Source organism: Clarias gariepinus, chromosome 5 (genome assembly GCF_024256425.1).
Source record: "Clarias gariepinus isolate MV-2021 ecotype Netherlands chromosome 5, CGAR_prim_01v2, whole genome shotgun sequence".
NCBI lineage: Eukaryota > Metazoa > Chordata > Actinopteri > Siluriformes > Clariidae > Clarias > Clarias gariepinus.
The window spans coordinates 39854028-39918252 of NC_071104.1; the positions used below are offsets into that span (position 1 = coordinate 39854028).

General features: G+C 39.3%; 3 protein-coding genes across 7 annotated transcripts; all 3 read right to left on the bottom strand.

The window, feature by feature from the left end:
- Positions 1-3247: 3247 nt before the first annotated feature.
- On the bottom strand, positions 3248-13203 carry LOC128524280 (histamine N-methyltransferase-like). 4 transcript variants are annotated; one of them, XM_053496774.1, is made up of 7 exons: positions 13124-13203; positions 11926-12074; positions 10345-10397; positions 6509-6616; positions 5914-6044; positions 4203-4296; positions 3248-3710 (listed from the first exon to the last, which is right to left on the bottom strand). In XM_053496774.1, exons 2-7 carry the CDS (start codon positions 12066-12068, stop codon positions 3355-3357), a joined length of 885 nt encoding a protein of 294 aa, XP_053352749.1. In that variant the 5' UTR covers positions 12069-12074; positions 13124-13203; the 3' UTR covers positions 3248-3354. The 4 variants fall into 4 exon arrangements, with proteins under 4 accessions (XP_053352749.1, XP_053352748.1, XP_053352747.1 ...); XM_053496773.1 differs by having other exon boundaries at positions 11920-12074; XM_053496772.1 differs by having other exon boundaries at positions 11917-12074.
- Positions 13204-19844: 6641 nt separating this feature from the next.
- LOC128524429 (histamine N-methyltransferase-like) lies at positions 19845-34284 on the bottom strand. Its single transcript, XM_053496999.1, has 7 exons — positions 34208-34284; positions 27624-27766; positions 26578-26630; positions 26393-26500; positions 25103-25233; positions 20830-20923; positions 19845-20405 (listed from the first exon to the last, which is right to left on the bottom strand). Exons 2-7 carry the CDS (start codon positions 27758-27760, stop codon positions 20050-20052), a joined length of 879 nt encoding a protein of 292 aa, XP_053352974.1. The 5' UTR covers positions 27761-27766; positions 34208-34284; the 3' UTR covers positions 19845-20049.
- A 2864-nt stretch (positions 34285-37148) lies between these two features.
- On the bottom strand, positions 37149-57274 carry hnmt (histamine N-methyltransferase). Of its 2 annotated transcripts, none has more exons than XM_053497386.1 (7): positions 57200-57274; positions 52838-52980; positions 52660-52712; positions 52465-52572; positions 51960-52090; positions 51532-51625; positions 37149-37823 (listed from the first exon to the last, which is right to left on the bottom strand). In XM_053497386.1, exons 2-7 carry the CDS (start codon positions 52972-52974, stop codon positions 37468-37470), a joined length of 879 nt encoding a protein of 292 aa, XP_053353361.1. In that variant the 5' UTR covers positions 52975-52980; positions 57200-57274; the 3' UTR covers positions 37149-37467. The 2 variants fall into 2 exon arrangements, with proteins under 2 accessions (XP_053353361.1, XP_053353362.1); XM_053497387.1 differs by lacking the exons at positions 37149-37823; positions 57200-57274 and adding exons at positions 50567-51400; positions 53153-53197.
- Between the last annotated feature and the right edge of the window lie 6951 nt (positions 57275-64225).

Genomic DNA, 64225 nt, shown 5'->3' on the forward strand with positions numbered 1-64225 from the left:
AAAGTTTATATTTCATACACATTTCCATCGTTTTCTTTTGATTTTATGAAGCTGCTTTAAGACATTGCCCATTGTTTAAAAATTAAATTTAATTGAAAGTTTAAATAAACTGAATAAGTGTCCAGTAAAAACACTAAAACCTACAGTATAGAAACGCTAAAAACACTAAACCAACGCAGTCACAACTGAGGCCCAATCCATAGGTCACGGCCTCACCTTCGCATGATGCCACTGCGCGCTGACCCCAGGTTCACCAGACACTCCGTGTGATTGACACGGGTGCGCTGAAGTTGCAGATATTTTTAAGGGGAAACTATTTGCTGCATTAAGGGGTGACTTGTCCACAATTAAATTGGAATTACAGGCTGTAAAGACACAACTGGCTATTGATAAGGCCGCCATCGATGCCGGACTGTCTGTGCTAAAGGGTACCGTAGGTGAGATGGAGCTCGGTTTCTGATTGTACCGATGACATTACAGCAATGCAGAGTAAGATACAACGTCTTACTGCAGATTTAGTTAAACTGGATAACAAATGTGACGAGTTGGACGCCGGATCACAGCGTAATAATATTTACATTATCGTTGTTCCTGAGGGTCCTAACAGCTGCACTACCTCTAGCATCGCTGCGTTGCTTAAAGAGGCGCTCAGCCTGGAGAAGGAGCCGACTTTAGACAGATCTCACCGCACTCTACAGCCTGTACCAAGACCTGGTGAACGACCTCGAGCCGTTGTGGCCAGATTTCACTAATACAGTGAATGCCTTGATGTTTTACAGCGTGCCAGAGAGTCAAGGCAGATTAAAATAAAGGAATTTAGTATTTCTGTTTTTCCCAACCTCTTGATCACTTTGGGGGAGATTTAAACTGTGCATTTGATCCAGTTTTGGATTGCTCTAGCTCTCGCAGTCTGCCAGGCCTAATTTTTTTTTTTTATTCATGTCACAGCATGGCCTGTAGACCATGGTGGTTCCGTAATCCTGTAAATAAAAAATTTCATATTTTTCTCAGGTGCACCATCATATTTTAGAACTGATCCTTTTTTAATTGACAGTCATCTTAATCTATCTGTTGTTTCTTCAGATTATTTAAGTAATGACCATGCTCCCTCATCACTGGATATCCAATTATCAACGCATAAATAGACCCCATCTTCTTGGTGGTTTAATTCACTTCTTTTAGCAGACAAAGAGTTTTGTACATTCATTTCTAACACTATTGATGAATTCTTGTTGTTTAACCATCTTAAGTCCACTTCTTATTCGTTATTATGGGAAGCTCTCAAGGCTTATCTTTGAGGCCAAATCATCTCATACTCTGCTTTTCTAAATCGAAGTCGCAGGACCAGGCTCAATGACCTTACATCAGCTTTTAGCAAAATCGACCATATTTACTGTATGCATCTAATCCTTCTCTGGAGTTGTACAAGCAATGCATTGATTTACAAACAAAATTTGATCTTCTTTCAACAAAAGAAAATATGAATACTGAATACTATGAATATGTTGATAAATCAAGTAGATTGTTAGCACATCAGCTAAAACGACAGACTTAAATATTGTAACTACTGATCCCATAGAGATCAAAACAGTTTTTTAAATCATATTACTCCTCCCTTTATAAATCTGAATGTCTTAAAGACGATTGTTATTGATACAATATCTGTAAGGGACTTGGACTCTCCTTTATCTCTTGAAAAAAATCATAGTTTCAATTAAGGCAATGCAGTCTAATAAAGCTCCAGGCCCAGACGGTTTTTCAATTGAGTTTTATAAAGAAAAAGTTTATAGATAATTTGGAACCATTGCTTCTTGGTGTGTTCAATAAATCCTTAGACCCGGGCTCATTACCATCTACTTTTAACCAAACCTCAATTGTTCTTCTTCTTAAGGAAAGGATTCCCTTCAGTGTGGATCATAAAGGCCATTATCATTGCTAAATGCTAATGTGAAAGAGCTGGCTAAAGTAATTGCATCCCATTTAGAGGATGTATTACCACATGGTATATCTGAGACCGGTAATACTCGTACACTTTTTAATGTAATTTACTCCAAACAAACATCTGTATCTCCTGAGGTTGTAATTTCACTGGATGCTGAAAAAAATGTGATGATGTAAAATCTGATATTCAGAGATGAAGCAATTTGTCTCCTTCTTTAACCGAAAAAATCAATGTAGTTAAAATTCTTTCTAAATTTCCTTATTTTTTTTCAAACACTTCCTTTATTTCTTCCTAAGTACTTTTTTGGTTCCTTGAATAAAATTATAATCTCTTTTTCTTTGGGCTAGGAAACCTCCTAGAATCCGTAAGACCTTACTACAGAGATGTAGATTTAGTGGTGGACTAGCTCTGCCGAACTGTTAAATTTACTACTAGGCTGCACATATTAAAAAAAATTGTTTTTGCATGAACTCATCTGAATCCCCATGGTGCAACTTATAGCTACTGTCTTGTAAACCCTCGTGTATATTAGCTCTACTTTGCACTTCAAACACAATCAAACCCGCTAACTAAAAACCCAGTGGTCCTTCATATGCCTAAGATTTGGTATCAGTTTAGACGGCACTTCAAATTTGGATCTGCATCAGCAATGGGTCCATTGTATAAAAACCATTTGTTTCCACGTCACTTCTAGATTCAGCATTTACATTATGGCATGAGAAAGGCATCACTGATTTTTATCATTTGTATGGAGATAGAGTGTTCAACTTTATATCCAAGTGTTTTCCCAATTTCCTTCCTTACCTCCCAAGCAGCCATGGGAAAGTCTAATTACATTTACTCTTCAGCGAGATGTGATATCAAGAATATATAATTTATGAGTGATTGTAAAATCACTAGAACCAGATCTGCTTGGAAAAATTAATTGGGATTGCAGTTGAGTGAAGAATGTTGGGAGAACATTGTTGTCATAGACAGAATACACTCCAGCTCATCCTGCACCCGTCTTATTCAGTTTCAGATTTTGCAAAATCCATTATTTTAAATCAATGCTAATGGAGCTGAAATATTTCCTGATGTTGAGAATAAATGTGACAGGTGCCACGCCTCTCCCTGTAATTTAAGCTTTCTTCCAAAGTTCTTTTTGTGCCCAAACTTGCACTACTTTTGGACAGGTTTTTTCAATCTTATGTCCACTATACTTGGGGTACAATTGAAGCCATGTCCATTAACTGCTATATTTGGTAATAAAGATGATTCAGTTCCATTAGGTTCTGCACATAAAGATGTTATTGCCTTCTCATCTTTGTAGGCCAATCATTCCATATTTATTGTTGGATAAACAAGTTAAAAGCAATTACAACTAACATCAGTCAGCAAGGGACAGATTCATTTAACAAAAATCTTTAGCACTATGGGTTGAGCACTAAGGCCTCAAGGTTGTTGTTGAATATGACCCTGCCGTCCACCTCTTGGCTGCACTCGGGGTGTCTGAGGAGCTCCAGCACTCCAGCCTTCAGCTCTGGAGAAGCATTTTTTCTGAACTCCATCACCTCAGTCAGGAAGTCCAGCAAAAGCTCTCCTTTCTCATCTCCAGTTGTGAAACAATCAGTGATGTCCATCTGAGACGGGAGGGTGTAGCTCAGGTAGGGGATTCCATTAGTATTGAGGAAGTCCTTGACATCGCTAGCAGTGAGGGACTGACTGATGCCGGGCTTGCAAAGCTGAGCTTGGTAGGTCTTCCATAACTTGCTCCACCCTCCCTGTCCTGGGAAACAATAACAGAAAGCAGACATTTTCTCAGCTTCTCTCCCTTTTATTTCTCTGCTTTAACACACTTGATTGATCTAATTAGATAAAGGGGCATTTGAACAGAGTATGTATGATTAAAGCTCCAGAACTGTGGGCATGAACTACAAATATTTAACTGTTGTCAGATTGGACATTTTTCCAACAACACAATAAGAGTGCTGTAGTAGACATGACTTACAAGTAATGTCGGCTTATTCAGTCAATCACCCATAACTGCTAGTGTGTAATGACCTGGAACAATTTCTAGGACATTATGCTTAGATTAAAGCTGTGACTGAGTCAGAATCTACACTGCTATATACATAAGCAGACTGAGCTTCTCCATAACCAGCATCAATAAGCAAAATTCTCACCTTAGCAGGCCAACTCTAAAATCCCTGCCATTTTAGTTGAATCTGTTAAAAAAAAAATAATAATAATAATTGTGTGTATGTGCTCATGTGTTTACCTGAGACCAGGATTATGAGAAGTTTGCCATCTTTGTGTAGTAAACTTCGAAAGAAGGAAATCGTTGCCTCTGGATCATTTACATAGTACAGCATCTGTGGAGTGACATGAACATTAGAATGGTTGTCTAACTATTACAAAAAAATTATGTTTTAGGAAATACACATGGACTGGAAATTAACATATCATTATTAGACCATTTTTAGACGTTTACTCATTTTGCCAAATGTTTATTATATTTTAAGATTATTTTAGGAGTTTTAAACTTCCATGTTTTAGATAAAACATGAAACATACAGTATGTATTTGTGCATTTTTAGTTAAAAGCCAATGCATTTTAAATAATGCATCGCTTATTTCCGTCACATGATCAATACAGTGGAATGGCGAGTTATGTGATACAGAGCCTGGTGTGAGTGAACTAGATCGATTTTTTAGAATGTTAAAGCCAAGTAAAGGACATTTTCACTCTGTTACTGCTATTGCAGTCACTGCAGCAGGTATGTGTCACATAGCATCCATAAAATAAGACATTATTTGGATAAGCTGAAACAAACAGCATGTTAAATGCTTATTAAAGCTATAATCCATGTAATGAGGGTAGTTTCTAGTGCCCTTTTTTGTTTTACCATCAAAATGGACACATCCCTTTTGTCCCCTCTTGCTCCAAACTGTGACAAAACTGTGTTAGGTGGAATTATAGCTTTTATGCAAAATCACACAAAATTCAGACTGATTTTTGAGTTCTCATTTTGCTGCCAAACTTTTCAAATATTATCAGTACTTTTCAGTGTTTTCTTCCTTTTAGACCACAGCAATTTGCCAACATTTGTATGCCTCCAATTGCAAGCCAATGCATCATGTTTTGTATATTGTAATAGTAACATTTTATATTGTAGAATGTCTATGAAACAGTTTATCCTTTTGGATAAATTGTTATTACAGATAAACTAATATTAACTTTAATTAATTAATTAATATATATACTATATAATATACAAAAGCAAATCATTAGAAATGTTAAAAATCCATTTTCTCTCTTTGCTCAAGGCTTAGCCTGCTCTTTGCCTGCTGTGTGTGTGTCTGTGTGCACAGTGTCATTGGACACACACACACACACACACACACACACATACACACATACACACACACACTCTTTCTCTCTGCTCTACACAGAAACACTGCTCTGTCGCGATTCTTTTTAAAGATAAAGTGCAGGTTAATTTGTTTCATTTTTACTTAATATTTTGTATTAATAATTTTTATGAATTTACCTTTTTGGGCTGTGGAATGAATATTTTGAGTTTCGATTATTTCCTATGGGAAAATTTAATTTGGTTTACAAGTGTTTTGAAATACGAGCCGGCTTCTGGGACGAATTATGCTCGTAATCCAAGCTTCCACTGTATATATTTGGCAGATTTAAAGCATACATGTGTATGTTTTTTTTGTTTTAGTCTATTTTTATTTTATATTATTATTATTATTATTATTATTATTATAACAGCTCAAGGAGCAACATGTTCGTGCACTTTCTAAAGATTTTAGTTCTGTTTTTAAATAAAGGGTCGGAAATGAATCCTTCTCTTGTTTTTTGTGTTTCAAAAGAAAATCAGATTCATCAATTAATCGGAAAAATAATCGACAGATTAATCGATTATTAAAATAATCGTTAGTTGCAGCCCTAATGGTCAGTGTGTTAAAGTACGAACCTGAATCATGTGGATGAAGTCCAGCGTCTTGTCAGTGTTTCTCTGCTTCCAGTCGCTCTCAAACTCGGACGCTGTCATCTGATTCCACCTGAAGGTGATGTGATCGAGGCCCGGCATCTTTGATACTAAATCTGAACAGATATGTGTGTGTGTGTGTGTGTGTGTGTGTGTCAGGAGAAAGAAAGAAAGGAAACATGATGCTTATGTTCACATGAAAATACAGATACAGAACATCTAATAAACACCTGTTCACAAACTTTTATTCTGAAGGAAAAATCACTTGTGTATAAATTATGTAGAATTTACACTCTATACCTCTATACCCTTAATAAAGCATCCTTTTAACATAAATCCTGAGCTCTACAGCATATACCCTACAGCATATCCTGTTTCTGTATGTAGATTGTATACCATACAATCTAAACCTAAATAATATAAACCCTATAAAATACACCCCAAACCCTACAGGAATTTTTTTGAATTATTTTATTTTAGGTATTTACCCTTACCCCTACACAAGCTCCATAGACCTATACACACTTGTAAATGTTTGACACATAATAACTTGGGTAAATCAGAGGTGCGAGTGTGTAACCTTTATATTTATGCAACATGTCTCCGCTGGGTTCCACCACCTCGTTCTCCATGCTGGCCTCAGGATACTTAGTGTGCAGCTGAGAGAGGATTTCCAGATCGATCTTACCTGCCCGGGGGTGTGTGTGTCACATGGTTATAAATACATATTTATACATACACTGATCAGCCAACATTAATATTCACACCCCCTGGTGACAAGATGAAAAAACAATGACAATAATTGCTGACAAATTGCTAACAAAAGGTCGTTGCTGGCCATGACAAAATAGCACCAGAACAGCCAGTGCACCACAGCGCACCATGCAGGGGGCCCAGCAGGCAAAGAGCCCAAGGAAACTGACGAGGCCTCAAAACTGCCCAGGTCCCAATCCAATCGAGCATTCATGGGATGTGTCGGACAAACAAGTCTGATCCATGAAGGCCCTGTCCCCACAACCCACAGCACCCAAAGGATCCTCTGCCAACATCCTGGTACAAGACATCACATCACACCCCCAAATCAGGGTGGTTTTAATGAGATGGCTCATTGGTATATAATGATGTAAAAGGCAATATATCAGATTTGATTTCTGTGTGGAGAATACTGTAACCATGAGGACCGTATGGTGTTTTCCCAACAAAAAGCCAAGGATTAACCCAGATATAAAGACTCTCCTTAAAGAGAGAAAGACAGTTTTTAAATCAGGAAACACTGAGTAGCTGAAAACTGTAGTTCCAGTTCTCAGGCCGAGGGTGACCAGAAGAGGGTGAGTGATCTGAATCTCTTATAAATACCTGGGTGTTCATCTGAACAGCAAACTGGACTAGACAGACAACACAAATGCAATTTATAGAAAAGGACTGAGCAGAGACTAAGGTCATTTGAAGTGTATGGAGCACTACTGAACACCTTTTTTTAAGTCTGTATTGAGTGTGGTGGCCTCAGCCATCTACATTTACGTTTACATTTAGGTCTGGTACCGATTTTGAAGTAGGAATTAGTGAAATTAGTTCACTCTCTTCAAGGGGAGTAAAGTATTCTAGGTTCTGATGTGATGTGGTTAGTTTATCATCTGTGTCACTTAAATTGTCTGGTTTCAAAGCCTGAATTTTTTGCCCAATATAAGTCCTCACTTCTGTATCTTGTTGTTGTGGAGATTTCTGCAGTGGTCTGGTTTATAGTTAATTTAGCTACGAGATTAAATAAAAAAATTGTTTTTGTTATTTTCAATAAAAGTAGCAGCACTAGCAGCACTGAGAGGATTCTCTCTTTCCATGCTATTTGGAAAACTAACAATTTAGTTTAAGACCATTTTACGTTCTAATTTTCAAGTGTTTTTTTTTTTTTAAGTGTGTGTGGTTATTATGCCAGTGAGCGCGATCCATATGGCGATCAGATGGCGATCCAAAGTTGATGATGCTGGGAGATTATTGATAAAGCCCTGTGTGGTATTTGATGTGAATGTACTGTATGTTTAAAGCGGTGCGTACATTATTTCTATAACACACTAATTAAGACAAGACAGTGATCTGAGATAACTTCAGACTGTGAAATTGTGGTTATATTTCTTACAGTATACTTATTCTGAAGGATAATATTAAGTCTAAAGTGTGACCTGCTTTATTAGTGGGTCCTACTGTACTACACACTGATTTACTCCTACTGAGTCCCTAATGGACATAAACGCTGTTCTCAGAGGGTCTTCTGGATTCTCAAAATGAATATTAAAGTCTCCAGTAACACTTTGTCTACAGAAATGATCAGGTTTAAAAGAAAATCTGCAAATTTACAGAGGAATCAGAGCTGCTCCAAGTGCAGTCACCATAATGCACACCGTTATTGATATAACATATTGTGGCGTGGGCGGGGCGGCAGCTGACGACCAGCATGCCTTGCGGGGATGTCGGTGTGTGTTCACCATGTTGGGGAAAGGTGTTTGGGTTGGTGGCTTCGGCCCTGTTTGTGTGAGGGGTGTGTGACGTGTGAAATGTGCTCCAGTTCATGCTAGTGCTGTATTGGATGTAGGCTCCTGAGTGAAGGTGCTGCTCATGCCATACCTGCTGTGTGCTGAATAAAGTACTCCCAACCATTGCATTGGGTAGCAAATAAGCTCACTCGTCTCTCCAGCATTCTTCCCGGCGTAAAAACGCTACATTGGTGTCAGAAGTGGGATGGAGAGTCACGGGTTCGAGCGCACAAAGGAGGACCTACAAAAAATCCAAGCGGGCCGCCGAGTAGCGGAGCGACTACTCGCCCAGAAGAAGCGTTTTCCTGGCGGAGCTAGCGCGAGCACACCACGTCAACCAACGCGGAGCGGGAAGCAGAAAATCCCGGCGCTGGATCTCGGGGCGGAGGCTGGCACTGCGCAAGCGCCGGAGCATGATACAGCTCCGTGCGCCGTTAGCCGGCAAAGCGACCTGCCGCTGCGCGAGGCCGAGCGCGCTGAGCCCATATCGGCGGCACATCGCGGCGGAAGAGCCGAGCGACCGCCCGCAGCTCAGTGGCTCTTGGTTCGTGAACCTAGCCGGGGACAGGGCTACCCGTCGCGGCTAGGCAACGTGCAGCTCTCCGACGTTTCGCGGCGAGGCGACGGCGCGGGTCACCGTAAGGAGGCGCTGTGCGAGGTCGAGCGCGCTGAGCCCATAATGGCGGCACATCACGGCAAAAGAGCCGAGCGACCGCCCGCAGCTCAGTGGCGCTTGGTAGGTGAACCTAGCCGGGGACAGGGCTACCCGTCGCGGCTAGGCCTCGACACCGCTTCCAAGATTCCGCGACGACGCCGAGGCCAGGGACCGCCGGACTACCCCTGCAACGTTCTCAGGCCTGATGGACAGCCGGACTACCGCTTCAACGTTCTCAGGCCTGAGGAACAGCGTACACCAGCAGCCGCTCAACTAGCGCCGGGTGGACGGTTAGGGAGCCCCGCGGGGCTTTACATCGACTGGGTGCCGGACGGCGTCTTACTGCGGGCGCTCGTGGACACCGGCTCCACTGTTTCCCACGGGTTGTGGAACTGTGAACCGCTCATCGCCAGGCAGAAGGGGCGAATGGGCGTGGACACTCACAGCCAGCTCGGCTCTCCGATGTCATCTACCGGGTGCGGTTGGCAGGGCGGGCACGAGTTTTGCCCCACCGGGACTGTCTTGCGCCTCCACAGCCGCACGCCCGGTAACCATCGAACTCTGGAGGCCGGCCCGCCTCAGGACTACATTCGCGTTCACCCCTCACCTGCCAAAGGACGCCGGCGTTCCCACCGCCAGCGCCGACCGCCTCCACGCCTCCGAAACGGAGTTCTTCATGGTGACCAGGGACGGTCACAGCTCGGGTGGGGGCAGTGTGGCGTGGGCGGGGCGGCGGCTGACGACCAGCATGCCTTGCGGGGATGTCGGTGTGTGTTCACCATGTTGGGGAAAGGTGTTTGGGTTGGTGGCTTCGGCCCTGTTTGTGTGAGGGGTGTGTGACGTGTGAAATGTGCTCCAGTTCATGCTAGTGCTGTATTGGATGTAGGCTCCTGAGTGAAGGTGCTGCTCATGCCATACCTGCTGTGTGCTGAATAAAGTACTCCCAGCCATTGCATTGGGTAGCAAATAAGCTCACTCGTCTCTCCAGCATTCTTCCCGGCGTAAAAACGCTACAATATTATAACTGCAACTGGTCAATAACACAATTTGAAACTGTGCAATATTATTTATGTGCAATTTGTTTGAAAGTGTAACTATTGTATTGTTTCTTTCTTTTCTTTTGTATTTATACACTATACAGTCTTTACCTTATATTTGTAAAAAAGAATTTTTGCTGCTGTAACATAAAAGTTCCCCACTGATGAATAAAGGCATATCTTATTTTATATATACCTGATCCACTTCCCAATCCCATCACGTTCAGAGTGGACTTTCCTGCCCCAACACTGAGAGAGAAAGAGAAAGATGATCAGAATGCTATGCTAGGATATCATACTATTAGGGCTTTAGCTATCGAATATTTTAGTAATTGAGTATTCTACCAAAAATTTAATAGATTAATTAATTAATCAGATAAAATGTAATTTTGCTTAATTAAACAGCAATGTAAAATATATAAGAGAAAGAAAGATTAATTGGTTTTCTTTTAGAAAAATCTACTTTTATTTTTTAAATGCATAAAGCATTTTATCAAAAATAAACACTGTCATTATTCACAATACAAAAGTGCATTACAGTGTCATACATTCTTATTTTAAAGCCTTTTCTCAGATGCAAAAACTAAAAAAAGGATGACTTTAAGTAAAAAAAACTCTAAGGCACACTGTTATGCACTAAAATGCCTCCCTGCCACGGATTGTCCCCCCCCCCCCCTTCATAATCTATATCAAATATTATATTAGAACAGAAATTCATAGGTTTAGGATTTGCAAATTACACCAAATGAATTAGTATAAAATAAGCAATATAAAAAAAACGTGTCATATGGGGAAAAATAGATAAATTATATATTTCTTTCATATACAACATGTATATTTTTATATTGCTTATTTCATAATGAAAATCATTTTATGTAATTTTTCATAATAAACAATATTTATTGGGTGTAAACATTTTTGTATTACATGGCAAACCATTGCAAAATAAATGTGCCACTAAATAAACATTATATGAGAATTTGTATTATTATTTTTATAATTGTGTCTTAATTTTTGTGTATTAATTTGTCACGTGCCTAGGGTTAATTATAATAGTAATAATATATTTGATATATTTTGACAATTTTTATTGTTCTCTCTTGCTGCTTTCTTCTTCTCTTGGCTCGCTGATATTTTTATCGCTCCTTTTCATTTTGCAGCCCGTAACAGAACGCTCCATCAAATCAATACACAACTAACTGTTTGCGTCTCCTTCCGCTTTGTGGGTGACGTAAGCGCTTCTTCTTCGTCGGTGTTTAGTGGCGGCTTGCTGTGTCACGCCAAACAAATAATTGTGCAAAAGCATAACACAAGCTTTTAAAATTAATTAAAAGAAGTTTCAAGGCAAAAGATTTTGCCTCGATCATTTTTTTGTAATTGAATTACTTGAGTTATTCAAAGAATCGTTTCAGCCCTAAATACTATAAATATTTATACTTTTACCCAAACTACACTTATCGACAACCCAAACTGTATACACAGGCAACTAAAGTCATAAACTGGTAACTGAAGAAATGACACACTTTGAGGCTTTTGGATTGTCACTTATTATTTTAAAGGCACACACTAAAACAGAAAACAAGTGAATAATTGTCCATTTGTTGCTAAGATAAAAAATAAAAGATTGGGAATGAGAACTGCACACATAATACACACACACAGGTACTATACTGTACATATCTTTTAAAACAAGTTGGCAGATTGGAGAGCAGCATGTGATTGATTTATTACAATGTGTGTGTGTGTGTGTATGTGTGTGTGTGATTACTACATATACGTAGTCAGGATGTCCGGAAGTGTATTATGGATGAAGTCCGTCATACTTTGTTGTTCAGACGAACGCTCCAGGAACACCTCGAATGATTTCAGGTATCTGGAGTAATCATCTCCCAGACTCAGGCTCTTGGTCTGACCTGCCATCTTTTTCTGAAACACAATCAAGTAAACTGTTTTAATTAGTTGTTCACTCAAAAGGAGTTATTAACACAAACGTAAAACTAATTTTAAATTGATAGCATTACGAGCATAAGTACTGTATCTGCGTTGTCGAGAAAAGAGTTTGTAGAAAGAGTTAATAGGTTAAAGCTAAAAATAATCTGCTGATCTTTATTATATATTATAATAATAATAATATTTATTATTATTTGAGGTTGAAGCCCACGTCCATGTCTGTGCGTCTCTCTGTACAGCAGAACTCTCTGTCTAACTTATTAATACAAAGAAATCCCATTCTGTAAGGTTGAGTATCTTACGCCTTGTTTACACTAAGTTGTCCTTCTTTGGTGCTCAGACAAATACACTCCCTGTTCGGTAATCGGAGAGTGAATCACAGATGAGAAATGGAAAAAGTAGATCAAAGGATAAAGATGAAGTTTTGTCTTAAAACCACTCCAGCGTGTTAAAAAAATTCACTTATACCACTTCAGCGCTGTTATTTCAGCCAAAGTGAAAATATGAACTAATCCCAGTCAAAATATTCACTTTATCTTTTCTAATTAATATCTATTGGTGCAGGTGTTTGTTTACATTGAGACAGTAGCGCATTAGGAGATTATTTTACAGTAGATTATTAAATCTGGGTGGGTAACTGTTTACGACATTTGTCATACTGTATGTAGCCTTTAGCACAAACATGAAAAGATTCACACACTCGATAGATGAATGAATATCTATGGTGCTCACATATACACATATTTGGTACTTTATTGGCTCTGGCCGACATGAACAACTTTGGCTTGCTAAAAAAAAACAAAAAACAGTTAGGCAAAGAGTTCTGCTGTATATCCATAATGTGACCCACTGGCAGCCATCCAACATTCTTTAAACAGGAGTGCAGGTCTGTAGCGGTGCCAAGTTTATTATTAACACTTTATTCAATATTCCAGTCATTATTGTGCTATAAATATAATATCAAATGACATTATACCTTGTTAATAAGCACAAAACAAGCAATACATTAATAAGTTAGCACTCACGTCCTTTTCCTGTAACTGATCCCTCCTCCACTCACTGACCTTTGGCTCTTCTCCCTGCTTTTACAGCTGCAGCATTACTGTACTGCTTCTGCTTACACATACACACTAAACTACTCCTCAATCAAGCTGCTTGCAAACAAAAGTTTATATACATACACAGTGTATATATATATATATATATATATATATATATATATATATATATATATATATATATAAGGCAAAGGCTTGTTAAATGTTCGCATCTGAATAACGGGAGGTGGGGTGTGTGTGTGTGGAAGTGAGTGAGAGAGAGAGAGAGAGAGAGAGAGAGAGAGTGAGAGAGAGAGAGAGAGAGAGAGAGAGAGATTGTTTGTTCACGATCAGTTAGGTCCAGTTGCATATCAGTTCCTTTTGGCCGTTTGACAAACTGTTGTAATACACTAGGATGTTTGATTTTTTCTATTTGTTCACATACCAACAGTATGGGGACATTAAATTGGTTTTTGTGCAGAAGCTCTCTGAATCCCTTGCTCAAAAAGGACTATCTGAGCATTATGATCCGTACAAAATCTTCTCACATTTCATACACATTTCCATCGTTTTCTTTTGATTTTATGAAGCTGCTTTGAGACAATGCCCATTGTTTCAAACACTATATAAATAAAATTGAATTTAATTGAAAATTTAAATGAACTGAATAAGTGTCCAGTAAAAACACTAAAACCTACAGTATAGAAACGCTAAAAACACTAAACCAATGCAGTCACAACTAAGACCTAATCCATAGGTCACGGCCTCACCTTCGCATGATGCCACTGCACGCTGACCCCAGGTTCACCAGACACTCTGTGTGATTGACACGGGTGCGCTGAAGCTCGAGATATTGTCCTAATTGAGGAACGAAATTGCGGACACAACTGGCTATTGATAAGGCCGCCATCGATGCCGGACTGTCTGTGCTAAAGGGTACCGTAGGTGAGATGGAGCTCCGTTTCTAATTGTACAGATGATATTACAGCAATGCAGAGTAACGTCTTACTGCAAATTTAGTTAAACTGGATAACAAATGCGACGATTTGGACGCCAGACCACAGCGTAATAATATTCACATTATTGTTGTTCCTGAGGGTCCTAACAGCTGCACTACCTCTAGCATCGCTGCGTTGCTTAAAGAGGCGCTCAGCCTGGAGAAGGAGCCGACTTTAGACAGATCTCACCGCACTCTACAGCCTGTACCAAGACCTGGTGAACGACCTCGAGCCGTTGTGGCCAGATTTCACTAATATAGTGAATAACTTGATGTTTTACAGCGTGCCAGAGAGTCAAGGCAGATTAAAATGAAGGAATTTAGTATTTCTGTTTTATTCTGACCACACAGCAAAAATTGCAAAAGCTTAAATAATTCTTTTGACTGTGTAAAGCTGCTTTGCGGCAATGAAAATTGCTAAAAGCGCTATACAAATAAAATTGAATTGAATTGAATTGAATTGTGCTTCTTTTAATGAGGGCGTGTGCTAATGGTCTGTTTTATCCAGCACGGCTGAGGATAACCTACCTGGTGTAGGGAAAGATTTTCTTTCGGCTGATGAGACAAAAGACTACAATTTGTATGAACTGCACTCGTAGTGATTTAAATAGTTCTTCATATATTTAACTTTAATTCTGTTTTATTGATGAATAGTGGTTTTCTTTTCTCCTTTTCAAAAAGCAACATTTTCTGATGTTACCTCTGGCTATACAAGCTTCTTATTTAGCAAAGTTAGTGTTTTTGTCTTGATATAGTCATGGGGTGTGGCCATAATAGTAAACAAAAAGATACAGTTTTCACCTTACCATATAATTGCTGACCGAAATGTCAGGTATCTTATTGTTGCAGGCACACTTTAAACTTAATAAATTACTTAGTAGCCTTCCCTGCTTAAACACCCACCTGACCATTTTTGGGAGATTTAAACTGTGTTTCTGATCCAGTTTTGGACTGCTCTAGTTCTCGCTATGTGTCCCAGTCTGCCATGTCTAGAATATTTTTTGAATGGCCTTGGAGACACATGGAACTTCTGTAATCCTGTAGATAATTTTTTTCCTCAGGTGCACATAATCCTTCTGTTGTTTCTTCAGATTATTTAAGTAATGTGATTTCTGACCATGCTCCCTCATTACTGGATCCAATTATCAACGCATAAATAGACCCCATCTTCTTGGTGGTTTAATTCACTTCTTTTAGCAGACAAAGAGTTTTGTACATTTATTTCTAACACTATTGATGAATTCTTGTTGTTTAACCATCTTGAGTCCACTTCTTATTCGTTATTATGGGAAGCTCTCAAGGCTTATCTTTAAGGCCAAATCATCTCATACTCTGCTTTTCTAAATCGAAGTCGCAGGACCAGGCTCAATGACTTTACATCAGCTTTTAGCAAAATCAACCATATTTACTGTATGCATCTAATCCTTCTCTGGAGTTGTACAAGCAATGCATTGATTTACAAACAAAATTTGATCTTCTTTCAACAAAAGAAAATATGAATACTGAATACTATGAATATGTTGATAAATCAAGTAGATTGTTAGCACATCAGCTAAAACGACAGACTGTCTTAGGCCTAAAACCACAACCTAAATATTGAGACCAAAACAGTTTTTAAATCATATTACTCCTCCCTTTATAAATCTGAATGCCTTAAAGACGATTGTTATTGATACGATATCTGTAAGGGACTTGGACTCTCCTTTATCTCTTGAAGAAATCATAGTTTCAATTAAGGCAATGCAGTCTAATAAAGCTCCAGGCCCAGACGGTTTTCCAATTGAGTTTTATAAAAAAAATTGTGTTTAATGAATCCTTAGACCTGGGCTCATTACCATCTACTATTAACCAAACCTCAAAGGCTCTTCTTTTTAAAAAGGGAAAGGATTCCCTTCAGTGTGGATCATAAAGGCCATTGTCATTGCTAAATGCTAATGTGAAAGAGCTGGCTAAAGTAATTGCAACCCATTTTAGAGGATGTATTACCACATGGTATATCTGAGGAGCAGACTGGTAATACTCGTACACTTTTTAATGTAATTTACTCCAAACAAACATCTGTATCTCCTGAGGTTGTAATTTCACTGGATGCTGAGAAAGCTTTTGATAGGGTTGAGTGGGAATACTTGTTTGCAGTTTTAAAACATTCCTCAATTGTTCAGGCTTTAAATATCTTGCTATTACAGTGACTCGTTCTCTATCTGACATTTCTCATGCAACTTCTCCTCTCTTATTTCTGATGTAAAATTTGATATTTAGAGATGGAGCAATTTGTCTCCTTCTTTAACCGAAAAAAATCAATGTAGTTAAAATTCTTCCTAAATTTCCTTATTTTTTTTCAATCACTTCCTTTATTTCTTCCTAAGTACTTTTTTGGTTCCTTGGATAAAATTATTATCTCGTTTCTTTGGGCTAGGAAACCTCCTAGAATCCGTAAGACCTTACTACAGAGATGTAGATTTAGTGGTGGACTAGCTCTGCCGAACTGTTAAATTTACTACTGGGCTGCACATATTAAAAATTCTTTTTTTGCATGAACTCATCTGAATCCCCATGGTGCAACTTACAGTTACTGTCTTGTAAACCCTCCTGTATATTAGCTCTATTTTGTACTTCAAACACAATCAAACCCGCTCACTGATAACCCAGTGGTACTTAATATGCTTAAGATTTGTTATCAGTTTAGACGGGACTTCAAATTTGGATCTGCGTCAGCAATAGGTCCATTGTATAAAATCCATTTGTTTCCCCATCACTTCTAGATTCAGCATTTACATTATGGCATGACAAAGGCATCACTGATTTTTATCATTTGTATGAAGATAGAGTGTTTAAAAGTTTGAAGCCTGCAGCGCATTTCTTTCGTAGTTCTCAACTTTATATCCAAGTGTTTTTCCAATTTTCCCTCGTTACCTCCCAAGCAGCCATGGGAAAGTCTGATTAAGTTTAATCTGTATCAGCGAGGTGTGTTATCAAGAATATATAATTTTATTTTTTCTTTCAGTGATTGAAAAATCACTAAAGCCAGATCTGCTTGGAAAACTTAATTGGGATTGGAGGAAGGATGTAACGGTATTGTAAATACTGTCATACCGCAATAACAAATTTTTCTGATACTACCATGGTCGCATGACCTGATAAAACAATAATTGAGAAAAATTTGCTCAGGCTAATGGAGCAAACCGGAGGTAGCGGGAACTACAATTCCCATCAGCCCAGGCATGGCCATTATCCTTTGCGGTCTGTTGTCGCTACAGATCCAGTAATGCACACATCCTATTTTAAACCCGCGTACTCCGTAATGATTAATTACTCTTTCCATCTCTTTTCCTTCGCCTTAGCAGCACCCGCTATTTTCGCATTACTGGATCTTTTTTTTACATAATAACTTTTCGTTATTAAAATTGAAGTTCCTGTTTCAAAGTTTACAGATGGATGGCTAATTTGTATGCCATTGATATGTATACTGTATAATTAACACTTCTTGCACTTTCTTCTAGTCACTTCATTAGTTTTGTTTTTCCTGTAAATGAGTTAATAAATACTGTACCGTGCTATTCATACTGAGGTATTACCATACCATGAAGTTTTAATACCGTTACATCTCTAGATTGCAGTTAAATGTTGCAGAATGTTGGGAGAAAGGCATAGACAGAATACACTTCACCTCTTTCTGCACCCGTCTCAGTCTTATTCAGGATGTGAAGCAGGTACTGTAAGCAGGAAGTAGCAAATATTAGTAAAAGTGAGGTGAGAAGGGCGTTGAAGAAGATGAAGAGTGGAAAGGCTGTTGGTCCTGATGACATACCTGTGGAGGTATGGAAGTGTGTGGGAGAGGTGGCAGTAGAGTTTCTGACTAGTTCGTTTAACAAGATCTTGGAGAGTGAGAGGATTCCAGAAGAATGGAGGAGAGGTGTATTGCTGCCAATTTTTAAGAACAAGGGAGATGTGCAGAGCTGTGGAAATTACAGAGGTATAAAGCTAATGAGTCATGCAATGAAGCTGTGGGAAAGAGTAGTGGAAGCTAGGTTAAGGGCAGAGGTGAGCATTTGTGAGCAGCAGTATGGTTTCATGCCTAGAAAGAGAATACATCAGATGCAGTATTTGCTTTGAGGATGCTGATGGAAAAGTACAGAGAAGGTAATAAAGAGTTGCATTGTGTCTTTGTAGATTTAGAGAAAGCGTACAACAGGGTGCCGAGAGAGGAGCTGTGGTGTTGTATGAGGAAGTCTGGAGTGGCAGAGAATTATGTTAGAGTGGTGCAGGACATGTATAAGAGCTGTAAGACCATGGTGAGATCTGCTGTAGGTGTGACAGAATAGTTCAAGGTGGAGGTGGGTCTCCATCAAGGATCAGCTCCGAGCCCCTTTTTGTTTGCTTTGGTGATGGACAGGTTGACAGATGAGGTTAGACAGGAGTCTCCATGGACTATGATGTTTGCAGATGACATCCCAACATGTGGCTATTGAGGAGGAGACAGGAGTAAAACTTCAACTTTATTTAGTGGACACAGCTTTATTTAAATTTCCCACAAATTCTTCCCATTGCCACAGACTGACTCTGCACTATCACTGTCTGGTGAGAGCACAAGAGGGTAAATAAAGATCAACATGACTGCGAAGGTCCTGTAGGCACTCTGCCTAAACCCCTTTAAGCCACAAACAGGCAAAAGGGTGGAACGAACAGAGCCTGGCTGTTGGTTGGAATGTGCTACATACTTTAGTTACCACAAGCTGGCTTGCTTAAATAATGATTCACCTTATGTAAAATGGTCATAAATGGGAAATCAACATCACGGGACGAAAAAAATTTTTTTGTCCCAGGCTGTAAACATATTTATTATTATTGTAAATTTGGGCTTTTTAACATGGAGCTCTTTTGGTTTCTAGTAGCCATTTGAGGAACTGGCACTGTGTTGGACTAATTTTTCAGAAACCAGAGGTTGGCAAATGTTGCCTTTATGTTCATTTACTATTTTCAAAAGTAAAATTTAATAAATGAAGATATTTATATTTTGATTGATCTAAAGTGTGTAGAGTCAAAACAGTATAATTAATTTTAAAAAAGACGAACTACTGTGTTTATGGTTATGAGCAGCTATGTTGATTTGATGCTGCATACTGAATTCAGAGCAGAGGAGAATGTCCCCAGTTCCTGAGTAGGAATTCTAAACAAATTGTCCTATTTGAGCAAACTGTCCTATTTGGAGGTTATAAATTAGATAGAAGTTTAGGGAAATGGTGTGTTATTACATAGTCTGAGTTAATAATCCAGCAAAAATAATAACATATAACATCATGTAGGTGGCACGATGGTGTAGTGGTTAGCACTGTCACCTAGCACCTCCAGGGTTCAGGCTCAGTTCCTGCCGGTCTGTGTGTGTGCATGGAACTTGTATGCTTTTCCCGTGTTTGGGCGGCTCCCCTAGTGTTCTCTGGTTTCCTTCTACAGTCCACAGATATACAGGTTAGCCTAACTGTTCCCAAATTGCTTGTACATATATCATTTATACTAATACATTATTTACTAATACATTATTTACTCACACATTAGTTTTAACCTTCTTAAACCCAAACTATAAAGCTGTATTTTCTTTTTACTGTGAATTAGCACATGATATGATTATTATATAACTATCACATGTATATAACCTATTATACTCTTAAAATTGATTCAAACATCTTCAAGCAGGAAGAAAAGTAATACACAACAGCCTTTATGAGGACTTTATATAAGGGATATACAGTACACTCAATGTAGTTTAGAGAAACTGTGATATCCTCACATGAGGGCAAAGAGAGCCTTTTCATGCTATGTGTTGTCGATCTTAAACTAATTGATGGATAAACAATTTAAAAGCAATTACAACTAACAGCAGTCAGCAAGGGACAGATTCATTTAACAAAAATCTTCAGCACTATGGGTTGAGCACTAAGGCCTCGAGGTTGTTGTTGAATATGACCCTGCCGTCCACCTCCTGGCTGCACTCGGGGTGTCTGAGGAGCTCCAGCACTCCGGCCTTCAGCTCTGGAGAAGCACACTTACTGAAATCCCTGACCAGGGTCAGGAAATCCAGCATCAGCTCTCCTTTCTCATCTCCAGCTGTGAAACACTCGGTGATGTCCATCTGAGAGGGATGGGAGTAGCTCTGGTAGGGGATTCCTTTAGCATCCAGAATGTTCTTGATGTCTCCGGATGTGATGCACTGAATGATCTCCGTCTTGCACAGCTGGGCTCGGTAGGTTCTCCATAATCTGCCCCACCCGCTCTGTGCTACAGTAAGTTGTTAATTAATATCTGTACATCATTAAGATACATTACAACATTTAGAAAATGCTTACATTCCTACACACTCCTATTCTTTTCCTAACAACACTGTGCTACAATGAAACCTAAAGCTAGAGGACAGAACTTAGAAATAATTTATACTTATTCATTTGATCATTTATGATTACTAGTGTTTTTGATGGTCAGGGACATTTCCCAAGACATTAATGCTGTGGGTTGAACCATACATTAGTAACAATAAGTAAGGTTCTGTTAGAGCAGCTAGAACTGCTCCATAACCAGCTTCACACACCTTCTACTTCAGGTGTTGTAGTGAGTTTGGACATAGTCTCAGCAGTTTTTTATTTTTATTTACCTTTCGTCCAATTAATGAATTAATTTAGAAATGTGTATGTATTGCTGTGCTTACTTGAGACCAAGATGATGAGGAGTTTTCCTTCTTTGTGAAGTAAGCTTCGGAAGAAGGAAATTGTCGCGCCTGGGTCTGTCACACAGTACAGCATCTGTGGAGCGAAAAGAATTCTGAAACCATAACCATAAGGGCGGGGAAAAAATCAGTATGTTCCTGGATTCTGTAAATCCTTTTCTGTGTGCTGGTATCATGTTCGTACTATTAATGTACTGTACATTACCGTATTCTAAATGACATATTTATATACAAACTTAATTCTTTTGTTTGTGTAAAGCTGCTTTGTGATGATGTAAATCGTTAAAAGCGCTATACAAATAAAATTGAATTGAATTGAATTTAATATTCTTACTCCCTGTGGTTGATTCATTTCCTTTAACAGAATCCCCTAATTTCTCTATAAGATCTTGTATTGATGATGGGAGAGTTTGATCGCTGCATGAATTGTGCCCGATAAATCCTGTCATCTTGGAATATTTCTAATTAGCAAAGAAAAAAATCCATCAATGGAAAAATCTGATCATTCAGATACAGTAATAACACTGCCCCCAGAGGACTGTACGATAGGCACCAGACATGAAGGGTGCATCACTTTCTCTGCTTCTCTCTTACCCTGATGAACTTATCACTCTGGAATAAGGTAAATCTGGACTCATCAGAGCATATGACCTTTTTCTATTGCTCCACAGTCCATTCTTTATGTTCCCTTGCAAACTGATGGCTTTTTCCAATTAGCCTCAGTGGGGGGTTTTCTCAAGGATACACAGCTGTTTGGTTCCAATCCCTTATATTAATTTCAAATTGTTTGTGGTGTAAATGTTTTTACTTTAACTATTTTTATGATTTATGATAAGTGATCCCATCATGCTCATTCTAAATTGTTTTTGACCACCTATCCCCCTAGAACATGATGGTTCAACACTATCTTTCCAGGTTTTGATAATGTGTAGAACAGTTCCTAACCACAATTTTATTACTGTAAGCAATCTCTTTAGTTCTTATCTTTGCTTGATGCAGGACAATAATTAGACACTTCTGAAACAGAGTAACATCTTTGCCACAACCAAAGGATATCTCTTCTGACATGGTTGTTAAAGAAATACGAAGCTACTTACTCCTTCAGTTAGGGCTTAAAAACTTGTCACAGCTGAACCAAATTAATCACTGCAAAAGTGTCTTTTAATTATTTTCTTAGTTAAATCCAGGTGGTGCCTTGGATACAAGAGCACACTTCTTCAATGAAGATCAGTATGTTGCTAAAAATGGAAAAAAAAAATAAAAAGGAAAAGAAAGTGCTCTTTTAATTTAAAGCAATGACTGGCTAAGGCTGAAGGCACGGGAGCCTAGGACGTGGTCAAGTTTTAGTGGTGGCCCCTTCTTGGTGGTTTGCTTTATGAAGGAAAACCTTCAGGATGATACAAGTTTACCACAACACAAAAAAGAGAGAGAAAGTATAAGTTAGATAACCAGGACATGCTACTCACCGGACTGGCACTCTGTTTTCCTTTTATATCCTTCTGATGATGAGTAGTAATTTGTTGCCAATGAGTAGTAATTTGTTGCCACAGTGAGTTAGGGCACCACGGTCCTCCAGCATGCATAGTGGAGCTGGCCTTATGAGCATTATGAGTGCTTGCTTTGTTCTCATTTTCTCAATTGAGCAAGGAGCAGGCAGATAATAAGGAATAGCATCTGTAGACTTGCTGTCAACAGCACCCCATCCTCAGCTTTGTGCATTTTTTGGACATAGAGAAGAAAGCATGCCGCACCCCCTCTCAGAGCAAACATGAGAACAAGTAGTCCTGTAGTGAGAAGAACCAGCAGGTGATGCAAGGGTTAGCATCCCTTGCTCTGCTCGTGTGGGCTTCCTACTCACAAGTAGTATTTTGCTCAATGTGCAGACTCATATAGCTGAACAGAAGTACCAGCTCTCTTTCATGGTTTTGCGAGGCACCATTTTATGTTTAGAACTGGAATTTCCTAATGCCTAACTACCCCTCCAATAATGAACTTGACTCCATATTAACTTAAACACATCTCTGTTATACTGAACTTCCAGCCTCCTAACACATAGTGTGGCTGCAGATCAATCCCTGCTATCTGTTATCACCCAAGTGAGGATGGGCTTCTTGTTGAGTCTGTTTCCTCTCAAAGTTTCTTTCTATCGCCATCTCAGGGAGTTTTTTTTTTTTTTTTTTTTTTTTTTTTGCACTGTCGCCATCACCCTTGGCTTGCTCATCAGCGACAATCTGATAATTTTTTATTCATACACATTCAGATTTTTATACAAACTTTCATAATTCCTTTGATTGTGTAAAGCTGCTTTGCGACAATGATAATTGTTAAAAGCTCTATACAAATAAAACTGAATTTAATTTTTATGAATTCTGGTTGGTTTCAGAGTAGGGAGTGGCATAGTCCCACACAACCAAGATATACTCATGGACACTCGCTGACTTTGGAAGTAGACCAACCTGGTCCATTCAAATAAGCTCAAACAGAACACTGATAATGGAACGTGGGGGAGCATGGCAGGGGACAGCTTCCTGGGTGATGTCTTTTGGCATTCAGGGCAGCATTGACAGAAGTTCTTGATGCCCGGCCAATGAAAACAGTCCTTGATTTTCTCTATAGTATTTCGCACCCTGAGGTGACAGCCGAGACAATTGTCAATTTTACTCTGAAGTACCACTAAGAAGTCCTGATGTTTTCTTCTTCTCTCCAAGCAGTAATAGATCAGCCCTCCGCAAGTGAAAAAGTAAAAGGCAGGTCTGTGGTGACCACATTTCTCAGCCTCTCTCTCGCTCTATCTCCAATACTTAAGTAGTGTTGTAGACACAGATCTTCTTTTAGATGTTAAGTGAAATCACCATCCTGTGCCAACTGCTTAGATGGAAAGACAATTAGATTAGAGAGATTTCAGCCTCTGTTTCTGTGCTGTCCTCCTGGGCCAGGGCCAGCCATGCTGGTTTTCTCTGGTGATGTCAGTTACATGAAGGAGCTGCTCTTGGCCCCTCTCTCTTTCAGCAGTCCAGGCAAGTCTTGACCTAGCAGGAGAAGAAATGGGTTATTTTGTCACCAACCCTGCTGGTGTTCCCTGCCATTTCTTTACTGGGATGTGGGCAGTGGAACCTCTCAGTGTTTCCAATAAACACACACACAAAGGCTGGCTGAGGCTGAAGGCATGGGAGCCAAGCAGGTAGTCATGGTTCTGCAGGGACTTGTTGGAAGATGGCCACAACTGATTCTACCACAACACAAAAGAGTGTACTGTAGCACAGCCACATAAAGGTTTTTTTTTCATAGAAGAGGAAGAGGAAAATTCCAGCTGGTGGTCCCACATTAACCCAGAAGGTCTTGCAGTACTATCATAATCACCCATCAGGCGGACACAGAGGGAGACTAAAAACCCTGTTACATGTACTCAATGATGTCTGGTGGTCCTTCGCTCATCAGGACATCTGGCAGTATGTCCTAGCATGTGAGGTCTGCCAGAGGCACAATATCCTCCGTAAGTTAACCAGTGGCTACCGGAGTTCTGCCATGCCTTTAACTCTAGCCCCTCAGGAAACCAAAGGGAAAACCCCAGCAGAGCTACGGCTGAGCAGACCACACAAGGGACCACAGGATCGGCCCAACAACCAACCACCCGCTCCTCACCAAACAGAATATCCTTTCCTCAACAGCCACCGAACCACAGCGGAGGAAGAGACCACCATACACCAAAACTGTGGTTGTGAAGTTATAAGAATATTGTGGAGACTGTTGTTGGCGGATATCCTTTTCAGTTGGATTATCACCCCCCCTGACTGCTTCACCACTTTACTCCAGCAACAAAATTGTGCTCCTAAATTATTACCAACACTTCCGGTGAGGCCGATCCAGCTCTTCCACTAACCAACACCATTCATAAATAATCTGGATTTTGAACAATCATTCCACTCATTTACACATCACCTGGTTGTACATATTTTGTAAATATTATTATAATTATTTTTAGTTGGTTTTGGTGCATCTCTTTTGTTTACTTATTGCTTAACACACTATTAGGTTGTGTGCGTCTTTTCTTGTTCTGATTGGCCAGCGCTTCACCACCCTGCCACCCTGCCCCTCAGTGTGCACAACAGAGAACGCTTTGTTTTATTTTCTTGTTTTTCCAGATGAGCAAGGAGAGAGCATGTTAGGGTTAGAGACGCTGGTTGTAGGCCTGCTGTCACACAACATAAAGATTGATGCATTAAAAAAATCATCTACTAACAGCACCAGTATGAACCTGAATCAAGTGAATGAGGTCCCACTTCTTGTCAATGTTTCTCTGCTTCCAGTCACTCTCGAACTCAGATGATGTCATCTTATTCCACCTGAAGGTGATGTGATCAAGGACCGGTGTGTTCGATACTAAATCTAAACAGGTGTGTGTGTCAATAAAGAGAAAGAGAGAGAGAGAGAGAGAGAGAGAGAAAGAGAGAAAGAGAGAGAATAATAATGCTAATAATATTTTCATGCAAACAACACAGCTACAGAATACATTTAATACCAAAACATCTTACAGATAATCAATTGTATATGAATTATACAGTTGCACTTGAATTAAATAAAACAATGTTTTTAATAGAGAATAAATAAATGTGAGTGCAACCATATATAATTAAAACATATATATATATATATTACCTTATGTCTTAAAGCCTACATGTATATAGTAAACCCTATATAATACACCCTAAACTCTACATCTTACACAGTACAGTCCACAGCTTACACCCTAAATCCTATAATTCCCACCATAAACTCTATATCTTAACCCTAAACTCTATATACCCTAAATCTTAGTTTACAGCCTAAATCATATAATTCACACATCACACTTGCGCCCTACCTACCTACCTACCTACCCACCCACCCACCCACCTACCTACCTACCTATACCTTACACCATAAATGCTGTACCTTTAAAGCTTACATCCTAAATTCTACCCTAAATTTGGAAAATCTAAATAATACGAGTAGGGAGGTAGTACAGCTCCCTTACACTTATATATATTTCACCTTAAATACCCTTAAACACTCATATTTTAATTAATTAATTAGTTCATTAATTCATTCATATCTTACATGCTAAAATTTATACCTTACTTCCTATGCTCTACAGCATACACCCTAAACCCTCTATATATTACACACTAAACTTACAAAACCTAACTTAGGTTTTTGTCTAACTTATAGACAAAAACCTAAAGCGTGCATCATAATTCTTATAGTTTAAACTCTAAGTCCTAACCTTTAAGCCTTACACCCTGAACTCCATACAGTTTACAACCTATACCTTACACCTTAAACTCTATATTAAATACCCTAAATTCTACATTTTATACCCTAACCCTATATCTTACGTGCTAAACCCTACACCCTAAACTTTCTACATTACACCCTAAACCATACAGCATGCACCATACATTTTAATTTCTATGAAATATAAAATATGAGCTGAAACTATGTTCATGTATTAGGGACATAAAATCAGAGATAAGAAGCAAAAATTATAGAAGTGTAGATGTGTAACCTTTAAATTTATTCATCATGTCCTCATTGGGTTCCACCACCTCGTTCTTCACGTTGACGTTGGGATGTTTAGCGTGCAGCTGTGTGAGGATTTCCAGATCGACCTCACCTGTCAGTGGTGTGCCACAGGGTTATACAGTGACAAAACTGTAATTAATATACTGTATAACAATAGAGTAGTTATACCTGATCCACTTCCCACTCCCAGCACATTTAGAGTGGATTTTTCCGCTCCAACACTGAGAGACAGAGAGAATGAGAAATTAATGTAATATTATAATTAATCTATAATAAATCTTACAGTTTCCACATTCCTCATTGATTTTTTGAATACTATTATTGATGTATAAAGCACTAAATGAGGCAGCAATGTGACTTCACACCTTTTTCTGGATACTCCTATTTCCTCCCACAGTCCAAAAAAATGCAGAATAGGGTGATTGCATAAAAAACAACACAAATTGGTATCACACCATGGAGCACATGCAGTCAACTGTTAGTGTTCTGTTCTGCCATGCCATAGATGTTTGCAGATGACATTGTGCTTTGTAGCGAGAGCAGGGAACAGGTGTAAATTTGGAGAGGTGGAGGTATCTTCTGGAAAGCAGAGAAATAAAGGTTAGCCGCAGTAAGACGGAATACATGTGTGTGAATGAGAGGAACCCAGGAGGAACGGTAAGCCTACAGGGAGCAGAGGTAAAGAAGGTGCAGGACTTTAAGTACTTAGGGTCAACGGTCCAGAGCAACGGAGAGTGTGGAAAGCAGAGCTGAAGATGTTGAGGTTCTCTTTGGGAGTGACAAGGATGGATAGGACCAAGAATGAGTTTATCAGAGGGACAACCCATGTTAGATGTTTTGGAGATAAAGTCAGAGAGGCCAGATTGAGGTGGTTTGGACATGTTCAGAGGAGAGATGGTGAATATATCGGTAGAAGGATGCTGAGGTTGGAACTGCCAGGCAGGAGGTCTAGGGGAAGACCAAAGAGGAGATTTATGGATGCAGTGAGAGAGGACATGAAGTTAGTTGGGGTGAGAGAAGAGGATGCAGAAGATAGGGTTAGATGGAGGCAGATGATTCGCTGTGGCGACCCCTGAAAGGAAACAGCCGAAAGACAAAGAAGATGATGCCTAGGAAAACCACAGCACAACTACACAACTACAGTGTGTGTGTGTGTGTGTGTGTGTGTGTGTGTGTGTTTGTGTGTGTGTGTGTGTGTGTGTGCGTGGACACACATGGTCAGGATGTCTTTCAGTTTAGTACAGATGAAGTCTCTCATACACTGGTGTTCAGATGAGCTCTCCAGAAACACCTCATAAGACCTCAGGTATCTGCAGTAATCCTCCACCAGGCTCCTGATCTCAACCGCCATCTTAATCTGAAATACATTTTAAAATAGTTTGAAACATGTAAGGCTCAAAAGCATTTTTTTGCCTTTTGGATTTAAGCAAGCAAATATTTAAGCAATATTTGATTGGATACTTACTGCACTGATTAATATTAGAAATTAAAGAAAGATTTGATTCAGTCATGTCTCCTGTTTTTTTTCGTGCGTTTTTTTATGTATTCGCACACTGACGCCAAAATAGAAGATTTTTTATTGTTTGCATTTCAAGGGGTAAAATGTTGAAGATCTCTATAGATCTCTAAAGATGTCTAAAATTCTGCATATGGAATGGATAACCATGATAAAACTGGATAAAACTGTTCAAATACAGTGCTGTGAAAAATATTTGTCCCTCCCTAGTTTTTTTTTGCACATTTCTCAAACTTAAATGATGAATGAATCTATCTATCTCTCTCTCTCTCTCTCTCTCTCTCTCTCTCTCTCCATCTATCTATCTATCAGTGCTACCACCTAATGGCTACCAATAGCATTTCAAAAATTTCTGTTATTCTGTGTCACCTTGTATAACTAAAGTTTATTCCCTGTAAACACACACAGTTTATGAATGAAGAAATACATTAGGACTCACCTCGATTATTATTTTACTCAGTCCTGTCACACGCTGCCGGTGCGGCACAGATCCAGAGTCTAAATATACAGTACACTGCTGTTTCTGCTGGATCTACACTTTCACCTTCAGGAGGTATTTTATTCCACACACACTTAATAACCTTCTCGTTTATCCCCAGGACAAATGCCCCGATAATTTAACCCTTCAATTCTAAAACATATCCATATTATAAAAAGGTTTTACTCATTATAAATTAGCATGAATGTTTAAATACAATTTAAACGTATTATTAATTTTTTATCAAGTAAATTAATAATACGAAGAAGAAAAATCTCTATTTTTAAAAATACCCGGTAAAAATAAATCACTGACAGTTAAGAATAGAAGATTTCAGCCTCTAATAGTCAGTGCTGTCGTGGTTGGCAAAATGTTTTGACATAAAAACAAAAAATCAATCCAGAGAAATGTGTTTTTCCCCACAAAGAGAATCTTTTTTTTTAAAAAAACTAAAGACCAGTACAAGTTAAGTGCATCATACACGTATAGAACATACTCAAGTAAAGTCCAGTAACACACACGAAAATACTTTTAGTACAGTATCAAAGTATTTGGATCTGTAACTCTAACCCTCTAAACCTCCACACTTTTGGAAAGGGGAGATGGGGGCCAGGATCAACACCCTCACCCTCACCACATGGCACTGTTCCTGGAAATTCCCAGGACTTTGAGGGTCTGGCCTGTGTGCCAGAGGAGAGAGATGAAGCAGGAAAGAATGACAGAGAGGAGCTGAAAGAGGTTGAAAAGGGAGGGGAAACAAGGTATGATGGAATAATTTATGCTGAAATAATCATTCATACTTCACATGCACAAATCATTTACTTAATTAATTTTAACCAAAACAGAAATGAGGTCATTCTGGAATTTTTTTTTTCCTGTCATTGTTATGGTTACTGTTAATTATAGTTCTGGCCACAGCTTTATTAAGTGAAAGAATACAAGCAAAATGTTTGCTCAAGATTAAAGGATAAAAGGAAATATTTGCTGGCCAAAAAGGATTGCTGAGGCCAAACAAATTAAAAAGTTAAATCCTTAAAAAATGTATAGCACGAAAAAAAACATGTATAACCTGAAGAGAAGACACGAATAAAACGATAAAGCTTATCTCTAACAGAGCCAGCAAGAGCACGCACAGCTTTATTCTATTTTACCATTACAACACACTAACTCTTTCTGCACTATCACACCCAGCCAGACGGGGGCGTATAAAAAAGTATAAAATAATGTTAAGACTACCAGAAAAATATAAAAGTTATAATGTTGGGTTAAAAACATAATGAATTTTAAAACAATTATCATTATTATTATTACTCATAAATCATAATGGAGTATGTGTGTACTGTATATACTATGTGCATAAAATCTGCATAAACTGTCCTAACCTGAATAAGGCATCTAACGGGGGAAATGTTACCTGCAAAACTACAATTACTAGTATTTACAATTTGATCTCGATTAAACAAAAGAACTAACTTTATTTCAGTAAATGATATTAGATGAAAAGATACAGTACCAAACTAATACAGTACAATAATAACACGGAATCCCGAAAAACAGTAGCGTAAATATAGATCATTAATTACTTTAGAGTGATATTCATTTGATGCTAAACAAGGTCAATCTATGCAAATCTACTTCATACACGGTTAATTAAAGGTTTTTTAAAAACTTTTTGTTTTTAAACCACAATCATGAAATCCTTTAAATTTTCTGATATCTTTCATATTCTTTTATTTTAACAGAACTATAACTGAACCTTGTGGGACACCATATCTCTGGCAAAAGTGGCAAAGACAAACAAGTCACATTTTTTTTCCAGATTATATAATAATTCTATTGTTCATCAATGATGATGTAAGACGGGTTATCGAGAGGCACTATCGAGAGCATCCTGAGGAGCTGCATCACTGTCTGGTTTGGGAATCGTGCCATCTCTGACCACAAGACCCTACAGAGGATAATGAGGACAGAAGAGACCATCACAGCCTCTGTTCCCCCCTCACCTGAAAAAAGGTACCGAAGCATTTGGGCCTCACATCCAAACTGTGTAGCAGCTTCTTTCCACAACCCACTCATACTCAATGGGACTGGACTGATAAACACACACACACACACACACACACACACACACACACACACACACACACACACACACACACACACACACACGCATGCACACACATGCATGCACACACACGCACATCCAGATTTATTATATTATTATTACCTGGTATATATTATTTTACTTGTTATTTGCACAAGAACTCTTTCCTAACTTTGCTGCTACTTTAACAATATATGTCTACTGTTCCTCATCGATCATCTCAGCAACAAGCGACTCATTAATAATAATAATAATAATAATAATAATAATAATATGTTTAATTTTTATAGTGCCTTTCAAGAACCCAAGATCACTTTTACAAAAGAATACAAACAATGACAATTAACAAGCAAGATACATCAGAAAAAACAGAGTGGACATTCAGACAAGCAAGTGTTGACAACAAGGAACCATTGATAATGACAGCATGAGGTCTAGCAACTTTATAAGAGGAGAGGAAGAGAGGAGAAAAAGTTATTTAGATGTAGTGAATAGATGAGTTTTAAGTTCTGATTTAAAGATCTGAAAAGAGGAGGCAGCCCGAATATTATGGGGCAGCTTATTCCACAGCTTGGGGCCTATAATACAAAAGGCCCTACCACCCACTTTAGAGAGCTTATACTTGGGCACAACAAGCAAATTGTCACTGCTAGATCTAAGAGTCTGTACCGGAGTGTATGGTTTCACTAACTCTGCAAGATATTGAGGTGCAAGTCTATGATAGGCCTTATAAACTAAAATTAAGAGTTTGAACTGGATACGTTTGGATACAGGAAGTTTTGTACCATTTGGAAACGGTTGATAGCTTTGGCAGGTACAGTAAGCCCCCATATAAGAAGTTACAATAATCCAGTCTGGAGGTTATAAAAGCATGGATAATGGTTTCAGCATCTCCAAAATTAAGTGAGGGACGTAAATGAGCAATGTTGTGTAACTGATAAAAGCATGTTTTAACAGTCTGACCAATATGTGAATCAAAGCATAATGCAGAGTCAAACAATACTCCCAAATTTCACACAGTTTTTGATGGCCTAATCTGCACTCCATTGACATCTATGATCAATGGAGGGAGGGACCCATGCTGGGAAGAGCACTGTGATTTATGGCCAATGAGTAGGATTTCCGTTTTATCTGTATTTAGTTGTAAAAAGTTATCAGACATCCAAATTTTAAGTTCTTGAAGACAGGAAACAATAGAAAGTGGTGGATAGAGTAAGTCGGGTTGAACTGTAATATAGATTTGAATATCATCAGCATAACTATGAAAACTGAGACCCTGACGTCTGATGATTTTACTTAATGGCAGTACGTAAATGAGAAATAAAAGTGGACCAAGTACGGAACCTTGGGGGACACCATGGGAAATAGTGACGGTGCGCGATCTTTTCTTACCTATACTAACGAATTGCTGTCTATCCGACAGATATGAAGTCAGCCACTGAAGAGCAGTACCAGTGATACCTATAGCAGATAGTCGAGCAAGAAGTACAGAGTGGCAAATAGTATCAAATGCTGCACTTAGGTCAAGAAGAACCACGATACTGTGAGCACCTGAGTCAGAAACCAGAAGGAGATCATTAACCACTTTTAGAAGTGCTGTTTCTGTGCTGTGAGAAGGACGGAAACCAGATTGAAACTGCTCATAAAGATCATGTTTCTTTAAATGAGACTGCAGTTGTGCAGCAATTACTGTACCTTCTCAAGTATTTTAGCAACAAAAGGAAGGTTTGATATAGGTCTAAAATTGTTCAGAACTGTGTTATCGTTTTGATAATCAGTTGTTCGACTGCAGATGTATTTGTGGGTAGGAAAGCGTTGAGTGGGTGACTTATCAAAATTGAAGAAGGGTGGGGAGAGACAGATGGTGAAAAGGTTTGGTAAATGTTATAAATTTTCTGTAGGAAAAAAGACTGATAGCTTTCACAAGGATCAATAGAGCCACTAATACCTGGGGATGATGATTTAACAAGTTTGTTGATTTCAAGGAAGAGAGCTTTAGGCTTACACTTGGCTTTAATGACAGTAGAGAGATAGGTAGAGCGAGCAGTGTTAAGTGCCTCTTTATATTCTACTACTGAGTCTGAGAAAGCAATAGCATGCACTACAAGAGATGATTTTTTATAAAGTCGTTCTAGACGCCTACATTCAGCTTTCTTTACTCTAAGATCAGTGGTGAACCAGGGAGAGGAGTGAGCTGAAGGGACAGTTCTAGTTTTAAGTGGAGCAAGGTCATCCAAAACATCATAAAGAGTTTCATTATAGATTGAGAGTATCTCATCAGGGCTCGAAAGATTAAGTGCAGATAAGAGAGGGGAGACAGCAATAGCAGCAGTGAAATTGTCAATGGTTACACACTTCAGGTTACGGTAAGATATAGTAGACTTAGTTTTTGGTTTTAACAAAGGCAAAGAAAAACCAAAAACAATAAATTTATGATCAGAGATGCCCAATTCATGGCCCTGAGCACTAACATTGTCAACACCAACAGTGCAAAGCAAATCAAGGGTATAAGAGTGTGAATGCGTGGGAAAATCAATATGCTGAGATACATCAAAGTTATCCAAAACAGACAAAAAGTCTTTTGCAATATTATAATCAGAATCAACATGTATGTTAAAATCACCTAGCATTATGATTCTATCATGCTGGGCACAGGCAAGAGTGAGAAGTTCAGTCAACTCAGAAAGGAAACATGCGTTATATTTAGGGGGTCTGTAAATCAACAGAAACGAGAGTGGAGCAGGGCCAGCAAGTTTAAATGACAGACATTTAAAACTTGAAACATCAAAAATATCATTTTTGGTCATTTTATAGATGTCCTTGAAAACAACAGCCAGACCACCACCTCTGCCAGTGAGACGAGGTTTTGTCAGATAACTATATCCAGAAAGAGTTAATAGATTAAGTTCAATTAAGTCATCAGACATTTGCCAAGTTTCAATTAGAAATAGTAAATCCAGGTTTTTCTATAATGTCACTCAGCAGTGTACCCTTACCAGTTAAAGAACGAATGTTCAAAAGGGCACAGTTGTGTCTGTGGGGCACATGCTTTGCACACCATGGCGAATAAGAAATATCTCTGGTTAAAGGTGTGAGAATACGGACGCGGTGGAAAGACACATTGTTACTATGGTAACGCTTAGATCTGCGCGACCTGACCACAGGTATTGACGAGTTTTAATCCACCGATGCTTTACAGACCGATGAACATATCGTGGGCGACGAGCAATACCGAGAGTTCTACACCATTTATATGTAGATATATCCAGACGGGAACAACAGTTAAGGTTATGCAGTTGCGATGAGGTATAACAAAGTTCCATGGTATTAATGAGAATCAAAACAAGCCCAACTAGAGCCAGCAGGCTCAGAGCCAAGAATTTATTAATAGCGAAATACATCTCCTTGCACAGTTTAAGACAGCACTCACAGAAAAAAACAGTGCAGCCACACTAAACAAAATCCATGTTATCCAGGCTCAGCTAAGTACGATCCACAAAACCATACAAGACGCAGCTCGCTAAACAAGTGGAAAACTTATTTACCAAAGGCGTCAAGCGATAAGGGACCTACAGATAGACAAGGGCAGAGGGCTCGCGGAAAACGGTAAAGTGTGGCCACATCACTCCACGTTAGCCAAGCCCAGAGAAGCAGCACCACAGAGAAACACTACTCAATGAGAAAGTGGAAACCTACTCACCGTGAGTGCAGAGTGATAGAGCAAAACACGGGCAGAAGGTTTGCGGGGATTTCAAAAGTGAGACGCTGAACAGCAGTTTGCAAAGAGTCCAAAGGAAAAAAGTCAACAGTCCAGCTGTATAAGAGTTCTACATTCTCCGATTTGATGATGTTATGGTTTATAAGGAGGTTCAAAATGTTCCATCCAAGCATCCTGGCACTGTTCCATTAAATCCAAATGTCAAGTTCCAAGAAAACTCATCCAAGCACTTGGAAATGGTGGTGTCACTGTTTGTTATTATATCTAGATAGCACTCTGCCACTGTTCTATTAACTCCAGGCGGTGTTGCCCAAGAAAGCAGACTGAACGATAGACAACAAAAACGATTGACAAAATAACAGACTAACAAAACAGATTGCGATGAGAAGCGGCAGCCACTTCGCGCACAGCGTACTCTCACCGGAAATGGAAAAAAAAATTACCTCATTACCACAGAGTATTGCATTGTGTCGCGTTGTCACTCTTGTTGCACATTTGCATGTGCACTTTATGTTGTCTTTTGCATTGTGCTTAGATAGTTTTTGTTCATTTATTTTGTTTCAGCTAGTCAGCTAATAAGGCGCCTTAGGTTAGCTAGTTATTTCTGATCATTTATGTAGTATGTACTGTAGCACCTTGGTCCTGGAGGAATGTTGTTTTAGTCACTGTGTACTGAATTGTATATGGTTAAAATGACAATAAAGTCTATTTGACTTGACTTAAAATCCTAACAGGGTGTGCAGTTACAGAAAAATAACCAACGATGATGTCGATCTGTATAACAGCATTTATTCCTCTTGCAGTACAGCATGTTGACAATAATTGACATTTTATTTATTAATGAACAACACACAATCCATTTATTTATTAGCTTACATTTAATACTATTTAATCTGAAGAGAACACATTAGTTCCTGTTCTCGCTTAAACAAAAACAGTCATTCACTTCCCATCCACTGTGATTTGTCTAACTTGCATTTTTAAAAAAAAGAGCAGCTCAATATGATTCAGAGAAACCGTGCACATAAACATCTCTGTTATGATTATGTTGTAACCTTAAAGTTACAGCTTTAACCATGATCGTCACAAAGCACTGACTCTGCAGACTATCAGCTTCAAGACAACTGTCATAAAAATCACTTTCATAGCAAATACAAATTAAAATGATGTGTACATTTGGTAAACATACACATGGGAGATAAACTGATCATATACTGTATGTAGGACAATCCCTATACATACTATTATTTGAGTGGATTTTGAATAGCCAAAGTTACACACTATTGTATAAAACAAACCAAAAAAGCAATAAAGCGATATGAGATAAGATGGTGTGCTGTACTGCTGGGTATAGCACGGCTGTGATATGGATATACGTATACGCATATATATAAGCCTTGGTCCCAAGCTAAAAACAAGCCATTTGTGATTTTAACTACCACATTTTCTGAACTATGATAGGTCCTGAAACCTGATTACAACTCATTGAAGATATTGTTTTGCTGTAAGAATACGCATATTTGTGCTGACACCACTTTTTCTAATATTTTAGATATAAACAGAAGGTTTGAAATTGGTCTGTAATTTCTTATTTCATTGGAGTCTAATTTAGGGTTTTTAAGAAAAGGCTTAATAACTTCCAACTTGTGAGGTTCAGGGATGTAACCCAAATATAGCAAGGAATTAATAATGTTTAGTAGCGGTCATACTTTAAGTTTCTACAGCTCTTCCTGTCCTATATCTGTAAGGCACTGTAGCTGTAGATGTAAAGCTTTAGACTGGACTGGATCATGAGATTTGTTTCTGATGCCAATGATTTTTGTGAAGATTTCAAATTCATAAAGTCTTTACTACTAAACCGTGATGGAATACTCTCTGCAGACATCTTAGGTTTTGTTGGTCTAGCCACTGTAGTTGGTTTCTTGCTATCTAAAAACCTCTAATTTAACTTTCAACTTAAATTGGGTGACTATTTAGGGCAACACGAAAAGGTGAGCACAAACGAAAGAAAGGATTTGGAGCAATGTCCTCAGCTGGTCAGGAAGGTTTCTTTGACAAAGGCCAGTATGATGTATTGTGGAATGAGGTTTGTACCTGATAAATGTGGTCCAAGAAAGGACAACCAGTGAACTGGTGACAGGGTCATGGGCAGCATGGTCTCACTGATGTGTATGTGAAGTAAAGGTTGTTCCATCTGGTCCAATCCCACAGAAAAGCTACTGTAGAACAAACTGCTTAAAAAGTGAATGGTGGCTGTGATGAAAATGACTCATCACTGCTTGGTGTGTATGGGACTGCATAGCTGCAGACGGGTCAGAGTGCACATGCTGACCCCTGACCACCACCGTAAGCTCCTACAATGAACGCATCAGAACTGGACCACGGAGCAATGAAAGCAGATGGCAGTGGGAAGAGGGAAGAGGCTATGGGAAGAGGCTTGGTGGAGGCAGTGTGATGGTCTGGGCGATGTTCTTCTGGGAAACCTTATGATGTTCCCTAATGGCGGTGGCCTCATTCAGCAGGATAATGCACTCTGACATACTGCACACACTGTTCAGGAACAGTTTGAGGAACAGGACAATAGGTTTTTGGTGCCTCCAAATTCTTTAGAATCCGTCTAAATAACATATGTTGGATGTGACTGTAAAAACAAACCTGAGCCATAGAGGCCCACCTCATGACTTATAGCTGGTAGGATCTTGTAAAGTCTAGACCTTGACAGGTTGGAGCAGTTTTGGCAGAAGACTGGGTCCTATACACTATTAATCAGATAATTTTAATCTGTTTTTAGACGAATTTGTGAATATTCTACTAATAATAACAGCACATTTGCTATAAAGCTGAATTAGGGATGACTCAAATATTATCTATATCTGTCATTTAAATATTAAAATCATATTAACATGAAAGTAAAAAAAAAAAAAAAAAAATACAGTTTTAAAACTTACAGCACATTTTTGTCCTTAGTTTATACAGCCTACAGTCAAATACAGTCTTCTAATTTGCAATCCATACTTCACAGTCCCGCCGGTTAATTAATACATTTTCAGTAAAAATAATTGCCTTTTAAATATTTATACTGTATGTTGCAGAGTATACTGAACACATGATTTTGTTTTTAAAATAAAAAAAAAACAAAAAGCTGTTACAATACACACAAGACAGCTAGTGGGAGATCTGTTTACCTTGTTAAAGCAAAACCTCATTAAAAGCCTTTTTAAAGTAAATCTTATGTTGTAGCGCTATGGGTTGAGCACTAAGGCCTCGAGGTTGTTGTTGAATATGACCCTGCCGTCCACCTCTCGGCTGCACTCGGGGTGTCTGAGGAGCTCCAGCACTCCGGCCTTCAGCTCTGGAGAAGCACACTTACTGAATTCCAGCACCTCAGTCAGGAAGTCCAGCATCAGCTCTCCTTCCTCATCTCCAGCTGTGAAACACTGGGTGATGTCCATCTGCGATGGGAGGGTGTATCTCTGGTAGGGGATTCCTTTAGCATCCAGAATGTTTCTGACGTCTCCGGTTGTGAGGCACTGAATGATCTCGGTCTTGCACAGCTGAGCTCGGTAGGTTCTCCATAACTTGGCCCACCCACTTTCTCCTGCAGGGGGCACAGTGAATTAGTAAAGAGTGAAGGTAAAATATCATACTTAAAAAAAAAAAAAAAAAGGTTTGCATACGCATAAAAGGTCTCTAAAATGTTTTGTTAATTTTCCAATTGAAATACAGGTGAGACACTGCAATCTGGCTGCTTAATATTCTTTCGAGTTTCATTTCTTTTTTAAACGTACCATTTAAGTGTCTGTAGCTTTAAATGTCTGTAGCCCCTCAATGCCCCATTTGAGGAAGTCGATATTTCTAGGCAATCAGAATGGACAGAGAAGAAAAGACCATGTTTGGAACTTTATCAAGAGTTTCCATTCCTTTTCAGACTTTTTCCACACATTTATGACAAAATAAAAGAAGTACAGTTAACCTCGGATTTCGAATAACACGGTTTGCGAGTGTGCCGCAAGACGAGCAAAGATTTTTAATAAATTTTGACAAGCACAGGTCTTGGTTTTACGAGTACCGAGTATCATGTATCACGCATGCGCTTCTTGTTTTGACGCGGATTGTCACATGATCACAACTGAGCCAATGGTTTTTCTCTCTCTTGTGCTGCTGTCTCCCCTGCTGGGTCTTAAGCTAGTTTTGGACTAGTTTTCCAAACGACGTTTGAGTTAGAATTTTTTTCAGACGACGTCTGTCATTTCATGTATGCCTTCGGACGGGACTAACATCTCCGTATTTGTTACGGAGGTAGGAGTGTCTGTGTTTTACATGTGGGCGTTGCACAAGATCACATGTCTAGGATCTCAACAAAACCAGACGAAATACCTAAGTTGTCTAGATTAACCGAGTGTGTCCAGGACATAAAAGATTGGATGACCAATAACTTTCTTTTACTAAACTCAGACAGAGATATTACTCATCGGCCCAAAAACCAGCACACAACAGCTTTCACAATTCAGCCTGCGTTCAGAAGGATGTACTGTTACTACCAGCTCAACAGTAAAAGACCTGGGTGTATTATTAGACAGTAACTTGTCCTTTAAAAATCATATTTCCAATATCACAAAAACAGCCTTTTTCCATCTTAGAAATATCGCCAAACTTAGGAGCATCTTATCTTATCAGAAAAGCTAGTCATGCATTCATGACCTTCAGACTGGACTATTGTAATGCATTACTAGGTGGTTGTCCTGCATCCTCAATAAACAAGCTACAGTTAGTCCAAAATGCAGCCGCCAGGGTTCTCACTAGATCCAGAAAATATGATCATATAACCCCAATATTATCATCCCTGCACTGGCTACCTGTTCAGTTTAGAATTAATTACAAAATAGTATTACTTACATACAAGGCTTTAAATGGTTTAGCTCCCACATACCTAACCAGTCTTCTGATACGCTATAATCCACCACGTCCCTTAAGATCACAAAACTCTGGACTTCAAAATCTACAAAAGGGGGTAGGGCTTTTTCATATTTAGCTCCAAAGCTTTGGAATAGCCTTCCAGACAGTGTTCGGAACTCAGACACAGTTTCCCAGTTTAAAAGTAGACTCAAGACGCATCTTTTTAATCTAGTATACGCGTAACTCATCCCATAACTTCATACTTCAGTACATTTATCCTGAATGGCAACTACGCTTATTCTCTCCATCTGTTCTGTACTTTTCTACCCATCCCAAGGCATCTGGAGATTGTACCAGCTTCAGTAGACAAAGGCCAACCCTGCAAGGATCCTGAGGCAACCAGAGAAAAACCAGCTCCAGCTGAATTCTTCCTTATTATGATTGGAGCTACACATCCTGCTCCTGTGCTCCCAGTGATCCGGACCCCATCTGCCCTCTGCACCTACTGACCCATCCCTATGCTGAACTGGACTTCATGTTAATTTAAAGAATTTCTGTTATATTGTACTTTCAGCTGCATGACACACATGATGTTATATCATCTCTATCTGTTATCACCCAAATGAGGATGGGTTCCCTGTTGAGTCTAGTTCCTCTCAAGGTTTCTTCCTATTGCCATCTCAGGGAGTTTTTCCTTGCCACTGTTGCCGTCACCCTTGGCTTACTCATCAGAGACATTTCATTCATTCATCTCATTATTATCTAGACAAATTTTTTTCATACATACACAATTTATTATTATTATTATTATTTTTATTATTTTTTTTTTAAATTAATTTCTTTTATTTTTGTGAAGCTGCTTTGAGACAATGACCATTATAAATAAAATTGAAATTGAAAAATTTATCTACATCCATTATTGGTGCGCAAACTTGAATACCGGCGCGCTAGAGATAGTATGGTAGTTTACGTTGACTAAAAAACAAAAGAAAACGCGTTTTTGAAAAAAAATCACAGACATTCACATTTGGACGTGAATAGATTTCTTAGATTTTTCCGAGTTTGCTGAAAAACAGTAGGCAATTTGCTCTGGAATTTTTACAGAGGTCGTGTGAAAGAAAGACAGACATGGCAGATTCGGATGGGATTAAAATCACAAAGTACGTCTGTAAAACAGAAATTTCTCTAACGACCCCCTGCAAAACTAGTCCGTCCGAATCGGGCTTTAGTGCTTGTCTTTTACTGGTATAATCAACATCCGTGCACGTGTGTACTGTGACCTCAACACTGTGACCACGTGTGTGGGTAAAAAAAAAATTATTTTGTGTCTGCGCATATAAAGCAAAAACAAGTCTCATTAGGGAGGTTAAAGATCCATTTTCTATCTCTGCTTAAGGCTCAGCCTGCTCTATGTGTCTGTATGCGCGCGCGTCATACATTGAATAGTGTGAGTTTGTATTATTTTTTATAGAAAAATTCAATTTGGTTTATGGGTGTTTTGGAATACGAGCCCACTTCCGGAATAAATTATGCTCGTAATCCAGGGTTCCACTGTAATAATGTTAAATCATTAATTCATGATGACAGTGGAACAGTGGACAGTGTCAACTGCTTAATTCTAGATAAAAATAGATAGTTACTTAATAATAGCAACTACTATTAATAGTTTACTTAATTCACTAAAATTTAACAGTTTACAAAGATTGTGCTAAACTGCTCTAAAAAGCACAACAATTGCTTAAGGTTTCTAACCAATCACAGATAATTTAATTCAATTCAATTTTATTTATATAGCGCTTTTAACAATGGTCATTGTCTCAAAGCAGCTTCACAAAAATGAAAGAAATTCTAAAATAGAAAAATAATAATAATAATAATAAAATAATAAAATATTAATAATAATAATAAATTGTGTATGTGTGAGAAAAATGTGTCTAGATAATAACGAGATGAATGAATGAAATTTCTCTGATGAGCAAGCCAAGGGTGACGGCGACAGTGGCAAGGAAAAACTCCCTGAGATGGTAATAGGAAGAAACCTTGAGAGGAACCAGACTCAACAGGGAACCCATCCTCATTTGGGTGATAACAGATAGCATCTGCATTCATACTGTGTGTTAGTTGGCAGGCAGTTCAGCGTAACACTTGATGTTAAATGTGCTTTAAAAATAGATTTGTCTTTGAATTTGACTTTAGATATCTGAAGGTTAACACCATGTGTGTTATGCAGCTGAAATTCTTTAAATTAACAAGAAGTTCAGTTCAGCATAGGGATGGGTCAGTAGGTGCAGAGGGCAGATGGGGTCTGGATCACTGGGAGCACAGGAGCAGGATGTGTAGCTCCAATCATAATAAGGAAGAATTCAGCTGAAGCTGGTTTTTCTCTGGATGCCTCAGGTTCCTTGCAGGGTTGGCCTTTGTCTACTGAAGCTGGTACCATCTCCAGATGCCTCGGGATGGGTAGAAAAGTACAGAACAGATGGAGAGAATTAGCGTAGTTGCCATTCAGGATAGGTGTACTGGAGTATAAGGTTATGGTATGCCAGATTAAAGAGATGCGTCTTGAGTCTACTTTTAAACTGGGAAACCGTGTCTGCTCCCCGAACAGTGTCTGGAAGGCTATTCCAAAGTTTTGGAGCTAAATATGAAAAAGCCCTACCCCCTTTTGTAGATTTTGAAATTCTGGGAACTACCAGAAGTCCAGAGTTCTGTGATCTTAAGGGACGTGGTGGATTATAGCATATCAGAAGACTGGTTAGGTATGTGGGAGCTAAACCATTTAAAGCCTTGTATGTAAGTAATACTATTTTGTAATTAATTCTAAACTGAACAGGTAGCCAGTGCAGGGATGATAATATTGGGGTTATATGATCATATTTTCTGGATCTGGTGAGAACCCTGGCGGCTGCATTTTGGACTAACTGTAGCTTGTTTATTGAGGATGCAGGACAACCACCTAGTAATGCATTCCAATAGTCCAGTCTGGGGGTCATAAATGCATGAACTAGCTTTTCTGCATCAGATACGGATAAGATACTCCTAAGTTTGGCGATATTTCTAAGATGGAAAAAGGCTGTTTTTGTGATATTGGAAATATGATTTTCAAAGGACAAGTTCTTGCTGAGTGGGGTACACGGACTTCCTGTGACGTAGCTTCCTGTTTTTCGTATCGTTCCCGCGAAAGTTCCTCGTTTGTTTGTATCAGCGTTTAGATTTCATTACCTTTTTTTGTTTATTCTAAATAACAACATTAACAAATTTTAAGGCTTTAATACTACTGGATTTTTGCCTTTTTCTGTTTGTTTGCTTTTTTGCGCTTTTTCGGAGAACGCGCGTATCATCTGAGAACAACAAGCGGAATCCATCACCAAATAACTAATCAGGTACGATATCATGTCTAATATTCAGCTCGTTCAGTGTGTAGAGTGCAGGATGTTTAGACATTCTTCCTCCGTCGTTGGTGGTAATTTTATTTGTGATAGGTGTGTGTTAGTGAGCACTCTGACGGAGAAGATATCAGCGTTAGAGGAGTGCATCCAGACTTTAGAGAGGGTTAGAGAGTGTGAGAGCAGTGTTATTCCTGTAGCGGACAGTCTGGGTGCCGCAGGCAGAGATAACCAGCCCCCGACTCCGGCATTAGAGCCCTCACAGCGGGGCGAGTGGGTGACGACTCGGCGGCATACTCAATCAGCCAAAGCTAACGCTAAGGCTAGCCCACCGGAGCACACCTCTTCTGTGCTTCACATGTCCAACAGGTTTGCTCTCCTCAGTGATGCACCCACTGAGAAACCTGAAAGAGCTCTGTTTATAGGAGACTCTATAATGAGGCACGTGAAATTAGCTAGACCTTTAGGGGCACCAGCAGCAGTGGTTAGGTGTATCCCGGGAGCCAGAGCACCGGACATAGCAGGTAATCTTAGGGCTCTAGGACAGCACAGGTTCTCCAAGATAGTAGTACATGCTGGAGCTAACGATATACGCCTTCGTCAGTCAGAGGTTAGTAAGAATAACTTTAAAGAGGTGTTTAAATTAGCGAAGGCGATGTCCGATGGAGTAGTATGCTCTGGTCCCATCTCAATGAGACGTGGTGACATAACTTACAGCAGGTTATGGTCACTGAACCGCTGGATGTCCAGGTGGTGCTCCGAAAACAACGTGGGCTTCATTGATAATTGGAAGACCTTTGAGGGCAAAGCTGGCCTGTTAGGGCGGACGGTGTCCATCCCACTCGGGAAGGTGCTGCTCTAATTTCTTGCAGTATAGCTCATAGTCTCAGAAGAGGCCTAGTTAATCGGTGACAATCCAGAGCCCAGGCCAGGGAGCAGACAGACAGGCTAAACCAACCGTCTGCTAGCTGCATAGAGTCGTCACTCAAGGTTCACTGTATTGAGACTGTGTCTGTTCCCCGAGCTAATAACAAATTTAGAAAGACTCAGAAAGTCTGTTTTAATAATTTAATTAACATAGATATTCCAAACTCAGATCATACTGAATGCGCAGCCGGCACCCCTGATCTGAAGCTAGGACTGTTAAATATTAGATCTCTCGCATCTAAAGCAGTTATTATTAACGAAACTATCACAGACCAGGAGTTTGATATATTATGTTTAACTGAAACCTGGATTAAACAGGACGAGTATGTAGCTCTAAATGAAGCTAGTCCTCCTGGATACAGCTACATACACCAGCCTCGGTTAACTGGTAGAGGAGGAGGCGTCGCAGTTATTTACAACGATAATCTGGCTTTCGTACAAAAACACAGATTTAAATTTAATGCATTTGAAATTCTCTTTAGTAACAAAGTCAGCTCAGACGATTCCGCTAATCATCATTTACAGACCTCCAGGGCCGTACTCTGAATTTCTCTGTGAATTTGCAGATTTCCTTTCAAACCTTGTCGTTTCCGTAGACAAAGCGTTAATTGCTGGAGATTTTAATATTCATTTTAAGAATCCAGAAGACCCTCTGAGAGCAGCATTTATGTCCATACTGGACTCAGTAGGAGTAAATCAGTGTGTAGTAGGACCCACTCATAAAGCAGGTCACACTTTGGACTTAATATTATCCTTTGGATTGAGTATAAGAAACATAATTACAATTCCACAGTCTGAAGTTATATCAGATCACTGTCTTGTCTCGATTAAAGTGTCTCATAGTAATAATTTATGCACAGCACCGCGCTACCGCCTTAAACGTACATTCACATCAAATACCACACAAAGCTTTATCGATAATCTTCCAGAGTTATTAACTTTGATTGGATCGCCATATGATTCCACAGAACTCGATCAAGCGACTGAATATCTAGAGTCAACACTTCGTCATAGCTTAGATAATGTAGCTCCAGTTAAAAGAAAAATAATTAGAGATAAGAAACTTGCTCCTTGGTATAATGATCACACACGCACTCTAAAACAAACCACTCGGAAATTAGAACGCAAATGGCGTCAAACTAAATTGTTAGTTTTCCAAATAGCATGGAAGGAGAGCATCCTGAACTATAGAAGAGCTCTCAGTGCTGCTAGGTCAATGTATCTCTCCACTCTTATAGAAAATAACAAAAATAATCCTAGATTTTTATTTAATACCATAGCTAAATTAACTAAAAACAAGACCACTGCAGAAATCTCCACAACAACAACATACAGTAGTGATGATTTCATGAACGTTTTCAATAACAAAATCATAAATATTAGGCAAAAAATTCAGGCTTTAAAACCAGACAATTTAAGTGATACAGATGATAAATTAATCACATCACATCAGAACCTAGAATACTTTACTCCCTTTAAAGCGAGTGAACTAATTTCACTCATCTCCTCTTCAAAATCGTCAACCTGTGAAATAGATCCTATACCGACACATTTTCTCAAGCAGATAGTTCCAGCAATAACAGAACCTCTGTTAAAAGTAATTAACTGTTCACTCAGCAGTGGGTATGTTCCTAAATCCCTTAAATTAGCAGTTATTAAACCACTAATCAAAAAACCTGACCTTGACCCCTGTCAGCTTTCCAATTACAGGCCGATATCAAACCTCCCGTTTATCTCTAAAATTCTGGAAAAGGTAGTTTCACAACAGCTATGTTCATATCTACATAGGAATAGCATACATGAATTGTATCAGTCAGGATTTAGGCCTCATCACAGCACAGAGACAGCACTCGTTAAAGTAGTAAATGCCCTCCTAGTGGCCTCTGATCAGGGTTGTGTCACTATACTTGTGTTACTCGACCTCAGTGCAGCTTTTGACACTATTGATCATAATATTCTCCTTCACAGATTAGAAAATGTAGTAGGAATTAAGGGAACGGCCCTCTTATGGCTCAGATCCTATTTGACTGATCGTTATCAGTTTGTAGATTTAGATGGTGACTATTCCTCATGTTCTCAAGTTGAGTTTGGTGTTCCACAGGGTTCTGTTTTAGGCCCACTGCTTTTTTCCCTTTACATGCTTCCTCTAGGCAACATAATTCGTAAACATGGTATTAGTTTTTATTGTTATGCTGATGACACACAAGTATACGTTTCAGCAAAACCAGATGAGAAAAACCAGCTTACTAAAGTTGAGCAATGTGTGCAGGACATAAGAGATTGGATGTTAATTAATTTCCTTCTGCTTAATCCCGATAAGACAGAAGTTCTAGTCATAGGACCACAAGCAGCTAGAAGTAAGCTTTCTGATCACACTGTGATGTTAAATGGCCTTTCTGTTCCATCAAGTGCAACAGTAAAAGACCTCGGTGTGATTATAGATTCAAGGCTTTCATTTGAAGCACATGTAGATAATATTACTAGGATAGCATTCTTTCACCTCAGAAATATTGCCAAGATAAGAAATATATTGTCACTAAACGATGCAGAAAAACTAGTTCATGCTTTTATCACGTCTAGGTTGGATTATTGTAACGCCTTACTGTCTGGTTGTTCAACTAGGTGCTTAAACAAGCTTCAATTAGTCCAGAATGCAGCAGCGAGAGTCCTCACTCGAACCAGAAGATATGAGCACATCACCCCTATCTTATCTAGACAATTTAGGTATTTCGTCTGGTTTTGTTGAGATATATAATTGGGTATCATCAGCATAACAATGGAAACTAATCCCATGTCTTCTAATGATGTTACCCAGGGGAAAATGTATATTGAGAACAGCAGAGGTCCTAAAACTGACCCTTGTGGGACCCCATATTTCACTGGCATTACACCAGACAGTTCTCCATTTAGGTCTACAAAATGGTATCGATCAGACAGGTATGATCTAAACCATTTTAATGCCTGTCCCTAAATACCTATGTGATTTTGTAAGCGATCTATGAGAATGTTATGATCTATAGTGTCATGTATCTATAGTAGAATGCAGCACTAAGATCAAGCAAGACTAGAATTGAGGTGCAGCCTTGGTCCGAAGCTAAAAACAAGTCGTTTGCAATCTTAACTAGTGCAGTTTCTGTACTATGATGGGGCCTGAAACCTGATTGAAATTTTTCAAGGATGTTGTTTTCCTGCAAAAATGTGCATATTTGAGCTGATACTACTTTTTCTAATAGTTTTGATATTAAGAGGAGGTTTGAAATCGGGCTATAATTTGTTATTTCATTTGCGTCCAAATAAGGTTTTTTAAGAAGCGGCTTAATAACTGCCAACTTGAAAGGTCTAGGGACATGACCTAGATATAATGAAGAATTAATAATGTTTAAAAGTGGCTCTCCAACCGTATGCATCACTTCTTTCAAAAATCTGGCTGGGATTGGATCTAACAGGCACGTTGCTGAATTAGCTGAGGTGATAAGTTTATAAAGCTCTTCCAGTCCTACAACTGTAAAGCACTGAAAAACTAAATGTGAAACTAGGCTGAACTAGATCATGAGATGCTATTAGAGGTTGAACTTCCGTTATTTTCTTCCTTATGCTATCGATTTTTTCATTAAAGAAGTCCATAAAATCTTCACTACTAAAATGTTGTGGAGTACTCTCTGCAGGCATCTTAGGTTTTGTTAGGCGGGCTACTGTACTAAATAAGAACCTGAAATAAAACTGAATTAGCCTACCCGATCATATCAAAGATAACATAACATATCATAACCTCACACGGAGGGTAGTTTTGCAGTCGGTGTCTGTTTTAACTATTTTGTAATTTCTTACAGGTAGCTGGGTAGTTATAGGAGATCAGGGGTAGCTCAGTGGTTAAGGCATTGGACTATGGTCTGGAGCATCCCAGGTCCAAACCCCATCACAACCAAGTTGCCTATATTGGGCCCTTAACCCTCAACTGATCAGTTGTTTAATGAAAATTAAAATGTAAGTCGCTGAAAGGTAAATAAGGGTGTGTGCCAAATGTTGTAAATGTGAATTATACAAAGAAATAAATAAAGCAAAGATTAGTCATCTAGCACTGACTTTTCTTACACCCACTTGGATATCAAGTAATCACACACTTTTTTCTTCCTATGTTCCCTTTGGAACAGTAGAAAGGTGTAACTCTTGTCACCTATCCAAGTTATTCACAAGAAAAGAATAATTAATTAAAAGTAAATGAATAACACTCTAAAGTGTAAAAGGAAACTTCTGGTGTTGAAACAGAGCTTTCCTTTGAACTATTTTACACAATTATTAAGAATCTGTAAAAAACATAAAAGTTTTCTATTCTTTGGAAACTTTATACAGTGATGCCTGTTTATACAGGACTACGCAATACATTTTAAAGTACATCATGTAAGATATTTTAATATTAAAGAACATTACTTTAACATCCCATTTATTTTTAAAGATTTTGACCAAACGGCAAAATAATGAAGTTGTATAATTTTTTTATTTTTTTTTTGGGGTGGGGGGCGTAACACACTCGGAGGACAGCGCTATCCGCTATTTCTGCTTGCGTGAACTCACAGACAACCCTGATTGGCTTTAGAGCCATGATTAATGTCGAAGCACAAAGTACCTTTCATCCCTCCCCTCTAAAAGCACTCGGCGAATCAGCTCATCAGCTCATTATCACTGCGCCACAGGCCTAAATTGTACAATTTTATTCTAAAATGTCAAATCTATTATTACTATAAAAAAAAAAAAAAAAAATGAGTTGTCTATGTTAGCCAGGTGGCTAGGGTTAGCAGGGATTGTTTTGGATTTGAGCTCGACTTGACATGCTGTAAGACTTAGTAAATTGAAGTATTTTAATCAATGGCATATTTTTCTTTAGCTCAAAGAGAAAATGAAATCATTACATTTTGAATGAACAATATTCTTCTTTAAGTTTTTAACAGATCGGGTCTGCAGGACAAAGCCTAGCCATGACCGATCTAGTATTTATTTATTTATTTGTTTGTTGGTTTGTTTATTTAAATTTCCGCCATAAATTGTCGATGGGATTGGGATCCGGTCTTTGCTGGCCGTGTTACTGATCTGGCATTCCTGAAGAAACGCTCTCTGTTCTGAGGCTTCTCAGCTCTTTGTTCATTTGTGGTGTTTGTTTTGTCTCTGCTAGTCAGCTAATCAGGTGTCTTCGGTAGCTGGTTAGGTTTGTTAATTTATGTTGTATGTAGCACGTTGGTCCAGGAGGAACATTGTTTTGTGTCTCTGTGTACTGAACTGTATATGAGATGACCGTAAAAGCCAACGTGACTTGACCTCAGTTGTTGTGAAACATCTATAAACAAGAGCCCCTCAGGTTCCCCCTACAACTCTTAACTATTAAGATAATTATGGCTTTGCATTTGAACACTTATCTAGTTAAACATTGTGTTCTGACCCCCTCATCCTCATAGAAACTCTACAATAAGCCAGAAGATTCAGATGATTCAAACACCTGGGGTGTCTGACCCAACCACTCGCCTTGTTTTACATATCATTGCTGGCTTTTGTATAATTTCGTTTCTCTTCAGATGAATCTCATTTCTTTTTAGTTCACTCGGTCTGGTTCTTTAACTAACACTAACTCTTGTTTGTGCCCTCATGTTCATCATAACCTTTATTGTGCATTTACTATTTGAAGTCACATATCGTGGCACCGTGGTTTAGCGATGAACACCGCCACCTTGTGTCTGGATCTCTTCTCTGCTCTGGGTATGTGGAGTTTGTTTGTTCTCTCAGTGCTTGGTGGGTGTTTTCCTGGTGCTCATGTTCCCTCCAACAGGCCAAAGACAACCGCTGTAAGATGACTGGCTTTACATTTTGCTTATTGTGTGTGTTTAGGTGTGTGTGTGTGTGTGTGTTTGTGTGTGGATTTAGGCAACCCATCCTACTGTAGGTGGACCCCGGTTAGATGGATATGTGGATGGATGGATGGATGGATGAATATGTAGAAGGCAATTTGCTTTGAGAGTTCCGTGCTTTCTTGGTCGACCTCAATGTTTTCCTTATATTAACTTCCCATGTTGTTTACACTTGCACCAACCTTTAGACACAGCCAACTAGGACCTGCACCAGTCTTTTGCCATTTAGCACTGAGGTCTCACACCTCATTATTGAGTTGTTCTGTATTTTTTTTCTCTACTTAAAAACAAAAAACATAGTACATTAAACTTTCTGATGTATGTTTCAGGAAAGCCAGAATTGTTCGCTCTTAAACATGTGTTGATTTTTGTCATGTATGTAAGTTGGTTGTCACAATGCGATTTAAATAAGTAGTTGTTGATCGATTAAATTAATTAATTAATTCAATTCAGAATCTATTCTCACCTTTTGAACCACTGATGTTACATTCTCTAAAAATTGATGAATTCCCTAAAGATTCCACAGTCTGTGCAGAAAAAGCAAACGGATTCCATCCTCTGCTTCTTTTTTCTTTGAGAGTATCACTTCTTCTTTTATATTTAAGTTTATCTGCCACCTAGTGGACTAGAGTGTAGTGCAGAAATACAAAACAAAGCAAAATAGATATGACATTTAAACATGAGTTATACGGCATTTCAATGCATTTTAGTAGTTTTTAATTTAACCCTATGAGCCCCTAAGCCATTGTTAGGAGAATTTTCCTGCTTTTAATTTTGTATTTAAATTATAAAATATAATGAAAATTAGAATAAAACTATATAATCATTATAAAATCTGTCTATACAGTACATGCTATACTGTATATTGGGTTTAATTTTCAAGACACTCTGAGCTATTGTTATAATTCTTTATTTGATATAATACTTGCATTGATTTTGCATTTATATTTACATCAATAAAAATCAATTCTGCATCTATAAAAGACCACTGTTTTTTTTTTTTTTTTTTTTTACAGATATCTTACTAATATGCTTGTTTTCTTTTCATAATTGTGTATAAAGGAGAATCTAGTCTGGAATCTGGCAAGATCAGAAGTGAGTGGGAGACTCGATATTTTTTGATTCTGTAAAGCTACTTTGTGACAATGACCTTGCTAAATTCATCAAACTGATCAAATCATCACACTGATGTCGTTTTATTTTCTTTGGAAAAGATTTTCTGAAATTTTAGATAAATTTTCTGAAAGTGTAAGATGATCTTTTATTTCGACATGCTGTATCGACCAGGAAACATTAGTGTGAAAAAGCATGAATAAATGTGTATATTGATCTGTTTTTTTTAAATATGTGTCTAGCATCATGTTTTATATGCAGGCGTTTATGAGCTTGTGAGAAATCAAAACGCGCACAGATGGACAAATCAGATTCTAACGTCTGTTTAAAAACGCTTCGTCGCCCAAACAAGTAATTAGACTTAGTGCGAATCAGATCAGATCATGTGGTTTCACATTAAAACCTGTAGGAAATATACAGTAGCTGCCTGGGAAAAATCAGACAAAGAATATTAGTGGTAATTAATCAAACAGGAAAATTCAATTGAATCGACAGTCTGTCTATGATTGACAATTCTAATGCTCATCCTAACTCTTCCAGTTATATAGTAAATATCATGGCTAAGGATAAAGCTCAGACATTATCCGAGTGTAGTAGCACGTGTCCTCTTCAGAGTCCAGGGTCAATCACCAAGGCCTCCATGTTGCTGTTGAACATGACCCTACCGTCCACCTCTCGGCTGCACCCGGGCTGTTTAAGGACCTCCAGCACTCCAGCCTTCAGCTCCGGAGGAGCGCTCCTACTGAACTCCAGTATCTCAGTCAGAAAATCCAGCATCAGCTCTCCTCTCTCATCACCAGGGGTGAAACACTCTGTGATGTCCATACTGGACGCAAATCCGTGGCTCCTATAAGGGATTCCTTTAGAGTCTAAGAAGCTCTTGATGTCTGCAGTCGTAACACAGTGGCTGTGCACCTGATCTCGGTAGCATCTCCATAACCCGCCCCACCCACTATCTCCTGCAGAGGGTGCAATCGATCAGCCCACTAGCTCTGCAATACCCGCCTCGTGTTTTATACTTATTCACCTTCCACAACTTAAGTAAGTTAACATAAAAAAAAGAAATAAATAATAGCGCTTGTGTGTTTACCTGAGACCAGGATGATGAGGAGTTTGCCGTCTTTGTGCAGTAAGCTTCGGAAAAAAGAAACCGTCGCCCCTGGGTCGGTCACATAGTACATCATCTGTGGAGCGACACGAGTGTGACTGATCATCACGTCCCATGCAGGCGTATAGCGCTCACGTTAAAGTCCTAATTAGCACTACAGTAGGATAGTGTAATGCCACATTTCAGTGTATTATGAATACAATTATTTACACTTTACCAATAAATGAAAGAAAAAAACTACTAATAACACAATTTTATGAATGGTATTAATAACATTTGTGTGACAAAGCATATAATTCAATTAAAGAACAGCGCATTGTTCAGACAGCACTGGGCTATAATCAAACGTTTTATTAAACGAACATCTATGTCGGGTTTTTGCTAAAATACCTGCAAGTTCATGTACGGACCTGGATCATGTGGATGAAGTCAAACTTCTTGACAGTGTTCCTCTGCTTCCAGTCGCTCTCAAACTCAGACGCGGTCATCTTATTCCACTTGAAGGTGATGTGATCGAGGCCCGGCATCGTTGATACTAAAACTGCACAGGTTTAATAACAGTACAGTAAAAAATATACTGTCGGTCTATAGGGTAGGATATAGATCCTAAACACTTTACAACATACACCCAAACCCTCCAGTATACACCCTACCCTCTACTGTACAGCATACAGCCCTAATCCATACAGTATACACTCTAACCCTATAGTATGCACCCTAATCCGCATAGTATACACTCTAACCTCTACATTACACCCTACAATATTTATCATGTTTATCATAAACACTCAAGATTTAGAATAGTCCTGTACACATGTACTGTATGTTATAATAAACACTATTTGAGGTGTTCACGTAGCAGACACACAAAGCCACAGACGATGGACGATAAAGACAGACGTGCGAATGTGTAACCTTTATATTTATACGTCATGTCTCCGTTGGGTTCCACCACCTCGTTCTCAATGCTGGCCTCGGGATGTTTAGCGTGCAGCTGCGTGAGCATTTCCAGATCGATCTCACCTGCGGGTGGTGTGTGTGTCACAGGGTTATACGGTGACAGAACTGTGACAACATATATTATAATAACAAATGAAAAAATATTTGTACCTGATCCACTTCCCACTCCCATCACGTTCAGAGTGGACTTTCCTGCTCCAACACTGAGACAAAGATAGAATATTAAATCATTCATATACAGTAAATGCTTAAAGCCTTTTAACACCGTAATTTAACACTGAGCTGATGTTCATTGGGAAACAAGGACTGGACAAACTAAATAACATACGTAGACAGAATGTCTGGAAGTGTCCCCTGGATGAAGTCTCTCATACTCTGGTGCTCAGACGATCGCTCCAGAAACAGCTCGAACGCCTTCTGGTATCTGGAGTAATCCTCCACTAGGCTCCTGGTCTCCATCGCCATGTTGCTCTGAAACAGAGACAGTAATAAAAAAAAAAATTCAAGCGGAAACTGGCACAGCAGAAGGGTCTGAGTGCCCTGGACAAGGATTAAATTGTGATGTCTAGACGCCCAGGTAGACGCATCTCCAAAACAGCTGGTCTTTGAGCGGTGTCCTTGGTATGCAGTAGAAAGTACTTACAAAAAAGTACTCAGAGTAAGGACAACCGATGGAGTGACACCCAGGGCACACTGACTCGGGTCAGGTATAGCTACCATCTCCAAATAAGGGATGGTGGGAAGGGGGTGGAGCAAAGGGGGGGTGGAGCAAAGAGAGGGTGGGGTGGGGTTTTTAAATTTTTTTTTGAAGAGCTGCATTGGGTTTATACTGTCATTCATTAGATATTTCATATAAGTCCGGTTTGACTTACACATCCTGCATATATTATTTTCCTCATTCTATAGAATATGTACAAAAGCTGTTTTTACTTGTAAAATATTTAAAATTAGCCTTTACGGTATGTATCATTGGTCAATATTATTTAAATTCAAATGTTATTAGTCTCACACAGGCATACACAGTACGATAGGAAGTGAAATGCTTGCTATTTTATAAATATTTTTATTTATAAAATAGAAATATTATTTGCTACTCAGTGTACTGTATCTATCAGTTATTTGCCTGATTACACATCTTTAACCTTTGCCTTAAGAATTGTACATTAACATGAATGCACTCACTCACTCACGCATGAAGTGGGGTACACCCTGGACAGGGTGCCAATCCATCGCAGGGCACACACACCTACACAAACTCACACACTTAATCACACACTATGGGGAATTTGTGAACAGCAATTAAAAAATAACCTACACGTCTTCGGACTGTGGGAGAAAACCGGAGTACCCAGAGGAAACCAACCAAGCACGGGGAGAACATGCGAACTCCATGCGCACAGAGACGGGAATCGAACCTGGCTGGGAATCGAAGCCAGACCCTGGAGGTGCATGGACAGTGCTAACCAATATACCTCCTAATGTAAAATTATTTTAAAAAAGTATTCAATTTTATTTAAGCTAGCGACAAAGCAAGGTTCAGAGTTCGCTGTTAACCTTAAAATGTCAATCGGTCTTGTCTCAGCTAGCCAGCTGAGTAGCACTCTAAGTTAGCTAGTTAGTTTCTGCTAGTTTCTATTGTCTGTAGCACCTTGGTCCCGGGGGAACGTTGTTTCGTTTCACTGTGTACTAACTGTATATGGTTAAAGTGACAATAAAGCCTACTTGACTTTAAGTTAACATAAGTGTTATACTCGGCCTATCTTCCTACATACATCATTTTATAAAGAAATAAGAGCTCCATGACAGCAGCGGCCTCTTTCAGTGGAATAACGCGCCCTGACAGACACACTGCGAGCATGGCTCAGGAGCGAGTCGAGGAAGATGACAAAGTTCAAGGTGTTAGATTAGATTAGATACAACTTTATTGTAACTGCACATGTATGGTACATGACAACACAATACAGGTAGCATCTAACCAGGAGTGCATTTTCCATTTTCAAATTGCTAAATAATTTGCATATATAAACAAAAATGTTGATGCTGACTTCCAAATTTCTTTAGTTCTTTTTTTAACAAATAGGCTCACAATAAATACGCAGAGTTCATGCAAGATAAACTATACATGTCTGTAAGTATACATTGATGTATATAGTGCACCAGTTCAAAAAGAGATCAACTTTATGATTAGCTAAACATTCAACAATGCTAAAGACACAGAAATATAGAGATCAACTTGAACAGAAATATACACTGCTCTAGTTTCATTACGCGTCATCGACAGTTAAAGAGTTTGTAGAAAGAGTTAAAAGTTTAAAGCTAATAATAATCTGCCGATCTTTAATGTAATAAGTGACAATAATAATAATAATAATAGAGGTTGAAGCCCACGTACATGTCTGTGTGTCTCTCTGTACAGCAGAACTCTCTGTCTAACTTATTAATACAAAGAAATCCCATTCTGTAAGGTTGAGTATCTTACGCCTTGTTTACACTAAGTTGTCCTTCTTTGGTGGTCAGACAAATACACTCCCTGTTCGGTAATCGGAGAGTGAATCACAGATGAGAAATGGAAAAAGTAGATCAAAGGATAAAGATGAAGTTTTGTCTTAAAACCACTCCAGCGTGTTAAAATTCACTTATACCACTTCAGCGCTGTTATTTCAGCCAAAGTGAAAATATGAACTAATCCCAGTCAAAATATTCACTTTATCTTTTCTAATTAATATCTATTGGTGCAGGTGTTTGTTTACATTGAGACAGTAGCGCATTAGTAGATTATTTTACAGTAGATTATTAAATCCCACACATAACTGTTCATAACATCACTTTTACTCCATATTTAGATTCACTGATGGTGCAGATTAAACTTCAGATATCTAAAGTCAAATTCAAAGACAAATCTATTTTTAAAGCACATTTAACATCAAGTGTTACGCTGAACTGCCTGCCAACTAACACACAGTATGAATGCAGATGCTATCCGTTATCACCCAGATGAGGATGGGTTCCCTGTTGAGTCTGGTTCCTCTCAAGGTTTCTTCCTATTACCATCTCAGGGAGTTTTTCCTTGCCACTGTCACCCTCGGCTTGTTCACCAGGGACAAACTGACCATTTTGATTCATAGAAATTCACATTTCATACTAACTTAAATAATTCTTTTGATTGTGTAAAGCTGCTTTGCGACAATGACAATTGTTTAAAGTGCTATACAAATAAAATTGATTTTAATTGAATTTAACATGACCAAAGTGCTGTACAATTCTGCATAGTAATAAAACAATATAAACAACGATAGAAATAAAACAATATACAAAAACCGAGTCCAGCCTCATGGTATAAAATAAGCAAATAAAACAGTCAAAATATTACTGTTATTCTGTATTAAATACTGAAGTGTATAAAAAGGTCTTAAGGTGAGATTTAAAAATAGGAAGAGTAGGGAAGTACTGCAAAAGTTTAATTCAATTCTGTCCAGCTAGATTTTGTCACAGCATCAACACAAACCTGTCTGGACAGACTTTAATGAGATTTTTGCAGTACTTATATATCTGTCTGAACTTTAACCTGAGACTCCCATCTGTTAGCTTCAGGGTTTGCTCAGTTACTCCATATATCGCGTACTTTGGCATTTACAAACAGACTAAATTTCATTGTCGCTTTCATGCTGCTATTTGCACAATTAACACTGTTTGCATGCATAGAATTTGCCACATATAAAATTGCACACCATGACTGAACTGCAAATAACCTTTTTTTTTTTTTTTACTTTTGATTTCTGATTTATATGCTTAACTGTATACTCCTTATATATCCTGCAGTGTTTGTTCTTAGATTTTCATTGCACTAGTAACTTCTGGTCAGTTCTCACATTAACCCTGTGTGTACTGACTATATGTAAGATATACAGTGTCTGTGTCTGTCTACAACCTGTCTGTGTGTTACTGTCTCTCTGGTTACTGGACATCTGGAATTTCGTTCGGGATCAATTAAGTATCTATCTATCCCTCTATCTGTCTATCTCTCTATCCATCTATCTGTCTATCCCTCTATCTATCTATCTATCTATCAGGTTAAGAGATCACTGGTCAGAATGGAATGTTCTAAATGCGAGTGTTATACTGTATGCAGCAATATAGGCAATGCAGAACGCACGTGCACATGCATGCATCACGTGAGGGAGGTGAATACGCACGTGCACATACGTACGCGCATAACGACGTGTTAAAACATGATGAAGAGCAACAGGTCAATATAAAGCCAGACACTCTCTCTCTCGCGCACGACTTAGACAAAATCTGTGCACGAAGAGTGTAACGCACCAGGTCGGGTTTATTTCCCGCTTTCATGCAGCAAGCTCGCGCGAGCACAAACAAACAAACACACAAAGCAGTAAACAGAGCAGCTCTCACCGTCAGCGCCTCAGTCTTCTCCTCAGCACACACACACACAGTCTCTGAGCTACAGCTTCTGTGTTTTACAGCCGGGCTGTGTTTCATTACACACACACACACACTCAGGACCAACCTTCAGTAGTTTCTCTTAGAGGAAGCCGCCATCTTAAAGGAACAGCAGGAACCAAAAACTGAACGAAATGAAATAAAACACAAATCCTACACAGTAAGCCCAGTGCCGTGTGTGTGTGTGTGTGTGTACACTGTGTCCCAAAACACATTAGTTTATAATACTTACAGTAATGCTACACAGATTTAAAAACAAATACTGTACACCCCTCAGGATTCAGGAAGTAGATTTCTGAAAGAACTTATTGCCTCGGCTTACGAACGCCATCGTTCAATAGAAAAATGCTACCCATCGAGTTATGCTACTTACCGTATCTGCGCATGCGCAGCCCCACAAGTTTGCACTGTTCCCACGCCCATGAATCCATGCTACCTTGGTGCTGAGACTTCGGTTAATAAAAAGTGAGTTTATCTTGTTATCATCACCAGAAAGCCAAGGCAAGCGAGTTTTTTCAGTCAGCAAAAGCTGTCTCGAAAGAGTCGACCCAGCATGAGTTCACAGGCTACATTATCCATTCATTTTATTGTTTGTTTTTCTTTTGTAATATTGGTCATACTTTTTTTGGTTTGACTGGAACGGATATTCTGCATGACATTATTTCGTATGCAAAAATGCGTTTTATAAAACGAAATTGTCACCTTAAGAATTTGCCTCCAAGATAGATTAAATTTGTACACTGTTCAAAATTTACATTTTGCCAGAAAAGATATTTGCACATTTCACAGTGTCTTCATTAAATATGCTTACAGTTACAGGATTTAGGTGTTTACATTAATTCTCCAACTTACGATCAAGTTTCGTCTCCGAGAGCTCACTCATAATAAGTCCAACAAACATTGTCTAGATACTAGGATACTAACATTTGACTGACTAACTAATCGACTGTACAGTCTAAAACTAACAAACCTTTCCTTGTTTTGTAAACTTGTGCCGATGGGTAAATTATGATCTTTTCACCTCACTTCATTCTCACTCTCTCACACACTCATCGTCTATACCACTTAATCCTGTGTACAGGGTCACGGCGGGCCTGGAGCCTATCCCTGAAGGCAGGAGAGAAGACAGTTTGTGGGCGGGGTGAGAGTAATTCTTAAGAATACTGCATGCTCGCCACACAGTGTTTCTTTTGAATGTCCTCAGTGGCTGGAAGTGGAGTCCCTATAATACGCTGGGCAGTTTTCCCCACTCTCTGCAGTGCCTTACGCTCAGCAACAGAGCAGCTTCCGTACCAAACTGTGACACAGTTGGTTAGGATGCCTTCTATTGCGCAGCGATAGAAGTTCACCAGAGTAGTTGAGGACAGCTGGTTCTTCTTAAGTGTTCTTAAGAAGAATAGGCGCTGGTGAGCCTTCTTGACCAGGCTAGAGGTGTTGGTGGACCAGGATAGGTTCTCCAAAATGTAAGTCCCCAGGAACTGGGACAGGAAGAGACAGGCTCAACAACCATTCGGTTGATGTAAATGGGTTCATGTGAACCTCTTCTTCCTTCCTAGTAATCGTCACTGATGTCTGAGGTAATGTTTACAGCCTGATTTTTTTTTTGTTTACTCACAAGTATGCCTTTATTATGCCTTTTTCATTCACAAGTCCTATATCTTTAAATATTTCAAAAAAAAAAATTTTGTTAATGAAATAATCTTTGCTAGCACTGCCACATTGCATTTCCAAGGTCAATGGTTTGATTTCTGCCTCTGCAATAGGGTTTGCATGTTCTCCCTGTATTTGGTGGGTTTCCTTCTCGTACTCCGGTTTCCTCGCACAGTCCAAAAACATGCAGATTAGGCTAATTGGCGTCCTGAAATTGCCCGGTGTGTGACCTGCAATGGATTGGCACTCTGTCCAGGGTGTAACCCGCCTCATGCTGATAGGTTCCAGGCCCACCAAACCCCTTTATACCAAATAAAGCATAAAGCAAGATTTTTGGGGGGGTTTCTGTTCTGAACTGGAGAATTCAAATTCAAATCAAATTCAAAATTCAAATTTTATTTGTCACATACACAGTCATACACAGTACGAAATGTAGTAAAATGCTTACACGACCGCCAGTGACCTTAAAAAGAGAATTAAAACTTATAAGTAATAAATATCAATAGAAGAAATATGATAAAAAATGTAAATAAAAATTTAACTAGAAAAAATAGAACCTGAAAAATAGAAATAGATTGTATACATAGAACTATAATTTTGTGCAAGTATGCATAGAAAAAGTGACTTTGTGCAATGGTTAATTAAAGTGACTTTGTGTAATGGTCCAGAATGTAAACGTGAACATGTAGTGTAGATGTGATGTGCGTGGAGTTGTCCATAGTGTCCATGGATGTATAAAGATTGATTGATTGATTTTGAGAATTGTGAAAATATTGTGTTAGTTTTGCCTAGTGGTGTGGTTGAGAGACCTTATTGCCTGCGGGAAGAAGCTTCTCCTCAGTCTCTCTGTGTTGGCCCTCAGGAAGCGGAATCGCTTCCCAGACCGCAACAGAGTAAACAGTCCATTGTTGGGATGGCTGAGGTCCTTCACGACCTTTCTGGCCTTGGTCCAGCACCGCTTGGTGTAGATTGAGTGCAGGTCAGGGAGCTCGATGCGGATGATGCGCTTAGCTGATCGCACCACCCTCTGTAGAGCTCGTTTGTCCTGCATGGTGCTGTTCCCGAACCAGGTCGTGATGTTTCCCGTCAGGATGCTCTCTATGGTGCAGGAGTAGAAATTCCTGAGCACCTTGGAGGGCAGTCTAAAGTCTCTCAAGCGTCTGAGGTGGTACAGACGCTGCCGGGCCTTTTTTACCACGGTGTTGATGTGACAGGACCATGTCAGGTCCTGCGTGATGTGAACACCGAGGTATCTGAAGCTGTCCACTCTCTCCACTGGGCTCCTGTTAATGATGGGGGTCTGGTAGTTCCTCTCCTGCTTTGTACTGAAGTCCACTATCAGCTCCTTTGTCTTGCTGACGTTCAGGAGGAGATTGTTTCTCTGGCACCAGTTCTCCAGATTTCCAACCTCCTCCAGGTAGGCCGTCTCATCGTTGTTGGTGATCAGGCCCACCACGACAGTGTCGTCAGCTGACACAAATTGGAGATCCACTGACACATGGATGAGCTGAGTCCCAGGTGCTCCAGCTTGGTGGTGAGTGTGGAGGGAATTATGGTATTAAATGCAGAGCTGTAGTCGATGAAGAGCATTTTCACATAATTCCCCCTCCGAGTGTCCAGGTGAGTGAGAGATGTGTGGAGGAGATGTGAGATTGCATCGTCCGTGGAACAGTTTGGACGGTATGCAAACTGTAGTGGGTCCAGTGTGTCTGGTAGTGAAGAAATGATGAAGTCTCTGACCAGGCGTTCAAAGCACTTCATCACTACTGAAGTGAGGGCTACAGGGCGATAATCATTGAGGGAAGCAGGATGAGGTTTCTTTGGGACTGGAACAATAATGGACTCTTTGAAGCATGTGGGGATCACCGACTGAGATAAAGAGATGTTGAATATCTCAGTGAACACAGGTGCTAGCTGGTCTGCGCAGGCTCTGAGAATGCGGCCTGAGATGCCATCTGGTCCTGCTGCTTTCCTGGTGTTCACTCTCTTGAAGGCTCTCCTCACGTCGTGCTCGGTGATGATGAACGCACTTCCGGTGCTGGCAGTGACTTCCTGTCTGCAGCCATTAGCGCCGCTAGCATTAGCATCGCTAGCGTCTTTAGCTGCAGCCTCGAAGCGAGCATAGAAAGTGTTCAGCTCATCTGCCAGAGTCACGTCTGCGTTTATCATACCGGATGTTGGTGCTTTATAATCCGTTATTGTCCTTAATCCCTGCCACAGGCTCTGTTGGAGTTGTGACTCTAGTTTCCTCCCGTAGCGCTGCTTCGCCTCTTTCACCGCCTTCCGGACGCTGTATGACGCAGCCTTGTATGGTTCCATGTCCCCCGACGCGAGTCCCGTGTTGTAGGCAGCGGTGCGAGATTTCAGAGCGTCGCGGATGGTTTTATCCACCCACGGCTTCTGGTTGGGAAACGTTTTAATAGTCTTTTTCTCCACGGTATCATCCACTAGTTTCCCGATGAATCCCACAACCGCTTCCGTAAACACGCTGACGTCACCATCAGAGCTGTTTCTGAACATGTCCCAGTCTGCGTCATCGAGTGCGTCCTGTAACGCGGCCACCGATTGGTCCGTCCAGCGCGCGACCTCCCTCTGAACCGGAACTTCCTGTTTCAGCCTTTGTTTGTATTTTGGCATGAGGAAGATGGCGGCGTGGTCGGATTTACCAAACGGAGGGCGAGATTGTGCCTTGTAACCATCCTTGACTGTGGTGTAGCAATGATCCAGTGTCCTTTCGCCCCTGGTGGGGCAGGTGATATGCTGATAAAAGTTTGGCGCTGCACGTTTGAGGTTGGCACTGTTAAAGTCCCCCGCCACAATAAGCGCAGCGTCCCGGTGTTGTGTTTGTTGCTGTGTGAGTGCCTCATGCAGCTCGCATAAGGCAGTGTCCGTGTCCGCTTGTGGTGGAATATAAACGGCGCTGATTATGACCGATGTAAACTCCCGAGGAAGGTAAAAAGGACGACACATGATGGACAGTAGCTCCAGATTTGGTGTGCAGGAGCGTGTGAGAGGAACAACACTCGCGCTGTTGCACCAGCTGCTGTTCACCATTAAACACACGCCGCCTCCCCTTGACTTCCCCGAGTCCCGCGTCCTGTCCATGCGGTGAACCGAGAAGAACTCGGCCGGCTGGATGGCGTGGTCCGGCACCGCTGGGTTCAGCCATGTCTCGGTGAAGCAGAGGAGATTATAGTCCCGAATGTCTCTCTGGAACTTTACCCTGGCCCTGAGGTCATCGAGCTTGTTCTCCAGTGACTGGACATTGGCGAGCAGGATGCTAGGCAGAGGTGTGCGGTGTGCACGGGCTCTCAGCCTGTTCCTGACGCCGGCTCGTTTCCCTCGGGGCCGCCGCTTCGCGTCGCGTCCTTTGTTGTCCCTCAGGATCTCACTCGGCCAGCTCGGATCCGGAGTTAAAAACGTCGAATTGTGAGTACATTGTATACCAATAGAAACAAGAGTGTCTCTATCATAAATAATGTACTCCATGGTGGTAATTTGACTGGTTTTAAAACGGTAAAAACTAACTTAAAGAACAAAAACAAAGAAAATCTGGTCGGAGCAGTCGTGACGGCAGCCGACCTCACCGGCGCCACTGTGGCATGGCCTCCTTTGTGTGCACAGTTGATTGTACAATATTTCTCAAAAAGAAATCCTGTATTTAAAAGTGTCAATGAAGTGTCCAAACTCTGACATGTCCATTTTGGGGGCTATGAATGAAGTAATAAAGTTCAGTCAGCTCATACAGCATTTAGACTAAATATGAAATCTATACTGTATGTTAAAAAGATAAATATATTTAAATATTACACACTTATTTACCAGCTTCACCTTTTCTATCTTAAGTATACATGCTATGTACATGTCAGAGTACAGTAATTAGCATGTTAATTTCATTTCCTATAACTACCTAGCAGAACAGAATAATAAAGTTAGCTTATTAGGTTATGTAAAACCTAATTAAGCACTGGTTTGACACTTCAGCTGCACAAGCTGTAGCACGCACACATATAATATAATATATCATATAATATGAGTGTCAAAAAACATTGAGACTAACATTGCCAACAGATGCAGCTGCGAAGCTGCACGCACAGTCATAGGGAGAACTGACCTTCATAAGTCAGTGTGCCAAAAGTCATCAGGAGCTGTGCAACTGGTGCCATTCTGACCACGTGACCACGTCTGCTATTTCATCATGGAAAGCGAATTAGCACAAAGATTTAACATGAAATTCTGTGTGAAACTGAGCAAATCTGCCCGAATCTGGTTTGTCAAATTTATGGCGATGCTATAATAAGTCGTTCGAGGTGTTTTGTGTATTACGCGTGCTTTGTACAAAATGCTTTGATGTGCTTTTTTGAACACCATTTTACTGTATTAAATCAAACTTTTAATATGTGTGACTCTTTATTACTATTCATGTCACTTAATGCACCTAAATAGTTAACTTACTTATTTAAGTCAGTGAGTGTGTAGGAGTTTTTAAGTGCAACAGGAACACTTCCATTTTAATCAAACGTTGAACCTTTGTGTCATAGTCAGTGTTTAAAGATCAACTCTAAACAGTACACATTAACAGTTCTGAAGTTATTAAACATTATTTATAGCAATGGAACAATCTGAGCAGCTTTTATTTGGCCTAGTCCGTGAAAACCCAGCTAAAGTCACACCTATTAACAAACACTTTCTGTCAGCACGCACAATAATAAACCAGATAACCAGACCTTGTGAACTTGCGTCATGCGAACATTGTCTTACGGATTACACAGCATGTCTCAAGCCCCCGCGCTCTCTCTCAGGATGCCACACACACTCCTCCATACATAGCAGTAATTCCTGACCTGTGTATGCTGAAGCTGTAAAACATTATCTAATGCTGCGTGGGCTGTAAAGTGGCCCGCAATGATAAATAGTGTTATTGCTCACTGGTACATAGGTCTCAGATTAATATTCACACAGAGCCGGTAATTAAATTTAAAGTGCAAACACATCTGCCCTTAATACGCTCACCCTTAGTTAGAGGACAAACAGCTTGCTTTATTACACAATCTAGTGTATACACGAATTTACTCGTACTGTGGGGAACAAAGGCACGCATGGTGTTTTACTGCACACATTGGGCAAAGAACTTAACTTAGTTTAACCTTGAAGCACCTTGTTATGGATAAGTTATTATTTTATACCACAGCATTTTCAAATTCAGATTTAAGAACACTTTAAAATGTTTTAAAATGAGCCAAATGTCTGTGATACGTGAAATAAAACACTAAATGAAAACCTGTTACATGAAAATAATCAGTTTGGGGGTGTTAACAATAACTTTAGTTCATCACAACACATCACTGGTATATTTCCATAACAGTGCACAGTCAGGGGCTTTACAATGCTACTGTATGAAAAAATATTTGCCCCTTCTTGATTTTTTTACACGTAGTATTTGTCACAGTTAAATAATCAAAAATCATAAAACCAATTTTTATATTACACAAAGATAACGAAGTAAAATTTAATGCATTTATTTTTAAATTCATTGTTTAAATGATTTTGTTTATTAAGGAAAAAACCTGTTCAAACCTACCTGGTCCTGTACAATTTAAGTCTACCA

Bases quoted from the DNA above. Each gene is read 5' to 3' on its own strand.
- hnmt (XM_053497386.1), bottom strand. From the start codon at position 52,974: ATGGCGATGGAGACCAGGAGCCTAGTGGAGGATTACTCCAGATACCAG. The intron at 52,713-52,837 runs GTATGTTATTTA...TCTTTGTCTCAG, and splicing joins CTTCCAGACATTCTGTCTAC to TGTTGGAGCAGGAAAGTCCA. The intron at 52,091-52,464 runs GTTACACATTCG...AAACCTGTGCAG, and splicing joins CATGACGTATAAATATAAAG to TTTTAGTATCAACGATGCCG.
- LOC128524280 (XM_053496772.1), bottom strand. From the start codon at position 12,068: ATGGCAGGTCAGACCAAGAGCCTGAGTCTGGGAGATGATTACTCCAGA. The intron at 6,045-6,508 runs GTTACACACTCG...ATATCTGTTCAG, and splicing joins CATGTTGCATAAATATAAAG to ATTTAGTATCAAAGATGCCG. The intron at 3,711-4,202 runs GTAAACACATGA...ATTGTTTCCCAG, and splicing joins TCTCATAATCCTGGTCTCAG to GACAGGGAGGGTGGAGCAAG.
- LOC128524429 (XM_053496999.1), bottom strand. From the start codon at position 27,760: ATGGCGGTTGAGATCAGGAGCCTGGTGGAGGATTACTGCAGATACCTG. The intron at 26,501-26,577 runs GTATAACTACTC...CACCACTGACAG, and splicing joins GGGAGTGGGAAGTGGATCAG to GTGAGGTCGATCTGGAAATC. The intron at 20,406-20,829 runs GTAAGCACAGCA...AACTTACTGTAG, and splicing joins CCTCATCATCTTGGTCTCAA to CACAGAGCGGGTGGGGCAGA.